The following is a 72089-nucleotide window of genomic DNA, read 5'->3' as shown; positions in this document are numbered from 1 at the left end:
TGGTTGAGGGGTTCAGTATCACAGGACTTCCCCCACCTTAGATGTCAACTTTCCCAGGTAGCCTCAAGGCACCTGAAACTTTTCTCAGCTGACTATAAATTTAGGGGTTCCCATGACCCCCTCTTAGGTTTGATAATTCACTAGAATAACTCACAGAACTCATGAAAGTGCTATACATATCATTTCAATATTATTACAAAGGATACAACTCAGGAAGAGCCAAATGAAAGAGATTTATAGGGCAACGCATATGGTTGGGGTGGGGCCTAGAGATTCCATGCTTATATTTCAAGATCTCTGAACCCCTAATCAATTGACTTTCAGTCAATTGATGTTATGACTTTTTAAAGGAAAACTTGTTAACAGAGTGTTGTGGTAATCTAGGTAAGAGATGATGGTGATGCATGCTGGGGTGAAAGAAGTGAAAGTAAAGAGGAGTGATCATATTCAGGGAAGGTCCAAAGCATTTCCAGACATTGAGTATGAAGGAAAAAGCAGAGTCAAGAGTGGCTCCAAGGTTTCTGAGCTGAGAGGTTGGAAGGATAGAATTGCCATCAACCACAGTATGAAAAGCTGTAATTGCAGCAGTTTGGGGTGGCTTGGAGGGGTGTCTATGTGGAGGAAGATCAGAGTTCAGTTTTCAATGTATTGAATCTGAGAAGCTTAATAACATCCAAGTCAAGTAGATACTTAACAGCAGTCTGGAAATAGAGGGGAGAGCTGTCTAGGCTGTAGACATACTTTTGAAACTTGACGACAAGTAAATGTCACTTAGAGCTGGGAGACTGAATTAAATCACTGTATTTTTGAATATGCAAAAAGAATAGAAGTCCAGGGATCTATCCCTGGGGGAGCCCAACAATCACAGGTCAAGTAGAAGAAAAGGAAATGCATAGGAGTCTGAAAAGCAGTGACTGGTGGAGTAGGAGGGCAACCAAGGAAACTTTGAATTCCTTTGAAGTCAGGTGAAGAGAAATGTGTTGTGCTAAGAGTCATCATCTCTCTTAAATGTCGCTTAATAGTTCCAGTATATGAGGACCAGAATTAACCACTTGATGTAAGAATGTAGATGCCATTGGTGACAATTACAAAAGCATTTTTGGTGGAATGGTTGGGGATTGGAGTGAATTTAAAAAACAACAGAGAAAGAAAAATTAGAAACAAGTATTTACAGTTTTGTAAATAAATTTTGTTTGTGGAGCAGTAGTGAAAGGAGTAAAGGGAGATTTTTCTGTTAGTTCATTTTCAAGATGAAGAGAGAGAGAGAATGGGACATTAGTAGAGGAGGAAATAGGATCATATAGAAGATCATGGGGAAAATTGCTACAGCATTGTCTTTGAGTAGGTGAGAATGGATGGAATCTCATATACGAGTGAAAGCATTAGCTTCAGCCAGGAGCACAGATGTTCATCAAAGTGGGAAGGCAAATTCTGGTAGGTAGAAACTGGTAGGTAGAGATGGGAATCTCCTGAACTTCTTTTATGATTGCTTTAATTTTTTTCATGAACTAAGAGACAAGAGTCTTCAGTTGAGAATGAAGACAGTGGAGGAGACACTGGGTGTATTAGTCGGGGTTCTCTAAAAGGAAGGAACTAATAGGATAGATGCATATATGAAGGGGTTTTAAGAGAATTGACTCGCACAGTGAGAAGGTGAAGTCCCACAATAGGCTGTCTGTAAGCTGAGGAGCCAGGAATACAGTCCAAGTCCCAAAAGCTCAAAAGTAGGGAAGCCAATAGTGAATTCTTTAGTCTGTGGCCAAAGGCCGAAGAGCCCCTGGCAAATCACTAGTGTCAGTCACAAAATCCAAAAACCGAAGAGTTTGGAGTCTGACATTCAAGGGCAGGAAGCATCCAGCATGAGAGAAAGATGCAGGTCAGAAAACTTAGCTTGTCTAATCCTTCTGTGTTCCCCTGCCTGCTTTTATCCTAGCCATGCTGATAGCTGATTAGATGGTGTCCACCCAGATTGAGGGTGGGTCTGCTTCTCCCAGTCCACTGACTCAAATATTAATCTTTTTTGGCAACACCCTCACAGACACACCCAGAAACAATACTTTGCATCCTTCAATCCAGTCACGTTGACACCTAATATTAACCATCACACTGGGGTTTCAGAAAAAAAGAGAAAGTGTGAAGTAGTCATCTTAAGGAGTGAATGAATGAATGAACTAGGAATATATAATACAATTGGGGTATGTAAATTTATAATAATGATGTGACATGATATGTAGCGTAACATGTAACATGTAATATGACTGCCTGGCAGCATTAAGGATTGACTTGGAATTAATGAATTATTAGTGAAATTCATCACAGTGGTTATATATTTTGTTCCAGCCATGTTCAACTGCATCAATACAGAAGTGGAATAGAGGGAGAATGACTTTAACTAGGACTGTGGTTTTGTTAAGGGAATACAGCAAAGCAAATGAGAAGCAGAGTAGTCTGGGGGATTCACAAAGGACCAGGAAATTTAAAGTGAGTAAGAAGAAAAGTGATGACATTAGAGGTGATAGTAATTGAAACCTGTCAGATCATCATAATGAGAGGTAATTTTGGGGTTGGGATCTAAAGGAATGAACTAGAGAAATTGGATATGGTCAGCAGAGGGTAGAGCATGAAACTGATCACGAGATATTTTATTACTGGTGATGATAGGGTCTTAGGAATGACCACAAGAGAGAGTTAAGGAGGAGTATAAGAAGGATAACATGGGCTGGGCATGGTGGCTCACGCCTGTAATCCCAGCATTTTGGGAGGCCGAGGTGGGTGGATCACAAGGTCAAGAGATCGAGACCATCCTGGTCAACATGGTGAAACCCCGTCTCTAATAAAAATATAAAAAAATTAGCTGGGTGTGGTGGCGCATGCCTGTAATCCCAGCTACTCAGGAGGCTGAGGCAGGAGAATTGCCTGAACCCAGGAGGCGGAGGTTGCGGTGAGCCGAGATCGTGCCATTGCACTCCAGCCTGGGTAACAAGAGCGAAACTCCGTCTCAAAAAAAAAAAAAAAGGATAACATCAGTGGAAGACAGAAATCCAAAGCTCTGAAGATCAAGTTATTAGAAAGGTCATTCATATCATCACTAAAAAGAAAGGCAGAATAAGTACTGGAGTGAGTGAGTGTGAGCCAGGAACTAAAACTGTTTATAGAATTGAGGAGAAATGGCCCAAGTGTGAGGCTGAAGGGGAGGGCATTGAATGACAGCAATACTGAAGAGTAGGGTGAGACTGTCTGCTGAGATTTACAGCAGGCAATGTTTTCTTTCCAGAAGAGAGAAGGAGAATGGTCTGAAAGCAGAAAAAAAAAAGCATGGTAATGACTTACCCAGATATTGACCCAGTAGGACAAGAGTTGTGAGAAAATAACACTGGGACTATTTGAGAGGGCCACTGGGGAGGCCACGTCCCCCAGTGAAGAGTCAGTAGTTAGAGCAAGAACATGAAGAGAATGTTCACAGAACAGGTTCTGATTACTAATTGGTCTCCTTATTGCCCTTCCTTATAGCATCCAAGTGAAAAGGGCAGCATAATCTAGACATTTACAAGGCTATCATCCAAAAAATTGGATATTTCATCTGCTATTTTGTTTGTATTCATAATACAAGATGCAAAAGAATATTTATCCTTGGGACATTTTCTTCTTTCACATTCTGGCTGAAATGGGCCATGGAAATGCTGTTTATTTAGCTAAGATTTTGACTGTGCAAATGATCTTTAACTACTTAATTGGCTTTGATAGATCAAAAGCAGAAAAAGCAATCTGCATGCTGGGCTATGACTTTATAGGCTTGTATGTTTGGAAGGTGTTGGTAGGGTGGAAAACTAAGGTGTGTAGATTACTTATTTACCAAGTTCAGAAATAGAAATTGTGAAGGAGTAATAATCTTGTAAACCTAGAAACTTCCTGAGCTGTTGAAAATAGTTTACAAACATACAAAGCAAAAGGAAAGACTAGCCTTGTAAATTTTAAGTATTTGTTTATTTTTGTTAATTTCCTTTAGGACACTAAATGGCTTTCATTTTGCTAGTCAGTATTTAAGTTTTAGCTTTCTTCCAATTTATATGTCATGGGCAATAAATTATGCACAGTCCTGCTAAAAACAAACTAGTTTTTTAAAAAAGCAATAATTACCAAAGACCAGAATTACAGTCAACATTTAAATGGATAATATTGGCCTACAACTCTTTGCCTGCCTCTTTTACTCCCAAAATTGCCATTGGTATTTACAAACTGCAAAACTTGCCCTGAATTGCTGGCTCCAATGTGCCAAGAACCTTGAGAAAAGAACCACGTTAGAATACACTGTACTACTCTCCTATCTTTTCCCATTCCCTGTGGTCCAGGCTTCTGACCGCTCTGTGCATGATTTCTCTTACCCTACCTCAATGTGAACACACCAGTCTTTCATCTGTCCTCTAATTGAAAAATGCCTAATTCCAGTTTGCTAATTCAATACCATGAGAATTTTCTCCCACCTCTTTCTTCCTATTTTCATTCTTAATTTTCTTGGGAAATCCTAAGGAGTATGAAAATAAAATTGGGGTGAATTAAAATGTGAAAATTGCCTTTGGATACCGGATAACACTGGAGATTTTATATTCTGCTCATTTTTGTGCCCTTAGATAGAGCTTTGTGGCAGATAACACCTCTAAAATCCTGCACTTACTCATCCAAAATAGGACCTGCTGTTTGTGGTCTGCACATTCTCCTGTTTCAGGGTACTTTTACAGTTGCGATTAGCCTACAGTTGAGTAGTTTAAAATGAGGTTCTTGGCCTTTTAGCTATTTGCTAGATAAATGTACATGTCTTTTTTGCTCATCTTTCTCTATCAGGTGTAAATACATACAGGAATACATGGTATTCTTGATATCAAAGAGTTGAGAGGACTTGTATCAATTTGGAAATGTTTATAGTGAAATACTGTGATGACAGTAACCCACAAAAAGAATATATGAGACCCCATAAAAAGAATTACAAATTTTCTCATTTTCTCTTTCTTGCATTGGCAAGGGAATTGAGAAAGCATTATATTTACAGGGGGATGTCTTTGCCTTTATGAACCCCAGAAAAAGTTTCCTTTTGTAAGCTTATCTTGAAATATTATAGCATTTGCCCTCATGTTTCCAGTGGGCATTGTGAAGTAGTAAAGAATTTTGGAAGTATTTTAATCTCCACGAAACAAACAATCATGTGTGTCTTCATTATATTATCCTGACATCACATGAAAACTCCAATAACTAATACAGGAGTTATGGTGACATATTACAGGATAATCGAAATTTTAGTTGTCCTGAGATTGAATAACAATAACTACACACTAAAACTACATTTGAGGTCAGCTACAAAAGCTCACTTCAGAACAAGCCTAACATGGAAACTCTAAATATAAAATCATGAACTACCTAACCTCTGGCAGGGTGTGAAACCCAACTTGGAAGACCTTTTGATGGAAAACTTCAAATAAATAGAATGCTCAGAGAACAAGAATGTTCCAATCCATGAGGCAGTTTTCACTACCATTTCAAACATACCACACAATGGTGACCTTTTTTCCTTGAATTCAGTGTCCATAATAGAATCTTGGTAATTAATTGTGGTTCAATGTCTCAAGGTCATCATTATAAACCACTCTTCACTGGAGATACTGTAGATGTATAGTTTTTTATCTTCGAAAAGAACATTCACATATTCTATTTAATGTGATTGCCAATGAGGTTAGGCCAGCTCTTTATAGCCCAGTAGTATATATAAACATTGTAGAAAATTGTACTCTGTCTCTATTTCTAGCTCCCTCTCTTCCATCCTTTTTAAAGAGATCATTGATATCTACTTATTTTCTCAATATCTACATCAAGTACATGAGCAATGAAATTTCTATTTACAATTAATCTGGGTTTTCATGTACATTTCTATAATGATTTTCCTTTAGATAAAAAGAGAGCAGATTTAATTTTAGATGGAAACTCAAAGGGAAGATGAATATAGTAACTTTGTTAATGTAACTTGATGTGGCTTCTTCCCATATAGGGAAGTTAGCAGTGACATTACAAAATTTTAGTAAATCTCTTCAGTTCTCCAAAGTTAAGGGGTAGAAAGCTATGAAGTACATAAATAAGCTTAACATTATCACTGTGCCATACTAGTTTCCACTTATTTTTATTTGAAGATTGAATTCACCAACTTGTATAATATTTTTGATCACAGACCAAAATTTAACAGGTATAAGAAAAGTGATGGAACCATTCTGACTTCATAGAGAACCATTTTTAAATTATTGAATAATTCATTCCACTCCTTCTAGATATCTACTTTTATGTTAAGGACTATGAGAATTACTCAAGAAATATAGTTGTGGTCTCTACTCCAAAGTGCATCTGTTGAGATGTAACATGTACATATGAAACAGATGATCTATAAGTACAGATGCCAAAAGTGTCAAATGTAATGATGTATATCAACATTTTTTTAAAGCTTAACGAGTCACTAGGGACTCTGGTTAAAATGCAATGATTTGATTCTTTAGGTCAGGGAAAGGGCCTGAGATTCTGCATTTCTAACAAGTTTTCAGAAAAATGATGCTGTCCAATGGACTGAATTTTGAATTGAAGAAATACAGACCAGTGTTTTTGTTTTTTGAGATGGAGTTTCGCTCTTGTTACCCAGGCTGGAGTGCAATGGCACGATCTCGGCTCACTGCAACCTCCGCCTCCTGGGCTCAGGCAATTCTCCTGCCTCAGCCTCCTGAGTAGCTTGGATTACAGGCACGCGCCACCATGCCCAGCTAATTTTTTGTATTTTTAGTAGAGACGGGGTTTCACCATGTTGACCAGGATGGTCTCAATCTCTTGACCTCGTGATCCACCCGCCTCAGCCTCCCAAAGTGCTGGGATTACAGGCGTGAGCCACCGCACCCGGCCAGTGTTTTTCAATAGAAATATAATTTGATCCAGAAATCTGAGCCACATATGGAATTTCAAATTTTCTCATGGTCATATTTTAAAAAGTTAAAAAACAAAGGTAAAATTAATTTGAGAACTATTTTGGTTTAACCAAATATAGAAAAATATAATCATTTTAACATATAATCAAAATAAAAATATTGATATAGTTAACATTATTTTTCGTTTTCCAGTGTATGTTTTGCAGTTACAGAACATCTCAGTTAAGACTAGCCACAGCTCAAGTGTTCAATAGCCACATGTGTCTGGTAGCTATGGACTGGACAGAACAGATCTAGATAACACATGCCATGGAACTACAGACAGGGAAAAGGAAAATCAGAGTCCGTAGAGGAGGAAACTACAGGGAGCTCGACACTGAAAGCTGAATGAGGTTTGCAGAGGACGGGGTGGAATTGAGAGTAGAACAACTTCAAATGACAAAGCATCTGTTGGGTTTGCTTATTTAGAAATCTGGTGATAACCAGACTTCGAAGCTGTGAAGAGAAGTGAACAGGATTTACATTCTTGCCAGAACCCCACAAGAACCAGATAAACTCTTACTCTGCTCCTGCCTTGAACTGTGGATAATGCAGAAAAAAAAGAGTGGCATTCAATTTGTTGCCATATGAGGGATGGCAGCAATTTGTGATGTTGACCTTTAATATGCAAATAGGAGGTCCACCTAGGTTTGGACTAAACAGACTCACCAGTGCCCAAAGATGTCACTGAAGTCTTCTTGATATTACATGAAGCTATTCAGGTCACTGCCAAGCCTGTCAAATTCTCTTGCCATTTTTAGAGTGTATATTTTTAGAAATAAATACGTCAGAAAGAGGCATTGATGGATTCTTGGCTCTATCTATCAATCAAGGTAATGTTATTTAAATGTAAGGGTCTCGTGAGAATTAGAGGTCATGTATGTAAGAAGCAAAGGGCCTGGTACATAACAGATGACCAGTAGGTGACGGCTGCTATGACTGTGATAATTCTTATCATTATCATTATGTTACCATCCTTTAAACTTTACCTACACTGAATGCCACACTGCCTGGATGGAAGAAATATACTCAAAGGGATAGTCAATTACTACAACCTTACCAGCACCAGGCAAAGCTTTTTCTCTCTCACCCTTTCTCTCATTGGCTAAGTTATTGAAAATGAATCTTGTATTCTTATTACTTTCCACCTGTGAAGATTCTTAGTTCTTTTTCCTACCCTATGAGTTGTTCCTGGGCTCAGAGCTTTGCAAGCTAACCCACTGACAGACATTCTCACAGGGGTTACCATACAAGGGCAATCACTTCAAGATGAATATGTTATTAGTAATAGTTTTACATGTATGGTTACTGAGCTTCTCACCAACTGTTGAGTGCTACTAAGAAGGTGTTACTTAAGAGAGGAAATTATAGTTAAAGATCTGGGTAGAATATTTTATAGTCCTCTTTTCTTAAAGAATACTTGTCTTATTATAGCCACAATGATGCTGGTGTGAGTCAGTTGAATGCATTTCTTCCTTTCTTAACCAAAGCCTGGAATAAGTTTCTTATCTGACTATTTTCTTCTCAACTGTGGCTAGTGTGTCTTATTTTCAGATCTCCAGAACTAATGCTACCTTTCCAGCTTATGTTCAGAGTGACTTACTGTTAGTATTGTTATGAGTCATTGAAGAGAAATTCAAGTTACCTATTAAATCAGAGGACTATTTGGGGAAAAATAGGAATTTTATACCTCACTGAAGAGCTGAGTTACAAAAACATCACTTTACATTTACTCCATTGAACTGCCTTAGGAAATGTCACGAGGGCACCAGAATTGGGCAATTCACAGCTTTCATACAGGATGAAATTCCTTTCTTCAGCATTATTTCTATACTGTTTCAAGTAAGCAACCAAATGTCAACTGCTGTCACCATCTCTATGGAATGTTTTAATTAACCCCTTTATTGGTAACGATCAGTCTTTCACCCACCTTCCTGGGAAGTGTTTCTCTAATAGGTGATGAAATTGGCCATTTTGTTCATCCAGCTGTCAGAGGAGCGTGCTCTGCACAGACCAGAGTTGACTCCATACAGGTGTGGTACAGAGCTTATCAGCAGACTATGAGATGTCATCCGCTTTATTTTTGTTGAGAAGCTTGCCCACCTGCCTCCTGATTTCTTGCTGACACACCTTCCCATGTTTTTTGACTTTCTGGTCTTACAGGTGCCAAATTTTTATTATTGTTCTAAGTCATATTTAAATAACACAGTCATCTAAGCTGGCAGTGAAGATACTTTGCATGTAAGCAACCTGTTTGTGCTTATAATCTAATTGTAAATAGATTATATATTTACAATTATCAGAAACAGTTTGGGTTAAGGACAGCTTTAAGTGAAAAAGACAAAGAAGAATGTCATTTTTTCCCCAGTTTCTTTTCAAATAATAGAAACTGACTCAATTAGGTGTGACTCTTTCAGACAATGTAGGGAATAGAAAAGGATCATAAGATATAGCCCTGGCTTTAGGGAGTGATGGGACCGGTCAATAATTGTTGAGCACTTACTGTTTGCAGAGCATTGTGAAAAAGAATAAAGAAATAAAACACAAGGCATGTACAAAGATCATTTATAATTACAATGACAAAACTCTATGTGACTAAATGAATGACACAAGTGATTAGAGTTGTGGTTATATAGAATGAGGAGAAAACGTTGTAGGATGGAATATCGCCCAAGAAAGTATACTCGGAACAATCTTTCTAAAATGTCAATGTGACGATGGTCAGACCACCCCAACCACATTAACAATCTCTTCAGTGGCTCTACTTTTCAAGGTCCTACTTCTGCACACTCATCTCTTGGCCTCTCTTTCTAGAACTAGATTCTCCAGTTGCACTGAAAATTAACCGTTTTAAAGTTCTACTTTGTGGGCTTGCAGCATTTCTAGATTCTCCAGTTGCACTGAAAATTGACCTGTTTTAAAGTTCTACATGGTGTGCTTGCAGCATTTCATATGTTACTCTTTCTACTTGGAACATTAACAATTTGTCTCTTGCCTGGCTAATTCTTACGAATTCCCAGAATTTTTGAGACATTCCCTTGGCCCAATACCTGGGTTAAGTGTATCCCTGGCTTCTTGTATTTACGTTATTGTAACTGCTGTAGCTCCTAATTATTCTCCTCCACCATGAGACTCAAGGCTCTGTGACAGATGAGGACTTAATTTTTTTTTTTTAGGCAGTTTGTGTCCAGGACAGTCCTGAGGTCTAGCGGAGCCGCACTTTGACGGTCCTGTGGGATTCTCACAGCTGGAAAGGGCAATGTTATTTCCCCAACATCCTCCCTGACCCTGACATAAGGACGCTGAAGCATTCCTTCTTTGTATTTTCATGCAAACTCTGTATTTTAATACCTACTTTACAAAAGAAAAGACTGATTGAGGATAAAAATGTTTAAATGTCTAACTTGAAATCATATAGAGGATAAGTTAGGGGGCCAGAATTGAAATCCAGGTCTGTTTGGTCCTAAGAGGTCATTTGGGAAAATGTTTATTTATGTATTTAAAACAATTTAGTAATACTAATAGTCATAATCTCTAAACTTTTAAGTTGATATATTGCTAAACACTTTACATGGATTAACTATTAATTTACTCATGAATACTATTAAAAAGTTACCATAGGCCGGGCGCGGTGGCTCAAGCCTGTAATCCCAGCACTTTGGGAGGCCGAGGCGGGTGGATCACGAGGTCAAGAGATCGAGACCATCCTGGTCAACATGGTGAAACCCCGTCTCTACTAATACAAAAAATTAGCTGGGCACGGTGGCGCGTGCCTGTAATCCCAGCTACTCAGGAGGCTGAGGCAGGAGAATTGCCTGAACCCAGGAGGCGGAGACTGCGGTGAGCCGAGATCGCGCCATTGCGCTCCAGCCTGGGTATCAAGAGTGAAACTCCGTCTCAAAAAAAAAAAAAAAAAAAAAAAAAAAAAAAAAAAGTTACCATAATTATGCTCATCTCACAGATAAGGAAACAGAGGCTCAGAGAATTTGGCCCAAAGCTACATAAATCCTGCCAACCTGAAAAGAGGGCTTAGGATCCAGAGATGGATCAATTCTTGGGCTCTCAGGTCAGCTGCTGGAATTCCAGTCTACTGTTCATGATTTGTTTAACTTTGGGTAGGTTACTTCACCTTTCTGAGAGCCAGTGTTCCCAGTTGTGATTTCTAGAATTAAATATAAAATTCTTAGCATAGACACTAAGTATACAATAAATGTTAGTGTACTTTATGAAGCGGGAGGACTGGATGGCCCTAATGCCTGGCCGGCCGTGCCTAAAGGGCTTGTAGGTGATGGAGAACTTGCCCAGGTAGTGGCCGATCATCTCCGGCTTGATCTCCACCTGGTTGAAAGTCTTGCCGTTGTAGACGCCCACCATGCTGCCCGCCGCCTGGGCAGGATGATCACGTCCCGCAGGTGCGTCTTCAACACTTCCGGCTTCTCCATGGGCGGTGCCTCCTTCTTGGCCTTGCGCAGGCGCTTCAGCAGCGAGTGCTGCTTCCGCCGCAGGCCCCGGTTCAGCTGCCTCTGCTGGCGCGCACTTTGCAGCTGCGTCAGCTTCTCGTAGGACACGTCCAGGAGCTGGTCCAGGTCCATGCCACGGTAGGTGAACTTGCGGCAGGTCCGCTTCTTCTGCTCATTAATGTTTTTATTAGTTATTACTGTTGTTGAAACATCTCATTTTCACCAAAGGTCTTTTTGTTGTCTCTTTGGTATAGCACAATACCTCTTCCTGGAGGCGTTATTTGATAAAATATTCTCTTAAATGTGATGAAAAGTGTTCCAAGGAATTAGGACTTGCAGCAATCATATTCAGTTTTGTGGTGAATTGCATTTCAAGTAAAATTTCAGAGGTCATGAATTTTGGCCATAGAGATAGTTGGAGGGAAATGTGTCTTTTTCAATTTGAGAATGTTTTAAGAGGTATACATGAAGCCTTAGAGAAAAATCTGGACAGCAGCTGCAGGCGGAAGTGAGGGCCTGTGTCTTGCTCCACAATTGAATTTTTGCATATGTGTTGGTGGAACTATTCAGCTACCTTCATCATCTAGTCTGTGACGATTTGGGCATTGGACTCCTCTAATTTTTTATTTGACTTAATAGGATATGTCTTTGAATTTTCTGTTTGGTCTTAGAGCTGTGTGTACCACGTCAATACAAACCAGGTAAAATAGAAAAAGTCTCAGTTCAAAATAAACTTTTATTGAGTATAAAGATCTATAAGGGGCTGTCGCAGTTTCAAGTGAATTTTACGTTTGTTTTAATATAGGACATTATAATTTGTTACCATATTAACTGGTGAAACCTCTTGAATTTGGTATAATGAAAAGAATATAGAACTGAGACCTGTGAGACTTTCCTCTTGTTTCTGATACTGCACAGCAGTATAAATACCCTCATCTTTCTGGATCTCAGTTTTCTCATGTATAAGATGAGTGATGTGGACTAGATTAGGGGTCAGCAGACTACAGCCTGTGGGTCAAGTCCAAACTACCACCAGTTTCATAAAGAAGGCAACACAGCTGTTCTCATTTATTTATGTACCTCTATTGCTCCTTTCAGCTACAACAGCAAAGTTGAGTAGTTGTAACGCAAAGCCTGAAATATTTATGATCTGCTCCTTCACAGAAAGAAAAGTTTGCTGAGTCCTAAACTTGATGATCTCTAAGGTAATTTCTAGCTCTAATTTATAAACATAGCTCCTCATTTACTAGGTGAGTGACCTTGGCCAAATGACTTAACCTCTCTAGGTCTCAGTCTCTTCATCTGTAAAACAGGAAGCGTAATTAAAAAAACAAATAACTGCACTATGGACTTGCTGAGTAGACTAAAATAATCCACGTAAAGAGCGTAGAACAGTCCAAGTACATTATAGAGATACACAAAATTTAGCTATCATCATCATCATCATCAATAATGGTATGATAATTTTCTGTTTTATTAAAAAATAAGGCCAGACACAGCGGCTCATGCCAATAATCCCAGCATTTAGGGAGGCCAACGTAAGAAGATTGCTTGAGCCCAGGAGTTTCCAACCAGCCTGGGCAACATAGCAAGAACCTGTCTCTGCTGAAAAAAAAAATTAGCCAGGCATGGTGGCTCATGCCTGTGGTCTCAGCTACTCGGGAGGCTGGTATGTTGAGACTGAAGTGAGCCATGGTCATACAACTGCACTCCAGCCTGGGTGACAAAGCAAGATCCTTTCTGTTGCAAAAACCAAAACCAAAACCAAAAAACACACAATACCTAAAGTCATATGTAATCTACAAGGATTTATTTTGAAATAATTTTGGGGTTGTATCTCATGGAATATTTAAGACTGTCACCAGGAATCTCTGGGACCATTTGAGATAAAGTTATTTCCACATCCTTAGCCTTCCTCTCAATGGCAATTCTGTGAGATGCCCCTGTCTCTCCAGGATGACTGGAAAAGAGGCTCTGTAGTCTATGAAAACAGGACTTCTCTAAGCCATCATAAGACCTAGTTAAGATAGAACCAAATACTATTCTGTGATTTAAGCAGAAAATTGCATATTCACCTTCACCCCTGGCAGACAGCTAGTGGATGATGTTACCTGAACGATTAAGTTGGCCCTGGACTATTCTTGGGTGCAATAAATCTCATCACCCTCTACAGTTAAGTTTCATTCCCCTCATGCACAAAAAGGAGCAGAGAGACTCCTCTTGGTTCCATTTTAGTTTCTTTGGCCAGACACAGCCAAGGATCTCTTGGGTAGAACCAGTTCCTTAAGTCAAGAACCCAAGTGTCTGGTATTTTCCTCTGTGTGCCTGAGGTTTGTAGAGAGGTTGAGACTTCTCCAGGAGCATCCCAGGAAAAAGCTAATTGCTCCCACAGAGGAAAGCAGTATCCTACCCTTACTTCTTCCCATAACAGTAAGAACTGCTAAATGCCCATCAATTTTCTTCTCTAGAGTTGTGTTGCATCTGCCTTAGTCTGTCTGCATCAGAGTAGATGCCAAAGATCCTTTCCAAATGGCACAAAGATAATAAGCTCAGATATAAATCACATATGATATCCACTAATTGATTGTATGTCAGGGATACTCACTTATGAGGCTATAAAATGAATTCTTTTACAACGAATATCAATATTTTACACTCAAGTTTCAAAAACTCATAGTTTTGAAGTGTTTCAAACCATAGGGAATAAAATAAAAGTTACCAATAGCTTGCCTTTGCAAAAAGGAAGTGGATATTGAGATAAAGAGGCCAGACAATTGGGACTCCTGAAGCAATTGGGCTCATGTTCCTGGCTGTTAGTGACATATTCAGTTTTAATCAGACAAAATAAGTCATTCATATGTGAATTAATAGCATTATTTGCTCAATTGCTTTTAAATTATTAACTTTTTTTTTGTTCTAGACAGTCTTGATGTCATGTTGAGCTATGTTTTTTTTCTAGAAATACATGTAGACAACTCACTGTAGTGGCATAAATAAGCACAAACTCTGGATCTCTAGATGTACACATATGGATAACAGACTTAGGTAAAATCGTACCTCCTGCTAGTTGAATGAGCACTGTAGTATTTTGCTAGATGAAGGGAAACTAGAGATAATTCACTTACAAATAAAACAAGTGAGATCTACTTACCTCTTGATCTAATCTCTGATCTGCAATAGATGTTCCCCAAACGCCTTTCCCCTTTTTCCCTGCTACTGTAGCCAATCTGCATAATGGTAAGTAGTCAGATACTAGATTCTGAGACACTATGGTAAAAAACAAGCAAAACAAATAAACAAAGAAAATAGAGGATGACTGAATACCCATTGAGTTTGAGAATCATTTTCTTATTATTTCTGATGATAATTTTCTGACTGAAAATGTATTTTGCCCACTTATTCATTCAACAAAATTTTACTATGTCCTATTTTCATTTTTCTAATCATTGAGTCTACAGGGAATATGACACATCCATTTCTCTGTCCTCACAAATTTTATAGGTCAAGAGTAAAAGTAGACACAGAGACAGATGCTTGCTAAGTGAAAAAAGAAGATGTAAGACTGAAATATGCTTTTTGTGCAAGTACTTTTCAAGAGACAGAGGGTAATATAATGTTATTTCAGTGCCTTCTTTCTGTCTTCTCCACCCTCCCCACTATGTACACAATAATTCTGTTATTTCTTTTCAATACCTGATTCTACCATAAAAGTTTTATTTCTATAGCTTCTACCATAAGAGTTTTACTGCTTTAACTTATAGCTTTACCTATACAAATCCCATATATTTGAGTGTATGTGTGTATGAGAGAGAGAAAGACCTCTTAGGTTGTTATATTACTTTTGATTATGACTGAGTTCCAACTCCTTTCTTGAAACAGGTTTAAATTAAAAAACGGAAAAGAGGGTGATAATATATACCACTGGGGGTAAGAGCTGGTGAAGGAGAGTAAAAACTTTTCTCCAGAATTTGGTCTCGTGATTTCTACCTCCCTTACATCCTGTCCTTTACTTCTTTATTCCTAGGATTTTCTCTTAAGGAATTGAGGCCCCAGATGAAATCTTTCTTCTTACCTTTCAAGTTTCATTCCTAGCATAAGATCCATATTCTGAAATGATTAAACTATTGTCTTAACCACATCGTCCACTAAGGCTTCTTTTCACACACAAGTTTAGAAAACCCTGTACCCTGCTGATTAAGTTTCATTGGTTTCAGCCCCCTCCCCTTTCAGTGGAAGTGTCAAGGACAAATGGAAACTCAAGTATCATTCTTTAATCTCTGTGATGTAAAATTTTTTTTTTTTTGCAATAAATTTTGCAGTAAGTCACATTGGCCTTTTGTGCCATGAAACGAGCTGTACAATGGGCCTGAGGTTGATTCAAATAAAACTTTGATTGTGGGCTGTTGTCATGGTTTTGTTGACTAGATCCTACCTTCCAGGCTGGGTGCACCAGGCTGCTTTCTGTACATAATTGTATTCAAGAGAACAGGTCTAAAAGTCTTTGGACATGTATGTTGACCCATTTTTCCCTCCTAATATTCCTGTGAGAAAAACCAGGGAAGAAGCACAAATGGGTCATTGTTTCAATTTTACCCCAGTTAATTCTGTAAATAATTGCAGTACTAGAGAAAATTTACATTGGACTGGTAGCAATATGCTGCGGTCCAAACATGTTACTCCCGACTGGTATTGTTCTGGGATGGATAACGCTGTCACATTGTTTTCATTGTGTTTACTCGGAGTCACAGATAAATCTTCTATATTTATTTCTTTGGAGATGCTTTCAATTGGGATGTGAGTGGCCAGTAGTTTTTTCATCATAATAACTAAGAAAATAGCATGATTCTCTTTTGAGAGTGGCCTTGCCGCCACAATATGCACATCACAGTGGCAATTTCATCTCTCTGTGACCTCTGGAAACTGTTATTAGAAAGTGGCTCCTCTCTCCAGTCATTTTTGTACACGTTACATCTAAGGAGAGATAAAGTAGAACAATTTTTTGCTTTTGTGGATTGTGACCGTTAATATCTGGAGTAAATGTTACTTTCCACCCTGGGTGAATCACGTGGACATGGTACTTGTAGCTACCTGTCCTCTGAACATCTTCATAATAATGCATAGCCCCAGGGCTTTAGGCTGTGGTTATCAGAGAAGAAAGTATAGAGTTAGTCTTGAAATATCAGTGGCTTCTGATATAGACATTTTTTTACTGTTTGAAAATTTCAGGTTAGTAGTGGCGATCTGGCTGAATCTACTCTGAAAACATAGTTGATGTGAATGGATGATTGAAGTAAGAAACATGGCAATTCATTTAAAAAGCCAAAATTACAGAAAAGAGGAGAAATAAATCCAAAAGCTATAATAAATATTAACAAGTTGTTAGATTTCCATAAGTTTTCAACATTGTAAATCTCAAAAAGCCAGTAACTTTACCCTGTAATGGTATGTAAATCACAAGATTTCCTCTAAGTAGGAAGTTGCTACTATTTGTGACAAGAGTAAAATGCCTGGTACAAAAAGAGAGCTAGTGTAGTTTAATTTTTCTTTAAGAGTATGAATCTAAAAGCTTGAACAAAACCAGTTGCAGCTATCTTAACAATCTGCACATTTACAAAATACAAATGGGAACAAATTAGACCTTCCTTTGTAAATGTATTTGTAATTTGCAAATTATTTGCAGGTCAGTTTCTGTAGATGTTAGAAATACTTCTTTCTGACTCAGGTCTTTCTAGAAGCAACACTTTTGTTAGTGATTTTGCGTACTTGTGAATTTTGCTTCATAATATGTTAGTGTGGTAGCTATAAGCTACACAAACTGGTTTTTGCTTTAAAAAGAGCCGGTTCCTTCCTCAGGACAAAGATTTCCCAAATTACTGCACTCTCTTCTCCACGTGCATTTTATATTTGGCTCTCTTTTCCTTTCTTTCAGTGCCTGGTTATTAACCTTGCTAGTAGTTCAGCTGTCAAAATCCCTTTCGGCTGCCTCCACGTATGACTTCAGCTTTCTTCTTATCAACACTTCCTTTCCTATTTGGTATTGATACTCTCTTAGAGAAGATGGTACGGACTGGAGTGGAGGTACAGGTCAAAGGCATGGGCTGGGGATTATTGAGTTCAAGTCCCAGTGCTGCAATTTTCCGTTTTGGTGACTTTGAAGAGTATACGCCACTGTTTCCTCATCTATGAAACAGAGATTTAAAAATTATTCTTTCAGGATTGTGAGGATTCAGTGTTATAATAAATGCACATAAAGCTCTTGACACCATGCCTGGAAGAGAAGAACTTATAGGGAAGAGTGAGATTAGATGTTTTCACTGCTCTTACTGTTATTAGAGACTACCTGAGTCTCAAGATCTTTCTTTCCATGTTCTTTCTCTGACTCTCCCCCAGCCTAGCTGATGTGACTTTATCACAGAACCTCTATGTCCATGGTCCCTAGGATGTCCCAGCCTAGAAACAAGGAACTATTAGTAGTTTATATACATCTTGAAGTTCCCCACTAGGTAAAAATCCACCTTCAGGAGGAAAACTCAAACCCAGTGATTCAAGCAAGACCCAGTTGCTAAATCTTGGGGCAGCAGATCCTGCATCCCTAGTGTGAGTAGACATTTCAGAGTAGTGGCTGGATTACATTTATCTGAAGACTTTGCTGGCAACTTATGCAATTGAGAAATTGTTCCCCACTTTCTAATCCCTGCTCACCTTCTGCAAAATCCACAGACTCATTCTCCCCCTTCCCCCCACCTCCCGCAATAGATAATCTCTGGAAGACTCTCAAGATTTGAAGAGAGCGCTCTGAACATACATTAGCAAAGCTTCCTGCACCCTCCTGCTTCATCACCTCTAGCATTCCAGAATCTAGACAAAAACAGCAACGGATAAGCTATAGTTTTTCTGGGCTGTCCTTTGTAATTATCTTATTCCAGCCCTGAGACACCCAAGGCAGCACACCACTACCTTTTCCCCACTCATACTTGCATTCTGCTGTCTTGGTTTTGTACATAAAAACCTAACACTTATAACAGGTGTGGTAATTTTCAAAGCCCACACCAAGTAGATTTGTTATAGTCTTACAAAGGACTTCCTGAGTTTCTCTAGCAGTATCTTCTTCTCACAAAATTTGGAGAAGAAAAACAGCTTACCATTTTCCAGTTAGCAGAGTTGTTAAAAATCAGTAAGGCATGCATAGGGGAGGAAGAGGTGGAATTCTCACGGTCAGATTTCTAAGTGTTGGCAGGTGTCTTTGTTTTGTGCTGCTATAACAGAATACCTGAGATTGCTCTTACATTGTTTATGCTTGCATAATTAGCACCACATGGATGCCTTGTGCCTTCCAGAGTGGTGGGTCAATCAGTATGTGGGCACACTTGAGCCATGGCTGGGACAGCTGAGGGACACTGTGCCAGAATGTGGGGAACAGAGTCTTGAGGTGACAGAGAACAGTGAATGTTGAGGTCCCACAAGCACCTCTCTGGATATCTTACCTTCAAGATTCTAGCTTGCTTCGCAGATATCTGAAATGCTTTTGGGATTATTCTCCCATTGTCTTGATCATTAGAACAGAACCTAGCTTCCTTCAATCCATATTCATGTCTTTAGCCGATGGTTGCTTGGCCATACTCTTAGTATTTTCTCCCAAACATGCTTTTATTTTTTTTATTTATGTGACCAAGCTGAGAGTTTTCCAAATGTTTCTACTTCTCTTTTAATTATAAATTTGATTTTTAAATCATTTCTTTCTTCTCTCATTTTACTGTAAGCAGCCGAAGAAAGCTGTGAACCTAAATACCTGAGAAAGGTCTCAATCAGTTTAGAAAGATTGTTTTGCCAAGGTTGAGAATGCACCTGCGACGCAGCCTCAGGAGGTCCTGATGACACATGCCCAAGATGGTTAGGGTACAGCTTCCTTTTATACATTTTAGGGAGATATAACACATTAGTCGATACATATAAGATTTACACTGCTTCAATCTGGAAGGGTGGGACAACTCGAAGAGGGGGCTTCCATGTCATAGGTAGATTTAAACATATTCTGATTGGCAATTGGTTGAAAGTGTTATCAGTAGGAAGGAATGTGTGGGTTACTATAAGGAGTTGTGGAGACCAAGGTTTTATCATGCAGATGAAGCCTCCAAGTAGTGGGCTTTAGAGAGAAGACTATAAATGTTTTTTATCAGACTTAGGATTGATGTTGCTATTAATGCTACACACCTGTAATAAAGCATGTCCAACCCCTACTTCCCATTATGGCCTAAACCAGCCTTTCAGGTTAAATTTTACAGTGTCCTGGCCAAGGAGGAAGTCCATTCAGATGGTTGCAAGGGGCCTTCAAATTTTATTTTGGTTTACAAAGCCATGCAGCACCTTGAATGCTTTGCTTTTTAGATACTTCTTAGCAATTCTAGTTCATTGCTTTTAATTTCTGTCTTCCACAAAGTTATAGGACATTGACATAATTTTGCCAAGTTCTTTGCAAATATTCAACAAAGATATCCTTTACCTTAGTTTCTAGTACTTTGTTCCTAATTTCCATCTGAGATGTCATCAGAATGGCCTTTACTGTTTATATTTCTAGCAGCATTATGATCACAACCACTTAAGTCATCACTAGGAAAATTTAGGCTCTCTCTGTAGCTCTTCTTTTGACTCCTCACCAGAATCACCCTTCAGGTTCCATTCACAACAATCTAGGCTTTATATGGCCTTCTCCAGATTCTTCTAGCTTCTACCCATTACTTAGTTTTAAAGTCTCTTCCACAGTTTCAAGTGCTTATATAGCAGCAGTCCCACTTCTGGTACCTATTTTCTGTTTTAGTCCATTTTGTGTTGCTATAACAGAATAGCTGAGTCTGTGTAACTTACAAAGAACAGAAATTCATTTTGTACAGTTCTGGAGGCTGAGAAGTCTAAGGTCAAGGGTCCCACATGTGGTGAGGGCCTTTTTACTGTATAATTCCATGATGCAAGGTTGAAGGGCAAGACCCCACAAAGAAGAGAGAAGGGAAGGGGGCTAAACTCATCCTTTTATCAGGAACCTACTCCCACAATAACTAACCCATCCTGCAATAATAGCATTAACCTGTTAAGAGAGGAGAGCCCTTATGACCTAATCCCCTCTTAACGGTCCCATGTCTCAACACTGTTGCATTGGGTATTAAGTTTCCAATACATGAACTTTGAGGGACACATTCAAACTATAGCAGTAGGGAAACCTTCCATCCTGGATTAAATACCAATATATCACAACAGGCTGGTGGCAGGAGGTGGGAGTAAATACAGTTAGTTACAAAGGCTTGAACATGTACTAGCAAAGGCTCAAAATTGAGAACCCTGGGCCACTTTGGGCCCTGAATTCAGTCAGGGCTTTGGATCTCATGCATAGTCCACACTGTTTTTGAATCACAGGATCAAGTGCTGCAGACAAAATACACAATGTAATTCACACTCTTGAATGCACTGTTGCTACCAGAGATGTTGACTATTACTTTCATATACTTAAAACTATCAACATGGTTTAAAGTAAAAAGAGAAGATTTTTTTTTTTTGAGACGGAGTTTCGCTCTTGTTACCCAGGCTGGAGTGCAATGGCGCGATCTCGGCTCACCGCAACCTCCGCCTCCTGGGTTCAGGCAATTCTCCTGCCTCAGCCTCCTGAGTAGCTGGGATTACAGGCACGCGCCACCGTGCCCAGATAATTTTTTTTGTATTTTTAGTAGAGACGGGGTTTCACCATGTTGACCAGGATGGTCTCGATCTCTTGACCTCGTGATCCACCCGCCTCGGCCTTCCAAAGTGCTGGGATTACAGGCGTGAGCCACTGCGCCCGGCCCAAGAGAAGATTTTTTTTATTGGACTTCTGTTTCTTATTATAGACAATGGCTCATGGCTGCTACTTGAGCTGCATCTTTTAAACATTCATACTGAACTCCTGAAAATATAAACTGAGGTGCCTTCCAGATTTAGCTTTCACTAATGAATTGGGAACAGTATGACTTTGCCATTGCTATTAATATATATCTATTAATCTGAGAAATATTGTATGTTGCTTTAAGGTCTTATCTGAGAAAGTAGAAATCCTTTGTAACTCGCTCCTTTGCTTTTTTGGCACTCTGACATTTTGCAGACGAACAATTGCTCAATATGTAAAGTCTAAATGGCTGTCTTTATTCAATAAAGTATTGTATTATTGAATGAATTACAAAGAGGCAGTATCCTTTGCACATTAACTTTGAATCTGCTGCTTAGAGCACAATTCTGATTTTCTTTCAGATGCTAATAACACACTGTCCAGGCAAACTAAAGTTATTCTCTAAAAGGAATTGGCAAGACTTGGTTTGCTTTAATTTATTTGCTTAATAATGGTTTTTTTATAGTAGCAGAGTTACTTTTTCTCTTATTGTTCATTATGGTAATTTGAACTCAGTTGATATTTTTCTGCTTTTGGTAAGTTAAAATATTATTGATTATAAAATAATTAAACAGAATTCTTTTCTGATGGCATGTGTTAATTGTAATGGTTATTTTTTCTTCTAAAGAGAATAAAGAGTTATTGCATTAATGTTACCAGCATAAATATTCATAATAACTAGGCAGTTTAATATCGTGGAGAGATTATTGGACTTGGGGTAGATAGGGCTATTTACCTGCTTCTTGCATGAGTTTGGAATATTTTCTTATTAGGTTACTTACATAGTGTTGAGTAAGTCACTATAACCTCTTGGAATCTCAATTTTCTCATCTATAAAATGCAAATAAAACTTGGCATTATCAACATCCTAAAGTTATTATGAGATGAAGTCAATTGGAGTAATCTTGTGAAAGTGCATTGTTAACTATACAGTAACAGCCAGCAGCAATACCAGCACTTTGAGAGGCCAAGGTGGGTGGTTGCCTGAGCTCAGGAGTTCCAGACCATCCTGGACAACATGGTGAAACCCCGTCTCTATAAAAAATACAAAAAATTAGCCAGGCATGGTGACACAATTCCATAGTCCCAGCTACTTCAGGGGTAGAGGCGAGAGGAATCACTTGAGCCCAAGAGGTTGAGGCTGCAGTGATCTAAGATCACACCACTTCACTCCAGCCTGGGTGACAAAGTAAGACCCTGTTTCACAAAAACAAAAACAACAAAAAACTATATAGTACTATATACATAACAATTAATATAATCAAAATATATTAAAAATTGTTCCCACATTGGCAGAATAAACCTGAAAAATACTTCCCTGAGTTTTATTATAAAATTTCTTAAGAATTAACTTTTTGAAACAATTTAATATAGTCCGATCTAGAATTCCAAATACTTGAGTTAATTTCTCACTTTTTTGCTGAGTTGCTCTGAAGCCTTAGTGAGAGTCTTCATTTCCGTGTTTTCATCTTTTCTGCCAGTAAAATTGGTCCTTCCTTTATCCCTTACTAAATTACGATGACTGTAGCAGGTTTTGAGAGAGAAAATCTGAAGAAGCCTGAGTCTGTTAGTCATGAATGTTAATAGTTTGGGAACATAAATACTGATAAATGTTATGGGAGCTAATGAAAGGGAGTCTGATCATCACCCTTTATGAGTCTTCTGGAGTCGGTAGTAGAAATGTCCATTCATCCTTCTCTATGGAAAGCGCTGGTTGTGGTGAAAAAATCACTGACAAGTGAAGATAATTTTCAAATCACATGTGGCATATCAGCAAGAGCCAAGTCTTAAAAACTGACACTACAGTGGGTACTTCAAGACTGGGAATTTAGTACAGGGGGGTGGTTACACAGGTGTTGAGAGAATAAAAGAGCAAAATGAAATACCAAGAGACACAAAAAAGACAACCGCAGGAAGCACCACCTCTTGGGCTGCGGGAACAAAGAAAATGGATAGAACTGTCAGAGCTAGCAGCTTTGAGGAACTGGAGCTCACACCTCTGAGGAGGAGGTGGACAGAATTGTTGGGGGTAACGTGGAGGTAGCAACATGGACTAGTTCTGAGACTGCTGAAAGAACCTAGAGGCAGACCAAACTGCCGCTGCTGAAATAAAGTGCTACTAAAGGCATGCTGATAGGAAGAGCAAGAAATAGAAAAAAAAAGGTCCCTTTACCCCTGCCAGCCTTTCATTCTTTGTCCCCTTATGGGGGACCCCTATAGAAAACGCACTGGCAAAGGAAATACGTGGTTTTCAGAGTCCCAAACCCTAACATCACAAAACGGAGTCTGGAGGAGTAGACTTGGGAGTTGAGAGACAGTAGCTCGATGACCAGCCCACGTGGTTTTACAAAGAGGTAGCTGTGATAGCCTCAGGCCCGCGCACATAAACAATCTGCCTTTGCCATAGGGACTGGAGCTTACTCATTTTTTCTTATTGTGGTGGTGATGATAACTTTCTACAAAATGGACCAAATCAAGTATGATTCAGCCTTGAAGCTTCAAATACTTAAAACAAAACACTGCAAACCTCTCCCCTGAGTTTCACTTCATTTTAGTCTCATGATGTTTTCCTGCTCCTAATCTGTCAGGTGATTGTTGAAAAGGCAAGAGAACATAGACAGATAAATTTATAAAAACATCTTAAGTTGGCCTTTCCAATTTCCTGCTTCATGCCTGGTTCCATGCTGATGTGGTCTTAAGATAAAAGAATTTCAGAATTAGAAGTGACCTAAAGTACTAGACCATTCACTTTTACAGATGAGAAACTGAGGTTTAAAGAAAAATCAAGTGGCTTTCTCAAGCATATATGTAGAATCAAAGTTTATATTGGCTTCTGAATGTCCTAATTGCCAGGTCTGACTCATTCTACCATACCTGGCTGCTAGATAGGATTATTAGATAGTTATTTTATCCACATTTCTTACTGTTACGTATATTCATTGACGTTAGACGTTACAATGATTATCACAAACAACTGCGTTATGATTAATACTATGACAACTGTTGCTGTCATTTCCAAAGAAAATATCAAATTTAGACCTACGTCTTTTTGTGATGTCATTGTGTTGTTACTTTTGGCTATGATTATCATTGTATTCCAGGTTTCCATTGTTAGGAGAATCCTATGTTGTTTCTAACCAGCTGAGAAAACAATGTTCATTGCTATGAGAGCCTAATATGAAATATAATTTTGATTAATTGGGGCCAGCTGGCCAAACAAATTTTGTTGCTAAAATATTACAACAAATTTTGTCCTGTTACAAAGAATATAATTGAACCTTCTCATACTTCACAAAATATTGCCTACAATTCTTTTTATGTATAGTTTATAAGCATTTTTAATAATGTATATATAGATAATTTTTGTTCTTCCGTCTAGCGAATGCATATTATGATGGTTAATTTTATGTGTCAACTTGACTGGACCAAGGGAAAGCCAGATAACTGTAAAATACTGTTTCTGGGTGTTTCTGAAGGGTGTTTCTGGCAGAGACTGGCGTTTGAATTGGTAGACTGAGTAAAGATCTACCCTCACCAATGTGGGCAGGCATCGTTCAAGCCATTGAGGGCCCAGATAGAACAAAAAGGTAGAGGAAAAGCTAATTCTCTCTCTCTCTCTTCTTGAGCTGGGGCATCCATCTTCTCCTGCCTTTGGATACCAGAGCTCCTAGTTTCTTCACCTTTTGCCTCTGGAACTTTTACCAGCAAACTCTGCCACCCGTACCCCTTCTATTTTGAGAAAACTCTCCTGAAGGTGATCGTTATGCCCGCTATGTTCGGCTACAGAGAATGCAGATGTTGAAGATGAGTAGCTTTAAACAGGCATGGGATAGGGACAAATTCTTGCATAACAAGTAAAAATTGAATGTGGATGACTTTATGGAATCACTCTGATGATTTTCCTGAGTCTCCAGTTTGGAGTGTAATATCATGAGACTTCTTTTCTTCCATAACCATGTGAGCCAATTCCCATAATAACTATCTTCTAAGATATCTGTGTATCTTTGTATCTGTCTATGTATCTATCTGTGTATCTATGTACGTATCTATCTACCTATCCGTCTATCATCTATCTATCTCCTGTTGATTCTGTTTCTCTGGAGAACCCTGACTAATTTATATACTTTTATGAGTTACCATAAAGAGTAGAAGAAATCTTTATAAACTCAGTAAGTTATAGCATAAAAATGGTAACTACATTTTCAAGTATTGGTATGAGATTGGGTTTTTAATCTCTATTCAATTCCCTATTCAATTCAATACAATCTTATTAGTTGCTTACTTTACTACTAAGCTGTAATAATTATTACCAAAAGCAGTGGTAAAATATGAGCAAACTTATCTTTTTCTTGGCATATATTATGATTCCACAGTGTCATCCACACTCAGTTTTTACTTATTATGCAAGAATTCTTCCCTTGCCCATGACTGTTTAAAACTACTCATCCTCAACATCTCCATTCTTTGCCAGACGAACATAGAGGGCGTAATGATGATCAGCTTCAGGAAAGTTTTCTCAAAATAGATGGCCTTTGAACTATGTATTGAAACAGTGGAGGGAAGCATTTGCAGCAGATTCGTCAGCATTCAGAAGGCTCAGAAATGTGAAATGAAATAGTTTTGAATTCAGGGAACTGTGTTGGTGGCATGAAGCTCCAGGCAGAGATGTCTGTAGCTAATTGGAGATGGAGCACATGAGAGAGATCAAAGCTAAAGATGAAAATTTGGCAGTCAATGGTGTCATTAAAATCACCAGATTAGATATGTTACCCACAGAGATTGAAAAAAGAGATCAAAGACAGAACCCTGAGAACCACTAACATACTCGATAAACAAAGAGAAGCCAGCAAAGAGATCTATGAAAAATGGTCATGGCAATGTGGTAGGACTTTCTCCTTAGTTCAGCTAAAAACAGGGTTCTTGTCACACAACCAGGAAAGATTAGACTCATGGACACATAGAAAGATGGAAAAAATTGAATTTATTGGGCAAAAAGGAAAGAACAAAAACCCAGCAAAGTGAGAGAGGTTCCTGTTAGCAGGCCACCATCTAACAGATTGAATCCCAGCTTCCCACCCCTGAACAGGAGAGGACATTCTCTATACTCCTCCCACCCTGCAAGAACTTCCAGGGCTCCATCCTGTTCTCCCAGGGTGCAGGCTGGTTGGAGATTCTCCAGGAACCCCTTTATACTGGTGTCTGAGCAGGAGCATCAAGAAAGTATGGCATGTCTGTGAGTAGAACTGGGAAGTACAGTAATCTTGCAAATGGACCCTGGCCTATTATTGTATAGCACAGGAGCATCTGGAATGCTATATCCTAGCAACATAGGGAGAAAAATGGAGGCCAAAGACCTTCTTACTAAAGCAAGAGAAAAACTGGGAGAACTGACCCAGCTAGCACAGGTAGTTCTGAAGAGGATGGCAGCATGTGTTAAACATAGTAAATGAAGAGTAGAATATTCTCTCAGCTAATTCTGGAAATTCAGTCTGTTGGATTGGTTGAGAAAAAAAAAAATCCTGACATCAGTAAATAATTTGAGAGTCAAGTGACCTAGTAAGTATTCTTGAGAATTTTATTCACATGTGACAAAACCCCAGCAGAGGGCCAGGGACATAGGAATAAGCTATGGCTCTGGGAAACTGCAAAAATTAGGTGGGACCTTGGCACCTCCACCAATGAACTAGGGGACCTGAAAGAGGCTCATTTTTGAACAGGAAAGTGGGGGCAACACAGGGAAGCTGATCAGCATTAAGAGGCCTGATATTGGGTCTTAAGCCCAGTTTTAACAACAGACCTGGAGGGAAAAGAGAGCTAAAACTTTGCTGTCTGGATGCTCAATGCAACACTGTAAACATTTGTTTAATGTAGACTTTACCAGTAAGATTTTAAAAAACGAATTCACTGCAATCTAGTTAATAACCAAATTGATAACGTTGTATTTTACTACTATGAAATTTGCTGAGGTATGATTTTTATAATCCTCCTTTAGCTCAAAAATGGTTTTGTAAAAGAAAAACATGTGAAGAAAATAAGCCTGAAGACTTTAATAAAATTATTGAATTCATGAAGGTAAAAAATATTGCGCATTACTCTTTTTAGGTATAATTGTCTTAATTATCCACAGAGAGAACCAGGTTTATACTTAGAAAAAAAGAGAAATCAAGTTCCAGTGAAAACAGTTTTTTTTTTTTAAAAGAAAACATAGCCTGCTAAATGTATTCAAATAGAATAGGTATATTAGTTTAAGAAAAACGATTTTGATTACAAGTATTGTCAATGTGAAAGGATATTAAATCTTGGGACCCCAAACTCATTAAGCCAAAGGAAAAAGTTAAGCTGGAAACTGGGTCATGCAAACCTGCCTCCCCCTTTTTGGTTCCTAAATGAGATGCCTGTAAGATGAAAAGCCACATGCCTCCGCCATATTTTAGCCCACAAGGAAACTCCTAGTGAGCTCCAAGATCTTTACCCTGAGGTGTTTCTGTTAAAATTGCACCATGGCAATGTAAACTGATAGCTTATCTTTCCAGGTGCCCACCAGACACAAATCTGTGTCTGATTGTTCCCCTGCCCCATTTTGTCTATGTTATCTTATGTAAAAATGCAGATTCCCTGAGCCAGACAAAGGCATGAATGACAATTTTTCCCTATCCCCCCTCTTACATTAAAATTGTGTACTTCTCAGTATCCCCCATTTCCTTTTTAAATTTGGAGCCCTCAAAATCATCTTCAGAGGAATACATAGACCTGTCTCCCAGGCATGTGTCCTTAACTTTGGCAATAAACCTAAAATGATTGAGCCTTGTCTTGTTATTTTTCTCGATTGATAGCAGTTAAAGTCAGATGTATTGGAGTTGGGGAAAAAATCAGCTTTTTAAAAAGCCAAATAAATAAGAGTTTACTCTTTGAACAAAAAAATCCTAAGGTAATGAGAGAGCACTTTGAAGCCAACCTGTTTATATTAGAAGTATTGACAAAGTTTGTCCTACTAAAGAGAAGAAAAATTGCTGATTTCATCTTGCCTGTTACACCCCCAACAAATACAAATATCATCATTAAATCTCTTAGATATATTAAGAAAATATATCTTTTTCTTAATAAAAAAGATATATAAAAGAAATTATATATATAAATATATATAAAAGAAATTATATAAATATATATATTTTAAAAATTATATATATAAATATATACATAAAAGAAATTTTGTATATATAAAAATATATATATGAAATTATATATATATTTCTTTCATCTATCTTAGATATATAAAAGAAAATATACTTTTGTATGCAAAAGTATACATTTGTATTTAAATGTCAAAAAAGAATCCAGCCTTTCCCCCTAAAATTAGTTAATTCTTTGACTTTCAAAGTAAGCAAAACAAAGGGTACGTGAGAAGAGAAGATGTACTAATAGTTATGACAATGTAAATCATTAAAACAATCTGTGGAATACTGACATATGTTTTGGTTTGTAAAGAGTTTTTATTTTATAAAATTGAAGAATGTCTATAAATATAGTTTTATGGTATAAAAATGAGGTCTGTGAAGCAGAGATACCTCCCTTGACTATTATCTGTCTGTCCGCTTTCTGTATATGTACGCGTGTCTGCCATATACTCATGGAAAAAATATCCTTTGAGTCACATTTTACTTTATATCCCAGGTTCAAAATAAGGAAAAAAAGCATTGACAACCAACTACACAAGGAACAACAGTATTGTTTTATTACATTAAGGCTCTCTTGGGTTCCAGTGGTTCAAGAACCAATGGTGCTTCCATTAGAAACCTCTGCCTTTCTTGTCAGTGTTGAGCATGGCAGTTCAGCTTCATCGTTATTTAGAATTTAAAACCTAACAGTCACACAAGTGAGGTCCTTAAATCCTGAAAAATAATGTTCTTTTAAATCATTTTTCAATAGTATGAGAATTAATATATAAAACTAATTATATGTATATTTATGGTATTTTATTAAGGATATAAAACATGATATCGTTCTATGTTACTAGCAACAGCTTCATTCATTCATTCATGCATTACTGAAGAAATTATTTATTAAATGTACACCATGATCCAGTTTTCAAGGCCAAGAATATAGCAGTAAACACAACAGAAAAAAATCTGCAATAAGGGAGTTTACATTATAGAAAGGAAAGGTAAATAATAAGATAAATAAATCAAAAAGTACGTAAGAAGACAATAAGCACCTTGGAAAGAACGAAAATGGGAGTAGAGAAGGGATTAGGAATTGTGAGGGATGAGGGCCTGACTCCAATTTTCTTTTTTTTTAATTTATTTTTTATTTCAATAGGTTTTTGGGGAACAGGTGGTATTTGATTGCATAAGTGAGTTATTGAGTGGTGATTTCTGAGATCACTCTCCATCACCCAAGTAGAGTACACTGTATCCTGTGTGTAGTCTTTTATCCTTCACCCCCCTTCCACCCTTTCCCCTGAGTCCACAAGTCCATCGCATCATTCTTATGACTTTGTGTCTACATAGCTTAACTCCCACTAAGCTCTCACTCATCATATGAGTGAGAACATACAGTGTTTGGTTTTGGTTTTCCACTCCTGAGTTACTTCACTTAGAAAAATGGTCTAGTATCTAAGAATGATACAAATCCATTGTATCATTCTTATGGCTTTGTGCCTACATAGCTTAGCTTCCACTTAGCTTTCACTCATCTTATGAGTGAGAACATACAGTGTTTGGTTTTGGTTTTCCATTCCTGAGTTATTTCACTTAGAAAAATGGTCTCCAATTCCATCTAGGTTTCTGCAAATGCTGTCATTTTGTACCCTTTAATGAACTGAGTAATATTCCATGGTATATACACCACATTTTGTTTATCCACTCATTGACTGATGAGCATTTAGGCTGGTTCCATATTTTTGCAATTATAAGTTGTGCTGCTATAAACATGCATGTGCAAGTACATTTTTCATATGATGATTTCTTTTCCTCTGGGTAGATACCTAGTAGTTGGATTGCTGGATCAAATGGTAGATCTATTTTTAGTTCTTTCAGGAATCTCCACACTGTTTTCTGTAGTGGTTGTACTAATTTACATTCCCACCAACAGTGTAAAACTGCTCCCTTTTCACCACATCCACATCAACACCTATTATATTTCTATTGTGGCCATTCTTGCAGAAGTAAGGTGGTATCCTGTTTTGATTTGCATTTCCCTGATAGTGATGTTGAGCATTTTTCCATAGACTTCTTGGGCATTTATGTATCTTCTTTTGAGAATTGTCTATTCATGTCACCTTTTTATGGGATTATGTGCTTTTTTCTTGATGGTTTGAGTTCTTTGTGAATTCTGGATACGAGTTCTTTGTCAAATGAACTAATTTTAAAGATTTTAAAGATTTTCTCCCACCCTATGGATTGTCTGTTAGCTCTGCTGATTATTTCTTTTGCTGTGCAGAACATTTTTAGTTTAATTAAGTTCCATCTATTTATCTTTTTTGTTGTTGCATTTGCTTTTGGGTTCCTGGTCATGAAGTCTTTGCCTAAGCCAATGTCTGGAAAAGTCTTTCCAATGTTATATTCTACAATTTTTATGTTTTCAGGTCTTATATTTAAGTCCTTGATTCATCTTGAGTTGATTTTCATATAAGGTGAGAGATGAGGATCCAGTTTCCTTCTTCTACATATGGCTTGCCAATCATCCCAGCACCATTTGTTGAAGAGGGTGTCCCTTCCCCACTTTATGTTCTTGTTTGCTTTGTAGAGTATCAGTTAGCTATAAGTATTTGGGTTTATTTCTGTGTTCTCTATTCTGTTACATTGGTTTATGTGACTATTTTTATACCAATGCCATGCTGTTTTGGTGACTATGACCTTATAGTATAGTTTAAAGTCAGGTAATCAGATGCTTTTAGATTTGTTCTTTTTGCTTAGTTACGCTTTGGCTATGCAGGCTCTTTTTTGGTTTCATATGAATTTTAGGATTGCTTTTTCTAGTTCTGTGAAAAATAATGGTGGTATTTTGATGAGAATTGCAGAGAATTTGTGGATTGCTTTTGGCAGTATAGTGATTTTCACAATATTGACTCTACCCATTCATGAGCATGAGATGTGTTTCTATTTGCTTGTGTCAGCTATGATTTCTTTTTGCTGCTATTGTAAAAGGGGCTGAGTTCTTGATTTGATTCTCACCTTGGTCACTGTTGTTGTATAGCACAGCTACTAATTTGTGTACATTAATTTTGTATCCTGAAACTTTGCTGAATTCATTTATCAGTTCGAGGAGTTTTCTGGAAAAGTCTTTAGGGTTTTTTAGGTATACTATCATATTATCAACAAACAGCAACAGTTTGACTTCCTCTTTATGGATTTGAATGCCCTGTATTTCTTTCCCTTATCTGATTATTCTGGCTAGGACTTCCAACACTACGTTAAATAGAAGAGGTAAAAGTGGGTATCCTTGTCTTGTTCCAGTTCTCAGAGGGAATGCTTTCAATGTTTCCCCATTCAGTATAATGTTGACTGTGTGTTTCTCATAGATGGCTTTTATTACTCTAAGGTATATCTTTCTATGCCGATTTTTCTGAGGGTTTTAATCATGAAAGGATGCTGGATTTTGTTAAATGCTTTTTCTACGTCTATTAAAATGATCATGTGATTTTTGTATTTAATTTTGTTTATGTGGTGTATCACATTTATTGACTTGCATATGTTAAACCATCCCTGCAACCCTGTTATGAAGCCCACTTGATCATGGTGGATTATGTTTTTGATATGCTGTTGGATTTGGTTATTGTTGAGGATTTTTGTGTCTATGTTCATCAGGGATATTAGTCTGTAGTTTTCTTTTTTTGTTATGTTCTTCCCTGGTTTTAGTATTAGGGTGATACTGGCTTCATAGATTGACTTAGGGAGGATTCCCTCTTTCTTTATCCTGTGGAATAGTGTCAATAGGATTGGTACCAATTCTTTGAATGTCTGATAGAATTCAGCTGTGTATCCATCTGGTCCTGGACTTTTTTTGCTGGCATTTTTTTTTTTAATTATCATTTCAATCTTGCTGCTTGTTATTGGTCTGTTTGGAGTTTCTATATCTTTCTGGTTTAATCTAGGAGGGTTGTATCTTTCCAGGAATTGATCTGTCTCATCTAGGTTTTCTAGTTTATGTGCATTAAGGTGTTCACAGTAGCCTTGAATAATCTTTTGCATTTTTGTGGTATCAGTAGTAATATCTCTCGTTTCATTTCTAATTGAGCTTATTTGGATTTTCTTTCTTCTTTTCTTGGCTAATCTTGCTAATGGTGTATCAATTTTATTTATCTTTTAAAAGAACCAGCTTTTTGTTTCATTTATCTTTTGTATTTTTTTGTTTGTTTCCAATTCATTTAGTTCTGCTCTCATCTTCCTTATTTGTTTTCTTCTTCCAGGTTTAGATTATTCTTGTTTCTCCAGTTCCATGAGGTGTGACTTTAGATTGTCTGTTTGTCCTCTTTCAGACTTTTTGATGTAGGTACTCAATGCTATGAACTTTCCTCTTAGCACTGCTATGCCGTATCCCACAGGTTTTGGTAGGTTGTGTCACTATTACTGTTTAGTTTAAATAATTTTTTAATTTCCATCTTGATTTCATTGTTAACCCAATAATCATTCAGCAGCAGGTTATTTAATTTCCATGTATTTGCATGGTTTTGAAATTTGAAATTGGAAATTAACTCCCTATGGTCACAGAGGGTATTTGATATAATTTTGATTTTCATACATTTACAGAGACTTGTTTTCTGGTCTATCATATGGTTTATCTTGGAGAATGTTCCATATGCTCATGAATAGAATATATATTCTGTAATTGTTGGGTAGAATGTTCTGTAAATATCTATTAAGCGTGTTTGTTGTAGGGTATAGTTTAAGTCTATTTTTTCTTTGTTGACTTTCTATCTTGCTGATCTGTCTAGTGTTGTCAGTGGAGTATTAAAGTCCCCCACTTTCATGGTGTTGATGTTGATCTCATTTCTTAGGTCTAGTAGTAATTGTTTTATAGATTTGGGAGCTCTAGTGTTAGCTGTATATATATTTAAGATTGTTATATTTCCTGTTAGACTAGTCATTTTATCATTATATAATGTCCCTCTTTGTCTTTTTTTAACTGCTGTTGCTTTAAAGTTTGTTTTGTCTGACAGAAGAATAGCTGCTTCTGCTTGCTTTTGGTGTCCTTTTGCATTGAATATCTTTTTCCACCCCTGTATCTTAAGTTTATATGAGTCCTTATGTGTCAGGTGAGTCTCCTGAAGACAGCAGAAACTTGGTTGATGAATTCTTATTCATTCTGCCATTCTCTATCTTTTAAGTGGAACCTTTAGGCTATTTACATTCAATATTAGTACTGAGATGCAAGGTAGTATTCTATTTATTGTGCTGTTTGTTGCTTGAATAAATTGTTTTTTTTTTTTGTTTTTTTTGTTTGTTTGTCTGTTTTTTTCATTGTGTTATTGTTATATAGGTCCTATGAGGTTTATACTTTAAGGAGGTTCTACTTAGGGGTACTTTTAGGATTTGTTTCAAGATTTAGAGCTCCTTTTAGCAGTTCTTGTAGTACTAGCTTGGTAGTGGTGAATTCTGGCAGTATTTGTTGGAAAAGACTGCATCTTTCCTTCATTTGGAAAGCTTAGTTTTGCTGGATACAAAATTCTTGCTGATAATTGTCTTGTTTCAGGAGGCTAAATATAGGACCCTAATCCCTTCTAGCTTGTAGAGTTTCTGCTGAGAAATCTGCTGTTACTCTGATAGGTTTTCCTTCATAGGTTACCTAATGCTTTTGCCTCACAGTTCTTAAGATTCTTTCCTTTGTCTTGACTTCAAATAACCTGATGACTGTGTGCCTAGGTGATGATCTGTTTGCCATGAATTTTCCAGGTGTTGTTTGAGCTTCTTGTATTTGGATGTATACATACATCTTTAGCAAGGCTTGGGAAGTTTTATTCAGTTATTCCCTCAAATACTTTTTACAAACTTTTAGATTTCTCTTTTTCCTTGGGAACACCAATTAGTGTTAGGTTTGGATTGTTAACAGAGTCCCAAATTTCTTGGAGGCTTTGTTCATTTTTTTAAATTGTCTTTGACAGACTAGGTTAATTTGAAAGCCTTGTCTTCAAGCTCTGAAGTTCCTTCTTCTGCTTAATTCTAATGTTGAGACTTTCCAGTGCATTTTACATTTCTCTGTGTCCTTGATTTCCAGAAGTTGTGATTGTTTTTTACTTATGCTATATATTTCACTGAAGATTTTTCCTTTTATATCCCATATTATGTTTTTGATTTCTTTAAGTTAGACTTCACCTTTCTCTGGTGCCTCCTTAATTAGCTTAACAACTGGCCTCCTGAATTATTTTTCTGGCAATTTAGAGATTTTTGTCTTGGTTTGGATCCATTGCTGGTAAGCTGGTGTTATCTTTTGGGAGTGTTAAATAACCTTGTTTTGTCATATTACCAGAATTGTTTTTCTGCTTTTTTCTCATTTGGGTAGACTATGTCAGAGGGAAGATCTGGGATTCAAGGGCTGCTGTTCGGATTCTTTCGTTCCACGTGGTGTTCCCTTGATGTGATGTTCTCTCCCTTTCCCTGGGGTGGGGCTTCCTGAGAGCCAAACTGCAGTGACTACTTTTGCTCTTCTGGGTCTAGCTACCAGCAGAGCTGCCGGGCTTCAGGTTAGTACTGGGGAGTGTCTGCGGAGTCCCGTGATGTGATTTATCTTCAGGTCTTTCAGCTGTGGATGCCAGCACCTGCTCTGGTGGAGGCAGCAGGGGGGAGAAGTGGACTCTGTGAGGGCCCTTGGTTGTGTTTTTGTTTGGCGTGCTGGTTTTTTTGTTGGTTGGCCTTCAGCCAGGAGGTGGTGCTTTCAAGAGTGCAACAGCTGTGGTACTATAGGGAAGATGCAAATTTGCCCTAGGGTTACTTGGTTAAGTATTCAGGTTTCTCAGGCAGTGGGCAGGGCCTTAGAACTCCCAAGACATTATGTCCTTTGTTTTCAGCAACCAGAAGTGGGAGAGGTAGAGAAAGACCACCAGATGGGGCAGGAATAACAGCCTCTCCTTGGGTGGGGCTTGTTGCAGCTGCTGTGGGGTATGGGGTTATGGTTCCCAAGCCAATGGAATTATGTTTCCAGGGGGATTATGCTGCCTCTGCTGAGCCATACAGGTCTCTAGTGAAGTGGAGGAAAGCCAGCAGCAACAGGCCTCACCCTGCTCCCTTGCAACTTGCATTCCTAAAGGCCAGTGTCACTCCCACTGTGCTCCCCGCAACAGCGCTGAGTGTATTTCCAGGCAGCCAGTGACTAAATGATTAGGGCTGAGAACTTGCCCTATACCACCAGCCTCCCTGCTGAGAAAGCAAGCAGACTCACAGTTTTTCAGCATCTCAGGGAGCCTGTAGTGGTGATCCAGTTCTTTCAAAGGATCTTTGTATTCTTTCAGCTTTCCTCATATGTTTCTGTCGTAATTCTTGGAGCAAAAGTTCATGATGTGAGTCTCCACACAGTGCTCTGTCTATCCCAAGTAGGAGCTACAATCTCGTCCTACTGAAGCAGGAGCAGACGCAAATAAACCTCTCAAACACTGAACAGGGAAGGAAGTGGTAATTTTATTCAGCTGGGAACTGCGACAGGCATAGATGCCTCAACAACCGAGCTCTCTGACAAAGAAAACCTTGGCCCTTTTGAAGGCTTACAGTCTGAGAGGTGCACATGAGAGTGTTGAGAGCATGGGGGACGTGACTGTGTGGGGGTCTGAGCAGCTGAGCAAGAACAGTGCCTTCTGGGGAAAATTCCTCCATACCATGTCCATGATCTATAGATAGGGTTGTGGTTAGCAGTAGTGGGGTTAATTCTTAACCTGGCTGGGGGCACAACTTCCACTGACCTCCTCTGGCTGACTTTTAACTTCTCCTTTTGAAATGCAATGTAGATGGCTAAAGGGGAAATGGCCTTAGAAGCTTAAGAAAAAGGGGTCTCCTTCCTCACTGCCTCCTATTGGATATCTTAATCTCCTATTATCTGGCTCCAGTTTTAAATGGAAACATCAGAAAAGATTTGACTGAGAATTGATAAAAGGAGATGAACAGAAACAAAAAGAAAAATGCAGATACCTGGAGAAAGGGCAAAGCCCCTGAAATGAGTGTTTTCGATGTGTCTAAAAACAGCTAGAAGGCCAATGCAACTGAAATGGAGTTTTGGGAAAATGGAAGAATAGAAGGAATAGCAGACCAGGACAAAGATACAAGGTAAATCGTGTACATTTTTATGCTCAGTGTATTAACGATAGATTGAAGGGACATTGGCAAAAACAAGAAAGCTAGTTAGGAGGCTCTTGTAACAATCTGAGTGATAGGTGATGGTGCTATAAAGGTAGCAAGTTGTTAGATACAGGATGTATTTGATAGTAGAGCCAAGGGGATTTCCTGACAGATCAGCTAAGGGATAAAGCAAGGTATGTGTTGTAAGCAACTGGAACAATGAGTTAAAATTTACTAAAATGAGGAAAATTGAGTAGAGCACGTGGGAAAGGGGAGAGACATCAGAGTTTTTATTTAGGGGAATGTTGTTTGAAATCTCTATTAAAAAGAATAATGGAGATGTAGAGTAATTCCTTTGCAGATGTCCTCTTGATGAGGTCCAGGCTGGACATATAAATTGGAAGTTATCAATATTTTGTTAATATTTAAAGCAATAATACTGGATGAGGCAACCAAAGAGATGGGTTACATAAAGAGAGTGGCCCAAGAACCAGGGCATTCCACCCTTTAGATATTAGATTGACCAAAACAAAGGAGGCTAAGGAGAAGTAGTCAGGGAAGTAAAGGTAAATATGGAAGCCAAGTGAAGATAACCTTTCCAGGAGAAGGGAATGATTGGCTTGTCAAGTGCTGCTAAGAGCTCATGTATGGTAAGGATGGAGAATTGACTGTTGAATTTAGCAGCATGTAGTAGAAATTTTCACTTCATAATAATTTCTCCAGATCTCGGAGACCAGATGTTATGCTTAAATACCCCTTTTTGGCCATTTCCAGGTTGTTACAACATGAGACTGTTGTGGTGGTATATTTTAGGAGTAGTTAGAATTTTTCCTATTGATGATAACATGTTTCCTCAAAGTCAAATGTTCCATAGTAAATTGACTCTCCTTATTTTTATTTTGCTACAGCTTTGTATGCTATAACTAATGTAAATTGCGTATATAGAGAGTGTACGGTTTTATGGGTTTTGACATACATACCTATGGAACCTTCACTACATCAAGATAATGAACGTATCTATCGTCCCAAATGTTTTCTTACTCTCATTTGCAGTCTCTCTTCCCTCTATGCCCAGCAATCAATGCCACTACAGATTAGTCTTTACCCAAATATTTACTGTTTCTAGGGATCACAATTCCTTTGTATAGATCTGAATTTCTACCTGATATCACTTTTCTTTTAGCCTGAAGAACTTCCTTTAACATTCCTTTTAATGCCTGTCTGTTGGTGACACACTATCTCAGCTTTTGTTTCCCTGAGAAAGTCTTAATCTGCCTTTTTCAAGAATATTTCACTGGATATTTCATTCTAGGTTGAAAGTTTTATTTTTCTTTTAGCACTTTCAGGATTCCATTCTATTTTGGCTTGCATTATTTTTAAGCAGTCTGTGATCATTCTTATGCTTATTGCTTTCTATGTAGTAGTGTATGTTTTTTTCTTTGGCTTTTCTTAAGATTTTCTTTTCATCACTGGATTTCAGCAATTTGATTGTGATGTGGTTTGTTGTGAGTCTTTTGATGTTTTTCCTGCTCAGGGTTCTTTGAGGTTCTTGGATCTCTGGGTCTATATTTTTCATCAAATTTGAAAAGATTTCTGTTGGTATTTCTCCAAATATTTTGCTGACTGTCTCCTTCTGGGACTAAAATTACAAACATATTAGAAGCTTAATATTACCCCACATGTCACTGATGCTGTTTGTTTTGTATCTTTCTTTTCTCTATGCTATTTCTTTCTATTCTTATTGCTATGCATTCAAGTTTACTGACCTATTCTTCTGTAGTATATAATCGGCTGTAAATTTCATTCTGTGACATTTTCAAGACTTTTTTCATCTTTACAAATTCTGCTTAGTTCTTTTTATATATTTTTTATTTATCTCCTCATTATGTTAATGCTTTCCTATAAATCCTTGAACATATTTATAATAGCTATTTAATGTCTTTGTTAATTTCATCTGAATTGTCAATTATGGGTCTGGTTCTAATGACTTAATTTTCCTCCTGGCCATGAAACATTTTTCTGTTTCTTTGCATATCTAGTCTTATAGGTTTTTAAACATTTTATTTTTTAATCATGAATATGTACAGTTATTAATTGACAACAATACTACTCACAACAAATATTATTCACAAATAATATGTACACTTATTGACAATTAGTTGACATTAATAAATATTAATTGACAATAACTACATATTCATGGGGGTACATAGTGATATTTAGAATGCATGTAATATATAGTGGTCAAATCAGTGTCATTAGCATATCTATCATCTCAAATATTTATCATTTCTTTGTCTTGAGAATGTTCATTAGCATCCTTCTAGCTTTTTGAAACTATATATTATTGTTAACAGTAGCCATCCTACAGTGGTATAGAATACCAGTCTTTTTTAATTGAATGTTGCATATTTTGAATATCAAGTTGTTGTATATGTGCATTTTGTTGTCTTTCTTTAGAGGATGTGGAACTTCATTTCAACACTCAGTTAAGTTTTTTACAAACTAGCTTGATTTTTTACACTTAAAAAAAAATCTTAGGGTGGGTCTGGAGTAAACTGTAATAGAGAAGCATTATTATTTTTTCTTTTGAGATGGAGTTTTGTGTGATCTCAACTCAACTGCAGCCTCCACCTCCTGGGTTCAAGCGATTCTCCTGCTTCAGCCTTCTGAGTAGCTGGGATTACAGGTGACCGCCACCATGTCCAGCTAATTTTTGTATTTTTTTTAGTAGAGATGGGGTTTCACCATGTTGGCCAGGCTGGTCTTGAGCTGCTGACCTCAGGTGATCCACCTAGGCCTTCCAAAGTGTTGGGATTACAGGCGTGAGCCACTGCGCCCAGCTGAGAATTATTAAGTTAGCCATATTTCTAAATTGGGACCACTGTGGGATCTCCCTAGAATGCTCTGGTAGTTCAGTGAAGTTTCTGCTTTGAGTAATCTGAACTCAGATGTCTCCCAGTCCTCTGTGAGTTGAGGGAATTGTTCAGTTGATCTTTGTCAGGCCTTGTGGAGTTTTACTCCACACATAGAGTTGAGAATTCAGCAACAGACTAAGGGAAACCCCATGCATATTTATGGAGTGCTTTTTCTGTGTGGCTCCCCCATCTCCATGATTTTGCTCTGCAATTCCAGCTGCTTCAGACTTCTCATACTCCGATCAATCTCCTCAACTCAGCCATCTTGTCATACTTTGCTTGGGTCCTTTACTTCCTGCCTTGTGGTTTAGAAAGTTCCCCTAGGCAGACAGCCAGGGTAATCTTAGCATTTACTTCCTTTTCTTCCCTTCTCCCTGAGAAGAGAGACCTACTCTGCCTGTTGTCCAATGTTTGAAAACAGTTGTTTTGCACATTTTGTTTAATTTTCCAGTGGTTTATGGTAAGAAATGTTAAGTTAATTTGTATGAACTGGAAATTCTAATTTCCTCTCTTTCAAAATAGATAGTTGTCATTTAATTTTAAATCTCACCATTAAAGCTGAAATAAATCTCCTCACTAAGATATCATGCCTTTGAAACATCTAAATTCAGGTCTTAATTTTTTGAAAAAAATTAATAAACTTTATTTCATTAGAGCAATCTTCAAGTGGTTTGTGTTTACATTTAGGTATATGAGTTAGTTTTTGAAATGGATGTAAATTCTGTGTCTACATTCATATTTTTGCATGAGAATGTGCTGTTTCAGCAATTTTTTTTGTCAATACCATACTTTACCTTTATAGGAGTTCTTTGTGTGTATATATCTAACTATATATTCTGTATAGTATAACACTATATTACTATATAGTCTAACACTATATTACTCACACTATATTACTGTATAGTAATATACTGAGTCAGATAGTGTTGGGCCTCTGAATTTTTTCTTCTTCAATATTGTTATGGCTATTCTGGGTTCTTTGTTCTTTGCATTTCTGTATAAACTTTAGAATTAGTTTGTCAATATTCATAAAATAACCTGCTGGGCTTTTCATTAAGATTGTGGGGAATCTATAGATCATTTTGGGAAGAACTGACATATTAACAATATTTATTCTTTCTATCTATGAACATGGGGTATCTTTTCATTTATTTAGATCTTCCTTGATTTTTTAAATTCAAGTTTTGTGGTTTCTCTTATTTAGATCTTGTACATATTTTGTTAGATGCCTATCTAATTAATAAATTATTTATTTTGGTGTTGTAAAAAGCGTTGTGTTTTAATTTCAGATTCTAGTTTTTAATTGCTGGCATATAGGAAATCAATTGCCTTTTGCATATTAGCATTTTATCCCACAACTTTGCTTTAATTGCTTTTAGTTCAGGAGATTTCTGTTGATTCTTTGGAATTTTCTACCTAGGCAGTCATATCTTCTGTGAACAAAGACTGCTTTATTTCTTTCCCCATCGTTATATCTTTTTTTTCTTATGTTACTGCATTAAGTAGAATGTTGAATAAAAGAGGTGAGAGGGGATATCCTTGACTTGTTCCTGACATTGGGAGGAAAAAAAATCTAGTTTCTCTCCATTAATTATAATGTGGGTTGTAGGGTTTTTGTAGATATTCTTTATCAACTTGGGGACGTTCCTGTCTATTTCTAGTTTGCTAAGAGTTTTGTCCTGAAGCAGTGTTGTATTTTTAGCAAATGCTTTTTCTGCATCTATGATATGGTCATATAATTTTTCTTTTTTAGCCTGTTGATATGATAGATTTCATAAATTGAATTAATTAATCCTGTTTTTACATATGAAGCCTTGATTTTCTCACTTACTGTGGAAATTAATCCTTGCTTTGTAGTCATCTACCTTTAATACTTAAAACTTAAATTGTTCTCCATGTCAACAAATATATCATTTTTTCTGAGTATACAGTAATCCATTGGTAGTATACACTATGAGCAGTCCCTTATTGGAATTTAAGTATTTTTCTAATGTTTTTATTATTATAAACAATGCTGAACTCAACAGTTTTACACGTTTGTACTTTTGTCATAGTCTGTTCATTTTCTTAGAATTTATTTATAACATTTATTTTTAGGTCAAAGGATATAAACAATTTAAAAAATTTTGAGGAATATTGCCGGAAATTGTCTTCCAGGAATGATACATAATTTGGAATCCCATTAGCTAATATGTTTTATGAGGAAATAAATTGAATCTTCCAATTTTTGTTTCTAACCAACCTCCCCTATGTGTCTCCCAACCACATGGTCACTAACTGATAATTTAAGTATCTACCATATGGAGAACATTGCTGTGAATTGGAAATCGAAAAAGATATAGTTCTTGTCTTCCAGTGGCTTACATTCACTTGAACAAAATCAACATACAGCTATACAGTTGACCCTTGAACAATGTGGGTTTGAACTGTGCTGTTTACTTATATATGGATTTTTCTCCACCTTTGGCAACTCCACGACAGCCAACCAACCCTTTCTTTTCCTCCTTCTCCTCAGCCTACTCAACATGAAGATGACAAGAATAAAGACCTTTATGATGATTCACTTTCACTTAGTAAATATATTTTCTCTTCCTTGTAATTTTCTTAATAACCTTTTCTTTTCTCTAGCTTATTTTAAGGACACAGTATGTAATACATGTAACATAAAATATGTGTTAATTGATTGCTTATGTTATCGATAAGACTCCAGTCATAGTAGTCTGTAGTAGTTAAGTTTTTGGGGAGTCAAAAGTTGTATGTGGATATTTGAAAGCACAGGAGTTGGTGGCCCTAACCCTCCAGTTGTTCAAGGGTCGACTGTATACTTGGCCCAGGTATACCACCAAATGTTCCAGGTTCCCAGGACTCTCTTCGAAGGTAGGACTATTGTAATAAAATATCATCATTTGCCAAAGAAGTTGGGGCCTCCAACGGTGATATGCAATGTTTTGCACTCTGTTGGAAACAACCTAATCCAAATATTTACAAAGGGGATTGAGAAGACTGGTCATCATGACCTGAGTAAGGTTGGTTCAGGGCACTTAGGTGCACTCCTAATAAATGTGCAGTGGGACTGCTGCGTGAAAGTAACGAGAGAGAAGACAAAGACATGTTTGTTTTATAAAATTAAACTTGTTGATACTTGAATTCCAGGAGTTAGAAAAGGGCAAGCTAACTATAATCACAGTCATTTTAGGTAACTTGTGAAACTTAAGTTATAAAATATATTTATTAATTATGAATTAATATAAAGATGTCCAGAATAGAAGCACTTCCTTCCTAAATGACTGCTCGCACAGTTTGTTATCAGCCTCTAATGATAACTGGCTTATACCTGTAAATTGAAAATTGCATAGCGGAAACCTACAACCCAGTGAGTTAAATGTATTTTATTTATAACTGCTCAGTGAGCAAGGAAAAACCCAGAGGTATTTAGGAGTCAGAAAATCTGCTTTTCTTCTAGATGTCATAATTGTAACTACAGTACAAAGAATAAATGATAAATGAGACAATGATAGATGAGCATGATCTGAATTATATTTAGAACCTCAAATATAAGCACATCATACTATTTTGTGCCAGGATTATCACCCCCAGCCCAGAGAAGGGAGCCTATTTTTATGTGGTAAATTGAAGAAGAAAAATTGAAGATACTCACGAATAAATAAAAGTACATGTAGAATTCAAATATGCAAATGATAACAGTTCTCTTTGTACACACTGTAGATGGAAGAGGAGAGTAGTGATCACAGCTGGAATTCATGCTGAGATCTCATATGGTGTAACATTAGCGGCCACCTTCAGCTCAGGCACACCACAGCTGTTCACTTTAAGAGCCTGCCACCTCCTCCTCTTTTCCACACCCCCACCCCACCACACACACAGTAACCCTTCGTACTAGCTTTCCTTATTTTTTTTAAAGACAAAAATGAAGCCAAAACCTTTTTGTGTAAAGGAAAACACTATAAAGGAGAAGAAAAACCTGAAGCAGTTACATTTTAAAAATTGCTTTAAAAATTAGAATTTATTTTCCTCCAAACCACTTTTTCTCCAAACAACTTCAAAACACTTACTCCGCATTTCAAAGGCAGTCATTATGTATTATACATATTGGAGTAGTTGATATGACCCTAATGTTTTAGTGGATAAATACTTTTGTATTGTTTCATTTTCTTTTTCTCTTGCTTGATTTTTGCATTTTGTTGAAATAAATGTATATCTAATTATGCTGCCAGAAGACTATCATGATCTGCAAAATTTACAAAAATTATCTAGTATTGAAAAACACTTCCACTTCCTATTATTTAATTGATTTGGGACTAGAAGTAAAATCATTTTTGTTTTCATGATGTAGTGAGCTAAATAGTGCCCTCCAAAACGATACGTCCACATACTAATTCTGGGACCTGTGAATATTACTTTGTATGGCAAAGGATGTGATTAAGTTAAAGATCTTGAGAGGGAGTGTTTATCCTGGATTATTCTGGTGACCACTAAATGCCACCACATGTCTTTCTAAGATAGAGACAGAGGAAGTTTTGAAGAGGAAGAGGCAATGTGATCATAAAGGCAGAGACTGGAGTTGTGTGGCTATAGGTCAAGGAACTCCTGAAGGCACCACAAGCTGGGAGAGGCAAAGAAGAGATTCTCTCCTGGATCCTTCAGAGGGAGTATAAGCCTGATGACACATTGATTTTGGATTTCTGACCTCCAGAGCTTAATGAACGAGTAAATTTCTGTGGTAGAGCTTGTGGTAATGTGTTATCGGAGGCATGGAAACTTATATATATGGATTCCTGGAAGTAAATACATTATTAGTTAAATTTCAGATTCTCTAGAAAACAGAATAGATGATTATGTGGGATGTGCAAGTGGGGTAAGGAGAAAGGGAAGTGAGGAATGAAGGAATTTGAAGCTGATGCAGTTTGGATCTTTGTCTCCACCAAATCTCAAGTTGAAATGTGACCCCAAGTGTGGAGGATAGGGCCTTATGGGAGGTGTTTGTGTTATGGAGGCAGATCCCTTGTGAATGGCTCGGTGTTCATCCCATGGTAACTAGTGAGTTCTTGTGCTATTAGTTACTGCAACATCTGATTGTTAAAAAGAATCTGGCACCCTCTCTTCTTTGCTTTTCCCCTCTCTTGCCATAGGACACTTATACTCCCCGTTTGCTTTCTGCCATGAGTAAAAGCTTCCTGAAGCCTCACCAGAAGCCAAGCAGATGCTAGTGCCATGCTTTTCCAGGCTTCACAACTGTGAGACAAATAAACTTCTCTTTATGAATTACTCAGTCTCAAGTACACAAAAGAGACTAACACAGAAGCAATGTGATATGATTGGTTACCATACTGATTACTGCTTACGACCAGCTGCTGTGAGATCTATGTTGCTCAGCAGAGGTACTAGCTCAACACGTGGACTTCTCTGGAAGGCTGGATGGAGGAATCTTCAGTAGTTCATGGAAAGGTGAAAGGAAGGAAACTTTATCTGCCTGGCTTCATCCTATCTCTTGTTTCTCATGGTTAAGTTCCACTGACAGCAATTCAGTTTTGAATTGAGTGATGTGATCCTTCAGTGATGGACTGGAAAACCAGATTCTGCACTATAAGGTATGGTATTTCATACATATTCAGAAGTGGAGGGCAATTGGCATTCATAGGCTTGGCATGTGAGGCGTGAAAGCCATTTGGGTTCAATACTTCCATTTGGAGGAAGAGTGGTTATGGAGAGCTGGTATCCTTGGCAGCCTGGTCAGAGCAGCAGGGGAAGAAATCTCAGCAGCACACAAAGTTCGTGTCTGACACTCTTTGCAGCCTGAAACAAACTGCTGGGATTCATGATCATCATGGGGAGTGAGAGAAACACAACTGAGATACATGTGGCGTTGAGACTGAAGTCTGAGAAAGGTATATTTTAGGATGCCTTCCAGCATAATAGGACATTAAATACAAATAGTCATTAACTGACAGAGGTCATAACGCAACATGCATTGTTTTTCTATCTAAGTTCTACCATATTATTACATTATTGTCATTAAATGATAGTGGCATGCTAATACATTTTTTCAATTTTTTTCATTGTCAACTGTACATAACAAAATTTATAATTTTAACCATTTTAGTGTACAATTCAATAGTATTCAATACATTTATAATATTGTACAAGTATCATCACCATCCATTTCCATAACTCTTCATATTGTATAACAGAAATTCTGTATCTACTAAACCGTAACTCTCCATTCTCTCCTCTCTCCAACCTCTTGGCAGAACCCTTGATAACCACCAATGTGAGTGGTGGGCCATCTGGAGTGACTGCTGCCATCAGGCTGGCTGCAGTGGGGAGGAACCATTGGTGGTGGCAGGAGCAGCAGTCTCGGTGGTGGGACCCCTGTGCCCTGTGTCCCTTGTGCCCCACATCCCTGAGGCAGCCGACTGTGCCATCCCCACCCTTACATGGCCAGGCCAGACCCTCTCCCAGGCCAGAGCCTCCACCACGGCCACAACCTTTCTCCCTGCCGCATCCTGGGAGCCCACAAACGCCAAGAGCACAGGGAGGTCCAGCTCTGCAGTTGCAACTTAGGCAGCTGCAGCTGCGCCTGGGAGGTTCCTGCCTGCTCCTGGCTCCTTCCTGCACAAAGGCACAGCCAAAGCCGCAGCCGGGACTCATGGGGCTGGCCCTGAGAGCGTCGGTTTCATTTGTGCAGGGTTAGCAGGAGCCACTGCACTTCCTGCACCTTCCCTGCTGCTGCTGTAGGGAAAATGCAGCGAGGAGGTGGGCAGTCCTCAGAGTCTGCCCCTAGGAGTCTCCCAGAGCCCGCCATGTGATGGGGCACAAAGGGGTAGGTAGCGAGGACCCCTGAGGTGGAGATGAATCTGAGATGGTGTCACACTCCATGGAGCCAGCAGGAGCTGAGAGCAGGTAGGAACCTCAGTCTCACAGGTGCAGCTGCAGCCGCCTAAGTTGCAGCTGTGGACCTGGACCTCCTTGTGCTCTTGGGGACTGGAAACAGGCAGGAGACCTGTACAGCTGCAGCTGTCTAGCTGCAGGTGTGGACCCAAGCATCTCTGCACTCGGGGGGGCCCAGAAAGGTCTCTCTGCTGACCCCAAAGGCTCAGAGGTGTCTGCCTCTCCTGCCTGGCCCCTCCCCACTACCCCCCCCAGCACCCACTCTGATCTGGAGCAAGTTTGAGGCCAAGCCAGGGCACTGTTGCTGCCTGGCTGGGTGTGTGCATGCTTGGGGCAGTGCTGACACACCAGCCCCCTGCCACCTTGGCCTCCTCCAGACTTTGGGCACTGATGAGCACAGGAGGGAGGCTCAGTGGAGCTGAGGGCAGCTGGGTGCTGGCTCTCAGGTGCCCCTTATTACAAACAGACTGGGGACCATGAACCCCAGCAGGAAGCAGAAAGGCTACTGGGTGGAACGGGGTGGGTCCCTGGTGAAGCCTTACCTTACAGCCATTGAGGTCCTGAAGTCTGGGGGCTGGACTGCTGTTCCTGTGGACTAGAGTGGAAACTTGTGGTGCTTTTTCCCCGGCCTGCCCTTGGCCTCTTATGGACCAATCGGCATACACTTCCTTCCATCTGAGGTCCATAAAAAGCCCCAGACTCAGCCAGACCAGAAGAAATGTTGGGACTGCCAGCTGCAGAGAGGAGCTGTTCACTCTAGGTTCTCCTTTCTGCTTAGGGCAGGGAGACGGTGGATGACCTGCCTGCAGAGAGGAGCTACCTTCTCTGCCTGGAGCCAAACACTTGTCATGACACCCTGATTACAGAGAGGAGCAACTCACTTTTCCTTTGAGTTCTTCTCAATAAAGCTCTGCTTTCACTCACCCTCCACTTGTCTATGTACCTCATTCTTCCTGGACACAGGACAAGAACTCAGGACTTGCTGAATGACAGAGCTAAAAAAGCTGTAACACAAACAGTGCTGAAACACAGCCCTTGCTCATCATGCCATCATGCTGTGCTCAAAAAGAAGGATAAAAGAGAGAAGGAGAGAAGAGCTGTGGCCCTTTAGGAAGTCCAGACCTAGGAGTTCCCTGAGCCAGGTCTGTGACACCCTTTTACAGCTCTGTGGTTTCTGGCATTTCCAAGCTTCTGGGTGATACCACATACCCTGATGTCAGCCATGGAAGCTACTTATGGTATCCCTGGTCCAGCCACAGCCTCACAGGGAGCCAGTGCCCATGCCTGGCTTGTGCACAGGGGCCGGACCCCATGCTCACTCACTCAGACACCCCTCAACACCCCGCTTGCCCTTCGCAGGCATGGAATCTAGGCTGGTAGCATGAGCCAAGCGTAGCTTGATGGGCCGAGTAGGACCAGTGGGCTAGAGCAAAGTTGGGCAAAGATACCACTGGCCACAAAGGTTTCCAGCTGGTGAAGCAACACCCCAAAGATCCCATGACAATTTTACTTTCTGTCTCTATGGTTTAACTATTCAAAATACCTTATGTTAGTGGAATCATACAGTATTTGTCTTTTGTAACTAGATGATTTCACTTAGCATAATGTCCTCAAGGGTTCATCTTTGAGGTAGAATATATCAGAATTTTATTCCATTTTAGGTCTGAATAATATTTCATTTATATCTTTGCCACATTTTGCTTATCTATTTGTGCAACAATATTCATTTGGGTCGATTCTATACTTTAACTATAAAGAATATTACTTTTCCTGCTGTTTTTGATTTTGTTTTTGAGACAGAGTGTTGCTTTGTTGCACAGGCTGGAGTGCAGTGGCATGATCTCAGCTCACTGCAACCTCCACCTCCTGGGTTCAAACAATTCTCCCACCTCAGCATCTGAAGTAGCTGTGACTACAGGCACATATCACCATGCCGTGCCAATTTTTTTGTATTTTTTAGTAGAGATGGGGTTTCACCATGTTGAACAGGCTGGACTTGAACTCCTGACATCAAGTGATCCACCTGCATCAACCTCCCAAAGTACTGGGATTACAGGCACTTTGGGAGGCCCACTGCTACTGCTATTAATTTTTGTAGAGATATACCCAGAAGTGGGATTTCTGGATTATGTGACATCTTAGTCCATTTTATGCTGCTATAACAAAATACCACAGCTGGGTAATTATAAAGAAAATAAATTCATTGGTTCCCAATTCTGAAGGCTGAGAAGTTCAAGATCTAGGGGCCAACACTTGGTAAGGGCCTTCTTTCAGCATCATTCCATAGCAGAAGGACAAAGACAGAATGAAAGAGAGCAAGAGATCAAACTCACAGTCTTAAGCCCTTTTATACTTGGCATTAATCCATTTGTGAAGGTGGAGCTCTCATAATCTAAATACCTCCCATTTGATCTTACCTCCCAACACTGTTGCATTGGGGATTAAGTTTTCAGCATGTGTTTTGGGAGAACACATTCAAAACACAATATATGGTAATTTCATTTTTAACTTTTTCAGGAACCGTCATACTGAGAAACAGTTTTGCCAGATATAGGATTCTTGGTTGACAGTTCTTTTCCTTTTGCATTTTGCCTATATTGGTCAACTGCCTTCTAACTTCCAAATTTCTTTTTTTTTTTTTTTTTTTTTTTTTTTTTTTTTTTTTTGAGACGGAGTTTCGCTCTTGTTTCCCAGGCTGGAGCGCAATGGCGCGATCTCGGCTCACCGCAATCTCCGCCTCCTGGATTCAGGCAATTCTCCTGCCTCAGCCTCCTGAGTAGCTGGGATTACAGGCACGCGCCACCGTGCCCAGCTAATTTTTTGTATTAGTAGAGACGGGGTTTCACCATGTTGACCAGGATGGTCTCGATCTCTTGACCTCGCGATCCACCCGCCTCGGCCTCCCAAAGTGCTGGGATTACAGGCTTGAGCCACCGCGCCCGGCCCCAAATTTCTGATGAGAAATCTGGTGATAATCTTATTGAGGATCCCTTGTATATGATAAACCACTTCTGTCTTTTGGCCTTCAAGATTCTCTCTTTGTATGTGTATTTTGAGAGTTTGACTATAGTGTCCCTCAGTGTGGGTCTCTTTGAGTTCATATTACTTGGAATTTGCTTAGTTTCTTGAATGTTTATATTCATGTATTTCATAAAATTTGAAATGTTTTCTGTCATTATTTTCAGATATTCTCTCTGACCCTTCTCTCTCTTCTCCTCTTTTGACTTTCATAATGCATAAGTCGGCCCACTTACTGGTGTCCCATAGGTCCCTTAAGCTCTATTCAGTTTTTTTTCCCTTCAATCTTTTTTACTTCTATTTCTCAGACTTAACAATTTCCATGATCTTATCTTCAAGTTAATTGATTTTTTTTTTTGCCTGCTCAAATCTTCCTTTGAGCTTCTCTAGTGATTTTTTTATTTGAATTATTTTACTTTTTCATTCCAGAGTTTCTTTTTAGTTTGTTTTTAAATTTTCTGTCTTTTTCTTGGTATTCCCATTTTGTTTATACATCATTTTCTTGTCTTTTCACACATCTTGCTTAAGTACTTTGATGACCTTTAAGACAGTTATTTTAAAGTCTTTGTTTAGATTATCTGCCATTAGGTCTTTTCTAGGAATAGCCTATGTTGATTTTTTAAAAAATAGTCATACTTTTCTGTTTCTTTGTATGTCTTGTGGTTTTTTCGCTGAAAATTATATATTAGGATCTAAGTGTGTGTTCACTCTGAAAATTATATTCTCTTCCTTTTCCAGAATTTGCTGTTTTGCTATTGCTTTTTGTTATTTTAAAAAATTGTTATAGGCTCTCTCCATGCCATTGATCAGCCTGAGATGTAAACCTAATATCTTCTCAGGTCTTATCTGAGCCTGAGCCTTCCCCTGGGCATAATCACTGTCTAATTTTCCCCATATATGCAGGACCTTTGGCATGTCTTAGTCTTTAATGTCTGGTTCTCAAAGGAGGAGAAGAAAAACAATAATAAAGTAGAAGGAAAGGCATTAGCTCTTTAAATACCCTGGAAGTTCCCTCATCTGGAAGAGGAGAGAATTGTAACAAGGAAGGGTGATGCAAAAATGACAGTTGCCTGCTTATTTGTACACACCTCTGTGATCAGAAGCAGCAACCAATGATCAGAGCAGAGATTCCTAGTATTTGGAGGGCAGGGTCCTTTTTTACCCACTCTGACTTCTCCAAACTGTGCAGACTGCTCTAGAAACAGTGCACAGTTTCCTGCCACTGAACTTGGATGGTGAATGGGTAGCTGCTACTGTGCTAAAATTGATGAAATTTAACCACAATTTACCATCCAAGCTTGATCCTGGAAGCCAATAGACTCCAAGACCCAAAAATATGTACATCAGGCAGATTCTGTCAAAGCAATTGTTATCTAGGAGGGAAGACAGATTCCTAGTGCTTCCTACTCTTCCATCTTTCCAGAATTCTCTCACTGGTAAATGTTTAACAACCAGTTTCCTCCTAAAAATGTATGGATAGCCATACATACATGATTTGATTATAAATTTCACTGATATAAAAGATGTGTAGCACATAATTTACAAATAATAATTATATATACTCTTTGTTATACATTTCATACAGACAATTGATTCTTAGAAAATTCTTTGATTTTTGCCAACTCTTACAGGATTATTGCAATCTGTAGCTGCAATTGATCAATGAATGCAGTTCTGACGTAAAAGTTGATATTTTCATTTACATCAATAAGTAATACAAAATAAAACAATGAAGACATATGTTGGAACTTCACTCCTTTATCAATGACAGAAAGGATTTCCCAGAAAACCATTGTTCTCTCCTAGGTCTCCAAACCTGTGATGGGAAGGGCTGCCACAAATACCTTTGACATACCCTGAAGACACTTTCCCCATGAGTTATGCAGATTTCTACAGCTAGCTTGAATTTCTCCTCAGAAAATGGAATTTTCTTTTCTATTTCATTGTCAGGCCGTATATTTTCTGAACTTTTATGCTCTGCTTACCTTATAAAATTGAATGCCTTTAGCAGCACCCAAGTCACCTCTCAAATGCTTTGCTGCTTAGAAATTTCTTCTGCTGGATACACTAAATCATCTCTCTCAAGTTCAAAGTTTCACAGATCTCTAGGGCAGGGGCAAAATGCCACCAGTTTTGCTAAAACATATCAAGAGTCACCTTTGCTCCAGTTCCCAACAAGTTCTTCATCTCCATCTGAGACCAACTCAGCCTGGATTTTATTGTCCACATCATTATTGGCATTTTGGACAAAGCAATTTAACAAATCTCTAGGAAGTTCCAAACTTTTCCCACATTTTCCTTTCTTCTGAGCCCTTCAAACTGTTTCAACCTCTGCCTGTTACTCAGTTTCAAAGTTACTTCCACATTTTCAAGTATCTTTCCAGCAATGCCTCACTCTGTTGGTACCAGTTTACTGTATTAGTTCATTTTCATGCTTCTGATAAAGGTATACCCAAGACTGAGAAGAAAAGAGGTTTAATTGGACTTATAGCTCCAGAGGACTGGAAAGGGCTCACAATCATGGCGGAAGGCAGGAAGGAGCAAGTTGCATCTTACATGGATGGTGGCAGGCAAAGAGAGAGAGCTTGTTCTGGGAAACTCCTATTTTTAAAACCATCAGATCTCGTGAGACTTATTCACTATCACAAGAACAGCACAGGAGTGACCTGCCTTCATGATTCAATTATCTCCCACTGGGTTTTTCCCACAACATGTGGTAATTATGGGAGCTACAAGATGAGATTTGGGTGGGGACACAGGGCCAAACCCTGTTACTACCCATCTGATAAGGGATTAATAAGCAGAATATATAAGGAGCTCAAACAACTCTCTAGGAATGCTTAGGAATTCATTACTTGGATGTGGAGCAAAGGGAACCCTTGTACACTGTTGGCAGGAATGTAAATTAGTACAACCACTAAGGAGAATACTAGTTTTGTGAATGTTCCTCACAAAACTAAAAATAGAGCTACCAAATGATACAGCAATCCCACTGCTGGGTATGTACCCCAAAGAAAGAAAGTCAGTATTTTGAAGAGATATCTGCACACTCATGTTTTTTGCTGTACTGTTCACAATAGTCAAGATTTGGAATTAACATAGATTTTCATCAACAGATGAATGGATAAAGAAAATGCAGCACCTATACATAATGAAGTACTATTCAGCCATAAAAAAAAGATGACATCTTGTCATTTCGAGCAACATGGGTGGAACTGGAGGTCATTATGTTAAGTAAAATAAGCCAGGCACAGAAAGACAAACATCACATGTTCTCATTTATTTGTGGGATGTAAAAATCAAAACAATTGAACACATGGGAGACAGAGAGTAGAAGGTGTGGGGAGGCGAGTTGGGGATGGTTAGTTGTTAACAAATAAATAGAAAGAATGAATAAGGCCTACTATTTGATAGCTGAATGGAGTGACTATAGTCAAAATAATTGTACATTTTAAAATAACTAAAAGAGTGTAATTGGATTGTGTGTACTACAAAGGATATATTCTTGAGGAGACAGAGACCCTATTTACCCTGAAGTGATTATTAAACATTGCATGCCTGTATCAAGATATCTCATGTATCCCCCAAGCTGAGCACAGTGGCACACACTTGTAATCCCAGCACTTTAGGAATCCAAGGTGGGCAAATCACCTGAGGTCAGGAGTTTGAGACCAACCTGGCCAACAGGGTGAAACCTCATCTCTACTAAAGATACAAAAATTAGCTGGGTGTGGTGGCGAATGCCTGTAATTCCAGCTAATTAGGAGACTGAGGCAGGAGAGTTGCTTGAACATGGGAGGCAGAGGTTGCAGTGAGCTGAGATCATACCACTGCATTCCAGCCTTGGTGACAGAGGGAGACTCCATCTCAAAAATAAAAAATACAACTCATGTATCTTCATAAATATATACATCTACTATAAATCCACAGAAATTGAAAAAAAAAAGTAAAAATAAAAGTAAATTATACCATATGCTTATGGTAGAAAATTGTATAAATGTAGAAGAGAAGCAGAGTAACAAGAAAAGCAATCACCTTTTTTACCCTAACATTCGTATGTGATCCATCTTTAATATTTTAGTATGTTTGCTTTTATACACACAATACATACACACATATATGTGTATTATGTAATTGTCATTTTATATGTATGTATAATTCATTTTTATACAGTCATGCATCACATAATGTTTCAGTTAATAATGAATTGAATGTAAATAGTGGTTCCATAAGATTATAGCAAAGCTGAAAAATTCCTATGCCTAGTGATTTGTGCTGCAATTTCCTACAGTATTCATTACATTAACATGCTGTACATTGGTGGCCTTGGAGCAATAGCTATACCAGGCAACCTAGGTGTGTAGTAGGCTCTACTATCCAGGGTTTTGTAAGGAATGTACACTCCATGATGTTCGCACAATGGCAAAATCACCTAATGATACATTTCTTAAAATATGCCCCCATCGTTAAGGGACACATGAGTATACCACCTTTTACATAAATAGTATAAAACACAATATTTTTTAATGTCACCATATGTGCTTCAAAAACAACCTTTATATACTTGCGTAATATTTTTTGTGTAGATTTACTATAAATTAGCTTAGCCAGACATTAAGCTATTTTCAATGTTTTATGGTTATAAGTAACATGATACTAAAAATATGTACTATAACTTTTTAAAAAACTTGTGATTATTTTCTCACGCTATTTGTGGAAAATAAATTTTAAGTCCACAACTTGCAAATTTTTTAAAGACTCTTGGTCCCTATTTCCATTTTTTTTTCTATAGCTTAAACCAAATTTCTTTCCCAGCAATACAGTGTAGGAGTGTGGATTTCTTTGCATTCTTGCCTGCATTGAACATTTATTTTACAAAATATTTCCATTTGGTAGATAAAATACATAACATAGATTTAATTTGCTTTTCTTTGATTACTAATACACTTTATTTTATGTGATTATTTGCCCTTTCTGTGTCTTTTAAAGTTATTACTTCATTGCCTTTGCTCATTTTATTTTTTAAAGGGTCTTTTTTGATATTTTAAACTTTTTTTCCTATTCTGGAACCTATAGAAAAATTTTGAGCAGGGAGGTGATATATGATCAGATCTGTTTTCTTTTTCTACTTAACAGTGTAAAACATTTTGAATAAAACATATGGGGATAAATTTAAGCATATTTACATAGTACTAGTCTCACATGTATGCATTTCTCCCTTTTTAAATAAATTAAATTAAAATTTTTAAGCTGCCAAGTGGCACAGACTGGCAATATACATACTCCTTAAGTTACACAACAGTCAAGCAGCTAAAGTCACGATTTATGTATGTGTGCCCAATTAGAAAAGAGGCTGGTGCCAAGATAATCACAAATTTGCCATAAACTAAAGTTCATTACTGTTACATGAGAAAAGATATTGGAAGAACTTCTTTTATTTGTCCCAGTTGTCCTAGAAAAGGAAAAGGATTATGAGAAACATTTCATATAAAAGTACAGCTAACATTTATTAAATGCTGACTAAACATGTAACACTTAAGTACATGTATTAAGTAATTTAATCTTTACAACAACCTGTGAAATAGCTCCTGGATTAAGAAACTGAGGCAGCTAATATTTATTAAATGCTGACTACACATGTAACATGTATTTAAGTAATTTAATCTTCACAACAACCTATGAAATAGCTCCTGTCTTTCTCCCCATTTTTTGGATTAAAAAACTGAGGCACAAGTTCAAGTTACTTTCCCAAGGTGATTTAATAAGTAAATGATAGAGCTGAGATTTGATTCCAGGCAGCCTGGCCTTGGAATTTGCACAACTTCCTTGCTAGAAGCCTTTCAATTTCAATTCCATTTAACCTTTCAATTCAATTTAACTGCATTTACTGAATACCTGTATACTAGACACTGTAGACAACTTATAGAGAGAAAAGATAAATAAGGTATAGTTCCTCCTTCTAAAAGTGCAGACAAATGAAGGCGACATGCCCATAAAGAGTGGCAAATAATGTGAAAAAGGCAGAGGATTCTATGGAAGTAGAACGGAAGTGTACTACTTTTAGTGTCCGAGTGATAATATCTAAGCCGAGGCTTAAAGAATAAAGAGAGGTTATCCAGGTGAAGAAAGAGAAAGAACAATTTGAGTAGATGTTAACAAATGTTGTCAATACCTCTTATGAGTCAGTTTTGTGCTGAAAGCTGGAAATATAACACCGAACAAATCAGAACAAGTTTTCTGCACTAAAAATGAGTATATGTCAACTACTAAATGAGAAATCAACAAAATATAGATTGTGAACAATAATATGAAGAAAGTAAATGACAAAACAAGTTACTGAGCCAGAACAACTGGGAATGTGTTTTATGTCTAGGAGCCACTCCTGTGGAGATCAGAAGAAAAATTTTCCAGGAAGAGACAACAGCAAGAATGAAAGCCCTACTGTAGAAAGGAGCTTAACATGTTCTGGGAACTGAAAGAAAGCCAAAGAGAGTATAGCATAGTGAGCAAGAAGTGGCAGAGGATAAGTCTGAGATACAGGCAGAGCCAAATTTTACAGCCTCTTGTAGGTGATAGTAAGGAGATTATATTTTATCTTGTGTGCATTAGAGAGTTATCCATAGGCTTTTAAGCTGGGATCACTACATCATCTCATTTCTCATTCGGTCTGTCTGGGGAGAGAATGGATTAAGCAGGGCACAAGCAGAAGCTGACAGATCTTCAAGGAGGCCCTGGTTAGTGGTCCAGCTGAAATATTATGAAAAAACAGATGCCACAGTAAGGAACTTGGACTTCCTTTTCCAAGTGATAGAGACTCCTGAAGAGTATTTTAGAGTTATGTGACATAATCTGGGGTTTAGATCATTTTATTAAAGTTCTGGAGAACTGAGGGAAACAAAATCACTTGTCAGAAATTTTCCAACACATTGTGTGATACATAACTGAATTTATATGTGTGATTATAAATATGTATACTTTTTTCCTAAATGAGGCTTTCTTTCTGGAGAGACAGAAGACTCAAAAGATATTATAAACGTATCATTTGACTTCTTTCTGTCTTTCATGAGGACTCAGGTCTTGACATAGTACTTCCAAAATAGATTTTTTTCATCTCTTAGGGTTAACATCTAGATTTCTGCTTCAGAGAGGAGCTAATGTGACTGCAGCAGAGAGGAAAACAGTGAAAGAGAGCTGTTATATATATTTGTCTCTTCCTTGTTTAGTAGACAGACTGTCAGATGACTCTAGCATTGATCACGAGGCCCTTGACAATCTGGTCACCATTATCCTTCATTTGTAATTTGAATGTTAGGTAAAGGGGACCCCTGTCCTGGACACCTGCTTTGGACCCCCACATGTTAAATTTGTCAGATAGCACGAATGCAGTTGATGCTTTCATGAGAAAGTATTGTTTCCCAGGAGTTCTGAGCATCTCCTTTGCTTCTCTTTGCCTTCCAGTTTGTACTTCTGGAAGCACTCACAAGTAGTGCTGAACTCAGTGCAGTTGTACGTAGCCGCCAAGGAGCATTTCTCAATTTTAAACACCTTACTCTTGTATTTGTTATATAGAAGTTTAGATGTAACATATATGAAGCATGATACGAATTCTTTGCATTGGCAAAGAGGTGAACACAAAAACTAAAATCATATAAGGTTCAATTTTTGGAAACATTTTTAATATTTATTATTAAAATTTAAATTTTTTGAAATTAAAATTAGTAATAATGCTCATTTTACTTAAAGCATTTAATTTTAAATATATTTCATTAAAATACTTTTAAACATCAAATACAATTTTCAACTTTAAATATTTTGATTAAATATTTGATTGAATATTTGATAAAATATATTTGATATTTGATATACTAAATATTTTAACTAAATAATATATCAGTATTAAATATTTGAATATGTATTTGATGAATATCAAAGTGAATTTTTTAATATCAAATAGTTGATGAATATCAACGTGATTTGTTCACAAACTACAATTTTATTTTATCTTTTAGTTTTAATAGATAATTTTTAATATTTTAAAATAAGGAAACTTAAATAATTTTTATTTTTGCATTGATTTTAATTTGTGCTTTTGATAAAAATACATCTAATTTTTAATATTTTGAATATATTTTATTTGTTGATTCTGTAAGTTGTTTTTAGTGGAAAACAAGTATATAAAAGCTTGTTTATAATAACAGTGATTTTGCTGAATTGAAAGTAAGAAAATGCCTTGAAATAAATATATAATAATTTATGAATTGTCTTTATTTTATTACTCATCCAAACATTGCTGGTCCATCTCCAGAAATGTCCAATAGCAATTGAAGTTCATTGTCTTTGCTCGTTTACCCACTTTTAGTAATACAAAACTATACCTTTATATATCTCTCCCAATTTTGTCATAAAGATACATTTGCAAAATGGTATTTTTTTAGCTTGATTTATAATTGTTAAATAATTAGACATATGATACAGGAGCCTCCATGCATCCTCGTCCTAGGCATGGTAAATGTTAGAGGAGGGCCTGTTGTTACATACATTTCTGCTATATGGAGGCTTCATAGCTGTCTGGAAAACTCTGCTCCTTCCCTCTCCTCTGCTCAGCTCACTCTTAATCATTCATTCACTGTTTGGCCCCAATGTCAGTATTCTCTGATCCCTAAATCTAGACTTAAGTCACTCTCTCCTTAGGAGTCTCACTACACTTTTCACGTTTTCTGATGATTATCCATTTACATGAGTCCAAGCCTTCTTCTCTACCTTGAGCTCTTTGAGGCCAGGAATTCCTCATTCATCTCAGTATTATTAATGCTTGTCACAGAGCCTGGCCTGTAGCCTGTGCCCTCCATAAGTGTTTGAGGGAAAAATGAACACTCACACCCACTCTCCATCTGTAGAGGAGTGCTTGTGTTCACACATTGCATTTGCTCTTGTGTGATGAGACATACTGCATATACCCAAATATATACACACTCTCCCACATATACAGATTTTTTGGAACATGTTTCCCAAATCAAACAATACATTTGTGTGATACAGACTTTTAAAATTCTGATTTTATTTCCTTTTCAAGTTGAATGGAAATCTTTCTCTTCCTACTCTTTGAGCTGCTAAGACACAGTTGACATTATCGTATTTTCTTAAGATTGAGAGCACTTGCTTTTCTTTTGTTAATGTTGTTATTGTTTTAACTACTTAAGCATTTTTTTTTTGCAACTCAGCTTGTTAACAATATATAATAGCAATGTAAAAAGAAATATCTTGCATTTTGGGTCATACTTAAGTGAAAGGCATTTATTTAAAAAGAATCTTCAAATGAGATTATTCCAGAACTTTTCTCTACAACAATAAATACTGATACCAAACATACTCCCCTGTGCAAAACAATTCTTTGACCAAACTTACTTTCCTATTTTCATGCTAAACAATATTGGGGCCAGGCAAAAATAATTTAGCTTCTTGCTTCAGGGAATGCCTGCTCCTAGAAGATAAGACTTGAACCTACTAAAGAGATTTCTTATCAAGACTAACAGCTTGTTCATCAAGAACCCTTTCAAGACTCTCCCTTCACTGTACCCACCAATCCAGTTCTATTCTATCATAAAATCTGCAGAATCCCAACCAGTATGCCTTTTTGCAAGACTTGCCTTAAAATCACCCTCTACACTCTATAAATATCCTCCCCTGACATCCTCCTTCTCAGCTCAGACACTACTAACACTGTATTATAATGATGAAGTTCTTTACTGTGTTACATCTAATAAATTTAGTTTTTCTTGATAGGCAGTTTTTCTGGTGATCCTTTTGGGCATTAAACATTTGAAAAATCCTCTAGATTCTACCAAAATATAGTGTCTCAAGACCCTGGAATTGGATTAGCATACTCCCCAAAGACCCCCTGAGCTTCCTGTCTACAGTGTCTCTGACTGCAATGGATAATAGGTTCCTCAGTGGGTCAGAACTGTGATTTTAAAAAATATTTTCAACTTCCAAATATCTCCTAGGAATAAGAAATCTTTATTTCTGAATTCTTTGATTATCTGATCAGAAGGGAAATCTTTTTTTCCTTTGGGAAAAGCTATCTTGTGACTTAAAAACACTGCTCTTCGTCTTTATGTCTGTCCTCAACACTTTCTGCTGAATGTATATAAGAAGATGATCAAAATAGGGCGATGGGTGTAGGTTTGAGAAGTTCATCTCTTGAGCAGTTCAAAAGTTCTCCTTAAGTCAGGCTTCCTATAAGACAAACTTTACCTTAGGTTTCCTATTAAACTTTTATGAGACCTTTCCTCAGTCTTGTCTTATTTTATCCATGAGCATCTGGGTCAAGGCAAGTTTTGTACATCAAATCTTCCATCTGAAATTTGAGATGGCTAACTATTAGGTTAGGGTGTGATGGGTAGTTGTATATGTTAGCTTGATTGAGTTAAGAATTGCCCAGATAGCTGATAAGATATTATTCCTGGATTTGTATATGAGGGTGTTTCTGGAAGTGATTAACATTTGCATCAGTAGACTGAGTAAAGGAGATCACTCTCCTTAGCGTGAGTGGGTCTCATCTAATTAGCTGAGGGCTTGAATAGAACAAAAAAGCAGAGGAAGGGCAAATTCTCTCTCTCTTTGAGCTGAGACATCCATCTTCTCTTACTCCAGTGCATCAGCACTACTGGTTCTTGGGCCTTCTATTGGCCCCTGGCTCTCAGAGCCTCAGACTCAGATTTGCCATTGGCTCTCTGGTTCCTCAGGGATTTGGATTTGGGCTGGAACTACACCACCAGCTTTCTGAGTCTTCTAGCTTGCAGAGTGCAAATCATGGGATTTCTCAGCCTCTATAATTGCATGAACCAATTTTTCATAATACATCTGTTTCCCTATATGTATCTACATATATTCTATGGGTTCTGTTTCTCTGAAAATCTAATACAAGGAACAATGGGCATAAGCAACATATCCAGAATACCACTGCTTTCATGGGGATGACTCAGTCTAAGTCCATGCCCCATTGCAGCCAGAGAGATCCCAGTGTGAAAGGCTCATGGGACCTCAGGGGAGAATCATCTTTTATGTAAAGGTCCTTGAGCCCCTGGACCTCAGCAGAGTGTCAGGAAGTTTGTTTCTAACATATATTTTTACTATAGTTTATTTATTTATACATTTAAGTGAAATAATTTTTCCAAGGATAATTTAGAATTACAATGGCTATTTTGGCAAACTTTAAATTTGAACAAAACTATTCATTTGACAGGTATTTTAGAAAAAGAATGGTCTGCCACTTTCATTGATAGAAGAATCTTGCAAAAGAAATTTAGTTTCTCAAATGGATTCTTTCAAAAGATTCCTTAGCCATGGCAAATGAGAAATACAAAAACTTTAAAACTAGTTTTTCTTAGATCCTTCTGAACTTCAATCTGAATATAACTACCTTTATTCCACTCCTCCTCCTTCCTAGATTCCTACATTACCCTTATTCCCATCCCTTCTCCTGACTCATCTTTCTCTTCTAGCCAACAAGCAACTCCCAAATTTCAAATGTTTTTTAGTGTTAAACCCACTTCAGAACAGATCAAGTTCTATTGGGGTTGACTTTAAGCCCTGATTTTTGTCTGAATTGAAAACCATTGTTAACTACTTTCTAAAGCCTACACACAAAATAGAGACCAAAATTTACAAGAGAATTTGGAGTTGTTCTAATAGCAGATTATTTAGGAATCTCAGGTTTATATCATTTGGCTCATAGATTAATAGGAATCTCAGAGACAAAAAAAATAAAAATAAAAAGTGAATGGGCAAGTCAGAGTGGGGAGATTCTGAGTGACCTAATACACCTTGAATTGCAGGGAATATTAGAGGGGTTAGAAAAGCTGTAGATGTAGAACAAGAGCTGTAAGATGCCATCCTCAAAGTCTGTTCTGTAAAAACAGATTGTACTGTAATCTTGTTCTACAGGCAAAGAAAGGATGAATCTACTGGTGACTTTAGGAGTAGGCTTTTTAACACCTTTAGACAGCATTCAGGAATAGATCCCAAAGCAGATGTGACCGTAACTCTATCTTCACTTTCTTTGAACAACTTGAAGTCAGAACCAGGGGATTTAATATGAAAGCAAAAACAAGAATGGGAACTAGCTCTGTTGCCTGGTCTCTAGTTATTCACTCAACATCTTGAAATAGCCTTAAAACACATTTGGAATGAGGTACAGTATGAACTGGTGGTCTCAGGTATGAAGAAACTAGTTGTTCCCACTTCTATGACAAGAACTTGGGTAGAGAGTTATTAATAAACACACCTGTAAACAACGTAAGCAGAAAAAACAGTGATTAAACAATTGCATTGTGATAGTTAGAAACCGAAGGAAAATATTGAAGTGGATGGACATTGAAAATGCTCCAAAGGGAAAATCAGCGTTTATTTTCCCATATTTACCCTCAAATTTACAAGTAGAGATTTCTGCAAATGTTAAAAGACCATCATCTGCCAAATGTTTATAGATACCACAAACTCTGCTACCAGTACACAACCTTTCTCTTAGAATTAAGAAACTAATAATTTCCAGATATCCCTTTATCTTAGTCTATAACCACTATGCTTGGACTTTTAACCAAATAACATTTTTCCCCTTCTCTATGATACCACATCTGTGAACTTAATAGGGAAGGATTGAGTGGGCAAATGAAATACTTAGCTTAAGTGTTCCACTGTTGACCTCTTGAAATCCTAAGGATTCTCCTAATCATAATCAGTTAATAACTAATTGGGATATTGACATTACTGGTTTCTTTGTGTCTTAAATAAGCACAATATGAAAATATTCTTGATATATAAGACTATTTGTGGCAAAAAAGATTCCACTTACATTGGCAAAATTATTGCTGCCTGCTATGGTCTGAATGTTTGTGTCCCTCTCAGATTCATATGTTGAATTCTAATCACCACAGTGATGGTATCAGAAAGTTGGCCTTTGGGAGATCAATGTGCTCTAAAAGTGGCTCTTAGACCTGCCTTGACCCTTCTCCCACGGGAGAACGTTGTGAGATGATGCCTTCTATGCACCAGGAAACAGACCCTCGCCAGACACTAAATATGTCAGCACCTTGATCTTGGATTTTCCAGTCTCCAAAGCTGTGAGAAATGATTTTCTATAGTTTATCAGCTACATATTTTATGGTATTTTGCTATGGCATCCCAAAAGGACTAATGCAGTGCCAAAAGCATCAGGGTTCAGATCAATCCACACAAATCTTTATCCAAGTTTCTACAATACTGTTTAAAGACAGAAACTCAAAAGGCTAAAACCAGTAGTTAAAAGACTACTAGAGAAAGGACTCTTTATACCTAGTACCACTCCTGTGATTTTCCTTACTTTCTAATTAACAAACCCTACCCAAAAAGACATAGATTCATCCAGGACTTCAAGATCATAAACAAAATAATCATTCTCTCTTCTCTTCCTTGTGGTTGTGAACCTATTTATGTGTTACTTGAAGATACATTTCTTTTTCCTTTTTAAAGTTATAGATCTGGATTCTGACATCTTTATTGTCTTTTAATTGTTTACCTCTTCTTGGGGAGCTGAAAATATACCTGGGCCCTCTCATTTTTGGCAAAGACAGATTAGCCCTCCATCTTCCTTACAACTAAAAAAACATGGACGTAATAAAATAAACAAATAGATTCTAAAATGTGGAAAGAGAGTAGACTGCCTAGGGACCTCTTGACTTGAGGAATGACATGGGAACTAATCATGTGGTTTTTATTATTGTCTCCCATGAGACAATGATAAGAACTAAGTATGCACTTCCACCTGTATCAACAAAGCACAATGAGGTGATGGTAGGTGGGCTAAAAGTTGGCATTCTTTGCCAAAAATGGAAGAATCCAGGTATAGTTTTAATTCCCCAGGAAGAGACAAACAGCTGAAGGCAATAAAGATGGCGGAACACAAATCCACATAAATTGTTGCAATTTTATGCCAGTAACTTTTGCTGTGCTTTATTAAACAGCAATAGACAATTGATACAGAATTTGGGCCCTGGAAGAAGTGTGCTGCTTTAATAAATCCTGAAATATGTGGCATTGATTTTGTGATGAGATAGTAGGCAAGAAGCCTGGCAAAGCTCAAGAAGGTTGCCAGTGAGGGCACAAAGACTTGAAGGTTGTGACAGAAACTGTCATTGCAGTAACATGGAAAAGAGAAAATCTACCCAAGAAACTCAATGGCATAGTAAGGAGATGGCCATGCACAGTGCCGAAGAAACTGTGGATTTTTCTAGCTGCTTATGATAAAATGTGGGAAGAGAGAAAATAAACTATTCAGTCTTAAAGTTGGATTTAAAGGAAAAATAGAGGCTCCAGATACTCTTTCTAGCCAGCAGAAGGTTCTCAAAGTAAGAAATTTCCTATGACAAAGATCAAATTCAGGGTGTTATCTAGAAAAATGAAAGCTGAAAATATGGCTAATAAAATCCCTTGTTAAAATCTTAGAAATATTTAAATCAGTACCTCAAAGACCCTTTCAAGAAGACCATATGTTTTCTAATGATGGTAAGTGTATGCTTCACACATTCTCTCCAGTAAATAAGAGGACTTAAAAGAATTCCAAGGTCTTTGTTCTATAGCAGCTCCAAAGAAGACCCAGGGAGACAAGAACGTATTCTGAAAAGATTTGTGGGTGTGGTTTTGTTTAATAGTGTGTAATATAAATCAATTTGTAAGAAGCCCAAAAAGTCTTTAAAAGAATTATAACAACTTGGAGAGAAAAGGATGGAGACAATACAAATTAAAAAGTAGCCTTTGGGCTCTCGAATGTCTGAGTAAGAAGCAAATTGAGAAAATTACTTAACGGCAAACATAAGCTATTTTGTGGGAAAGAAAGCAGATCAGAGAGCAGAGCTGAGAGATGACAGGATGATTCCCAGGGAGTATTACTGGTCCTTAGTCAAGGAGCTGGCCACATGTGCCCTGCTCGTCTCTAAATTGTTGTGGATCGACTATTGTGTACCTTCTACCTGTCCCTGTTTTTGAACAGGAATTACTATGCTTGTCCAGCTAATGTACATTTGGTATGTGTAGAGCTAATAATTTGTCTTTTTTGGTCATAAGTTTTCAGATAAAAAGAATTGTACTCAAGGAATTGAATCTATGAAGCCTCTGCCACATCTGGATCTGATTTAGATGACAAGGTCCTGTACCTCAAGCCTGAGACTAATTTCATAATTTGATTAATCTTTTTGCAGAGTCATGGGAGGAATGTAAACAATTTGTGGCCGAAGGAGAATTATGGTAGTTTGAAAATGTGGAAACAAATTATTTTACATTCTTCTCACTGAAAGGTGGTGCTTATGTCTCCACCCTTGAAAACAAACTGGCTTGTGACTTTGACCTATAGTGTATGGTGGGAGTGGTGCTGTGGTACTGGAATTACTAGCATTGGGAAACCTACTTGCTACAGACTCAACAATGTGCAATAATCAGATCCCAATTTAGACTGTAAAAAGACCAATAGCAGAGACTAAGAACTGAGATCAAACATACCTTCTTTATGTACTAAACAATTCTGGGACCAAGTACTGTCTACTGTCTCTATACTAACCAATACTGAAACCAGGCAAAATTAAGTACTTAGCTGCTTGTTCCAGGAAATAGCTGCTCTTGAAAGAAATTAGTGAACCCACCTGTATTAGTAAACTAAAGAGTTTACTTATCTTGCTCATCAAGACTTTCTTCAAGACTTTTATCATATTGTGTCTATCCACCCAAAACTATTACTTCATATCCTTTGTCCCATCCCAACTAATTGTAGATGCTATGGTCTGCATGTTGAAATTCATATGTTGAAACCTAGTCACCGATTTGCGGTATTAGGAGATTGTCCCTTTGGGAGGTGACTGGACATGAGGGCTTCACTCTCATTAACGGGATTAGTGCTCTTCTAAAAGAAGCCTCAGAGAGTCACTTTCCTTCTCCACTATGTGAGAATGCAGTGAGAATTTTTCCTTAATGAATCAGGAAATGGGCCCTCATCAGGCACAGACTATGCCAGCACTTTGATCTTGGATTTTCCAACCTCTAGAAATGTGAGAAATGAATTTCTGTTGTTTATAAGCACCAAGTTATGGTATTTTGCTATAGCAGCCAGAATGGATGAAAAAACTCCACATTGCCTTAAAATTACTCATTTCAGGTCTTGAAATCCCATAAATATTTTCCCTTGATGTCTTTCTTTTGAGACACTATTAATAGTCTGTCAAGGTAGTCATCCACTTTAATATAATAAGCTAGTTTTTTAATTTAATCAATAGGTTTTTCTGTTTTTTTTTTTTTGTGGAGCTAATAGACAGCATCATCTTATCAAGAACAATTGTCTCTGAATATTAACTTACTCTGGACATTTGTCTAGGGAGATCTTGATTGTGTGAATGAGCTTAATCTTATTAATGCTCCACATGGGTATTCTAAGGCTGAGTTAAGGCATTTTTCTAACATAACATGACAGCATTAGATGATACATTTCTAATGTGTTTTTATTCCACACCACACATTTGTAGACCTAGGACTACAGACATTTTCAATGTCATTATAATCACATTTTTGGTCCCTTCTAACTCATGATTCCGTTGGATGTTCCTGGAACCAGAGCCTATATTTAACAATAATACTGCCATAAAAATATTCCACTATTGCAACTTACATGTTCATAAAACAATACTCTTTTGTAAACAAAGTAAATTTTCTAACTCTGATTGAACATTAAATTCAAGGCCAGATTCCCTAAGATAAGGTCAATTCAATTACAGTTTACACAATTCATGTATTAACTTAAAGCACACATATATTTGCACACATTCCTACATACTTCTTTCAAAACTGTACTCAGGAAAACACTTTCCTGCTTACCACTGAAGGCATATATTGCTACTGGCATCTAGGCATTTTTGTTTGGGTAATCTACCTGAGTAAGGAAAGGCTTTTTAATGGATGAGAATAAATGAGAAATATGACTGTGTCAAGCTGAAAGTTTCAAGATCTTTCAAGTTACATAAAAATGAGTCTGTAAGTGTTCTTGGAATGCAAAGTTGGAGCTGCAATTGGATATCAAATCAGTTGCAAGAAGTGTACAGTAGCCATTTCTCAAGTTCAGACTCAGCATGAAGTTTTGTAAAGAAGTTTCAGGAATAGTTTGTTGGCTTTGTCCCTTCTGAAATAATCTGACGAGTCATGAATTTCTTAAAAGGCTGACAATTCGGTAGTGAGAATTTGCTCATACTTCTCCTGAACTTTACCTTCACAGCCTCTTAAGAGATGCTCACATATTATTCCAACTTACTTCAGCTTAAGGAGGGCTGGTCCCTTTCCATCAGGGTTGGAGGAACCTGGTGAATTTTAGGTGCTGTTATTGCTGAGAAGGGAAGCATATTCTTTTAAGTACAAGCTTCACAGAGATTAAAAACAAGCAACTTCTAATTGTTTCCATTTCTGATAATGGCTCTATTCCTCTTTTCTAATCTGAAAAATGCACTGTAGGGTTGATGGTGTCACTTGCTGCCAGCACGGCTGGTTGCTGTGAGATGGTAGCAGTGGGTGGGCTCCAAGGTGACAAGAGACTTCCAAACTTAGCTGAACCACTTCTACTCCGAGGTCCGCATCATCCACATCAGCCCATGTTCTGTTTCTGAGGGTCAGAGACTCAGTGGACATTCCTGCCCCACTATTCCTCAGTGGGGCTCAAGATCCCTGATATTATAATTTTTTTATCAAAAGAAAACACAAATGAAACCAAAAACAAAAAACAATCACTCTGTCTCTACTTCCATGCAGTGCCTGACTCTCATTTAGCTTGATTTGCCCAATTTATTCATGTCAATTAATTGGATAATGAGTCACCGACAGTCTTTAGGTTTTACAGAACCATTATCCTCATTTCCTAATTTACTTCCAGGAAAATGATGTATGTAAATATTTTCTCAAAAAAGGGAGAGTATATCTATTTTTCAATACATATAAATCATTATTTTTTCATTCTAACTCCCATCTCAAAATATGCAAATGTTTCCTGAAGTTCTCTTAGGACCTTTGTCTATTTATAGCACCCCTTCCCCTATATTTAACACTGTTTTGAGGTGCTGTTTCTAAAATGCAAATCTGACTCCTCCACCACACTTTCAGGCTTAAAAGTCTTCACAGCTTTCTATCACCTTTAAAACAGGATCCCAAGTGTCCTCCCTGCCCTGGGCCCTGACCAGGTCTGTCCACCGCTTGGCGCCCATCCCCAAACTGCCATTTTTCTGACTTACATTTTCTTCCCTAGGCCCCTGGCTTGTTCACAGACCGCTCCCATTGTTTACACTGTGTTGTACCATGGGTTCTCCTGGTACGTGTCTGTCTAGTGGCTGGTCCATTCTTCCCTGGGGCCCCAGGTCTTCTTAGCAGTGGTTCTAGATTACCTCTTCCTCAGTGTTTCTTGGTAGTTTAGATGTCCCTCTTCTGAGGTCCTCTCTCAGAATTGCCGTACTGTGTGGCCATCATTGACTTAGTTTTCCATCTCTCCTTCTTCACAAGAAGCTCTTTCAGGACAGGAACCACCTTTTTTTTTGTGAATGCTCAGAATTCCATTAGTGCCAGGCACAGAGGGAGCTCTCAGCTTCTCTGTTGAGTGAATGAAATGAATGCATGAGGGTTTCTAAAGAACTGTATAGCCTTTTCAAGCAATGTCCTCTGTCGGAGAGGGGGTAGGACTGCCTTTCTTCCTGCTCTTGGGGAAAGATCTGTGCCATTAAACTTCAGATATTTCAAAGTCAATGCTTTTAGGGCAAAATATTCCACTGGAGCCTACAAAGCTGCAAAAGGTAACAGACTTGCAAGAGAAAGGGTCCCGATCATCCTGGATCATGTCTGGCTCTTGGTAAAGAGACACAACATGACTGTCTTTTTTATTCCTTTTTAGTGAATCTTTATTAATTTAGCAAATAATTTTTTGAGCACTGTGTGCCTGGGACTGGGAATTCAGTAACAGACCAGATATATGTGTGATCTGTCTTCACCAAGTTGAAATGGATCATGAGCGAAACACGTTAAGTTCTCAAACAAATGACTGCTAAGTTCCAGGAAGTTGGAGTGAAGGTTGTGAAGCAGAGTATCCTGAGAAGCTGCAAATTTTAGTTTTTGTAGAAACATGGACACGTTTCTTCGTTCCAAGAAAATATTTTATTAATATGTAATCTAATCTTGTCTGTGGGGACAGTAAAGGCTTCTTCAATATAGGTCTAGGAATTTAGGGATGGTGGGTGGGCAAAATGAATTTAGGAACAGCGTGCACAGAAGCCCCGCAAAAGAGAATGGAAACAAAGGTATCATCACTGGAGTTTGGTGAGTAAAGAGGAAAATCAGAGGGGGTGGGCCTTGGGTGATACGCCTTTGTAACCACTTGCTGACTCACTGAACAAGTCTTGATCACTCAAGCCTTTGTTGCTTTTGCAATAAAGCCTTGCAGATTTAATCCATAGAGAAATGGAAAGCTTCTGAAGGTTTTCTGCAGGTGAGTTGCAGGTTTGCATTATGCTCATTTAAAAGTATTGCTCTGGCTATTGTTAGGAGCGAAACAGAAGGTGGGTAGGTTGTCATGGCAGCAAATTTATCTAGGCAGTCTCTGTGAACGTGCCTGTGATTGTGTGTCCATGGTAGAACTTCCTGTTCTAGCTTCCTCGTGATTTGTAATACGGTTCTTGCTCTAAAGGTAACTATAGCTAGGAGTCAAGTCCCGAAACCCCACAAAGGGAAATGGATACACCTCAGAATTGGGTTTCCTGATACACAAGGCTGAATTCTTCATCTGCCAGGCCCTCGCATTGTTTATTGGAGATGTCACAGGAAGATGGGCCGTGTCATTGAGCCACTGCAGTCACACATGAACAGCCATTTGGAGATTCTGGAATTGATGGTTCGGGTTGAGTACCCCTTACCTAAAATGCTTGGGAATAGCAGAGTTTCAGATTTGGGATTTTTTCAGATTTTGAAATTTTTGCATCATATACTTAGAAGTTAAGCATCCCTAATCTGAAAATCCAAAATTGAAATTGCTTCAGTGAGCATTTCCTTTGAGTGTCATGGCAGTGCTCAAAAGGTTTCAGATTTTAGAGCATTTTGGATTTTGAATTTTTGGGTTAGGGATGCTTAACCTGAAGCTACAATTTAAAAGGGCTTAATAATCAAGCCGCATCCTACCTTGGAGAATGAGACTTGGCTTAACTAGCCCTTCTTATATTTAACTGTCTATCTTATTCTGCCGAAACCTTGGGAATTGAGTGGAAAGAGGTATCATGAACCCCTGTTGCTGTAAACTTCTAAAAGAAGAAGAATATGTTTTTTATCTCCTGAATGTCATGGTTCTTATTCACCTTTGTGTCCTCTAGCACCTAGAAAAGCCTGAAAGTTAGTAGGTCTTCAGTTAATAGAAGACCTTATAGCATAATTGTTAAAGAGCTGAGGCTTTGCAGGCAAATGAGAGTTAAGTCCTGAATCTACTAATTCTCAATAGTTTCTTGGGCAAGTTAATTAACCTTCCTAAATCTCAAGTTTTTTATCAGCAAGATAATGATTAAATGCCAAATTCTTAGTGAAATGCCTAGCAAATATAAAGCACCCAATATATTTTAGCTCTTATTATTAATGTTGATTGAATGCATAAATACATTCATGATGAAACAAACCATTTTACGCAACTGAGGATGAGAAAATAGCAAGATATGCTGAATTTATGGGCTCATCATATTTAATAGGCTTTTCAGTGTCTGCAGTTGTTCTGTTTCTGGGGTAAGATTTGATGTATTTTGTACATTAATTCATGTAATAATGGGTCTTTTTGTAGTAATCAGCATATGACCTGGATGAAAACTCAAATGTGCATCTACAGCCTGCCAGAGTCTACCTGAGAAGCCAAACTTCTGTTGCTTAGATCCAGCTAGGGGGTAGTGGTATGGCCATGGCTTTGGAATAATGGTGTGATCCAGCTGAATTTGGACATAGTAGTTTAGTCAAGTAGCAAAGGCTTGTGGTTAGCATAGGGGAAGTGGGAGTTGGGGGAGGCCCATAGCTCATATTATTGGTCTGGGCACATGTCTGGCCGAAATGCTTTTTGGAAGTATTTCAGAGTCAAATACAAATAGTTTTACGTAAGTTATTGTTATTTTCTACTTTAGGTAAACTTGATGATATAGTGAAACAGTATTACCTGGAATTCCTGAAGAGAAGACCAGTCATTAAAATTTGAGACAATTGCACAATTCTGCAGCTGAGTCATTTCCAAAGATAGATTTTGATTAGAGCACCTCCTGTGTATATTCTTTCATTACTGATTTGTATCTGCATTTTTTAATAGGTTTCTAAAAGCATATGTTTTTAAATTTTATGAACTCAGGCAAATAAAATAAAACCATCCATGATCCTTAATACAGACCTGGCCAATATTAGTTTTTTTTATTATATTTCTTTTTAAGTTTTTTTTTTTCTATTCACTCTTTTAATTTACCTGTAGCCATTGTGTACATAAAAATGTATATCTTCCTATCTTCTTAGCATTTATTACAAATAGTTTCTCATATTACATGATCTCAGCTATTGTAATCATCATTTTATTGTTTATTATTCTTATAAGATTATAACTAATGCTTACTAAAATGCACATGGTCCAAAATAGTTGTAAAATAAACATATATGTTATAAAAGCTCAAATTCTAAAGTTAGTATCCAAGCCAAAAATTAACCTCTGGGTGAATTATTCTTCGAATTTCTTTAAACAACTATAAAGTGAGCATACAAAAACCTAACTTTTTCTATCAATGTTTTTTCTGTAATCCTCAGTTCTTCTCAATTTCTTCTTCAAGAATGTTGACAAAGTCATACTACTTATTTATCTGTTTATGGAAATATTTTAAGTTATGTTCACAGGAGAAACTTTAAAACCGTGAACATATGTTTTCTGCAAATTTCCAACAGGCAGTGTCAGTTATAGCATGTGTGATTTCATCTACTGCCAGGAGCAAGAAACCATTGAGAGAAATGGCTGGCGTAGTTGTCAATATTACTTGAATCTCTCTCTCTGTCTCTCTGTCTCTCTCTGTCTCTCTCTCTCTCTCTCTCTCTCTGTCTCTCTCTCTCCCTCTCTCCCTCCCTCTGTCCCTCCGTCCCTCCTTTTTCTCTCTCTCCCTTTGTCCCTCTCTGGTGAAGTTAATGTTTGTGAGTTAAATTGAAGTACCATGCAACTTTGTCATTGAAAATACTGCTTGGCCTTCCACCCTCTCTCTCCACCTGAGCACCAGATCTAACACCTTTAAATATTTTTTAATGCATTGGCCAGCCATGTTAAGCCCTAACATTCATTCCATAGATATTTAAGTGTATAACAACTAACCGAACATTCAATATGCTTTTCATAAATTATTTTTTGCATATGCAGTGAATGGCTTCTGTAAAGAATCTCAGTGATGACTATAATAATAACACACAGTTCCTGAAGCTCTATTCTGTTTTCAGTTCTTGTTTATCACTTTGTATGAATTATTTTACATCATCTTCACAATAATCTACTGAGATAGATATGATTATGAGAGGTTAATAACTTGTTCAACATCATGGAAGCA

The sequence above is a fragment of the Aotus nancymaae genome, unplaced genomic scaffold, assembly GCF_030222135.1.
Source record: "Aotus nancymaae isolate 86718 unplaced genomic scaffold, 86718_ANA_hifiasm-v0.15.2.pri h1tg000103l, whole genome shotgun sequence".
NCBI classification, from domain to species: Eukaryota; Metazoa; Chordata; class Mammalia; order Primates; family Aotidae; genus Aotus; species Aotus nancymaae.
This window is presented reverse-complemented; position numbering follows the sequence as displayed.